Raw genomic sequence first — 72,089 nt, forward strand, 5'->3', positions numbered from 1 at the left:
ACCGCGTAGAAGTGTAGAAGGAGGAAAGAAAGAAAGAAACCACGTTTTGTTCGCGCCTTGCGCAGCGTTAATGACTGCCGGCGTTCTTTCATTCATGCATATGCAAGCGGGACAACAGGACGCCAGCCCAGAGCCGTGAGCGGCACGAAAACGACGGAGACGACGATGTTGCTCGCAGCGCCGCCTTGAGCACCCGTGGGCTGCCAGTGGTGGCCACTCCCTGCTGCTTTGGGTCTAGTATACGGCAAAACTACCGCCGAGGTTTGGCGCCGAGGTCGCTGAGTGCACCCCCCTGGTGGCGGATGCAAGAAACTCTGCTTCGTAGGGTCACTTGACTCTTTGTGAAGCTCTCCGCCGCGATCAATTAGCACACTGACCACGTAGAGGCTCATAACGGCTGAATGGAACTTGAGAGAGAACCTCGTATAACAAACGCGCAGGCGCGGGTGTGTGTTTAATTTCTCTCTTTTTCAAACAGTCGCAACCAGCACAGCGACGCCAGGAAGACTAGCAAGCGCACTTGTTCTGTTGTTGCCCCTTAAGGCCAAGTTAACGTACAGTTGCGACCAAACGTTTTATGACAAATAATAAGCGGTACGATTTTCTTGCGGACAGTGACTTCATAAGTTGCTTGAGGCATCTCGGTTTAGTGCCTGGTTGGTCCAGGGTCAGCTAACTACTCACTTCGATAAGTACATCGCTGTAGCAACTAAAAACTCGCACAACCTGAAATCAGGGCTGCGACACATCGTACATGGAGACCAGCCGATTGCGTTCACACGCGGTTATAAGCTGCCACGCCAATAAAAAAAAAAAAAAAAAAAAAAAAAAAAAAAAAACCTTCTGACCAATGTCAAAAAGCAAAGCTTAATGTTTCAGGATCTGTACAAATCTCTCGTTCATTTCCCATCGAGGAGTAGCAGATTAGAGGCACTTCACTCAGGCCGACCTTTCTGCTATTAAAATTTATCTCTCTTTCGTGTTCACTATACTTTCGTGATGGCCCGTTGCTCACGTTTATTTCGTATACTGATGTAAACAAGAGTTCCACAGAACACCACCTGGTCAGGAGAAAGCATTAGGGCTGTGAGAATATTCTAAACCTTACAATAACGAATCGAATATTGTCCTATTCGATTCGATCATCGATTGGATAGTCAGTATTCGATTAGGTCCTCGAATGGAATAGTCACAATTTCAAAATACACGAATATCCTTGAATACTTTTCGAACACTTTACATCGTCCACTATACAAGCTGAAACACAAAATTGAAGCAAAAATTCGATATTTTTTATCCCATCCGTTATGGACATAACGCACTAGAGCACGCTGCGTCGCTCAGACCGCCAGGCGTTTCCGGATAAGTACGATCACTCGCAATGAAATGTTGTTTAAAGGGAAACTGAACAGGTTTCCAAAAAAATCGAGGTATAAGCACCATTTGGTACTTTTGAACATCCTAAACACGAAAATCGGCAGTGCGTATTGTATGATACTATTTATGGACATGCGTCCTCTCTTCGGATTAAATCGCAATACGTTTCATTGCAATATCCATTATACAATAGTGTCAACATCTGCCGCGACAATTTGAACTATAAAGAATGTGCTTTATCAACGCTGTCGTCTCCGCAGACATGCGTGTCAGGTCGCGACGGTATACATAGACATTATTTAGACCACAAGGCTACCTGTATAAAATTTATATGGTAATGCATAACCGCGTATTCTCCTAAGAGCCCTGAGTTTGCGAACAATCTGCTTAGTTGTTCCTCATAGTCCCTTTGTGCTTTTAATAAAGCGTGCTTTATAATGCGAAGTGCAAGGACAGAAGCTATCTATTGTTGTGAATAATATGAGGGTGAAATTGTTTAATGTTAATGGAGACAAGGCTGTACAATATTGGCAAATCATTCGAAAAATATTCGATTCGATTCGCTTCGGGCGCACTATTCGCTTCTTATTCGATTCAGTCTCAAGAACTGCTATTCGCACACCCCAAAAAAGCATAACTAATATAGGAAAGGTCACTAACTGATGTCTAAAAAAACAGAACTTGACGTTTCGGAATCCGCACGGATACCTTGTTCACAAAGTTTTGGTTCCTACCACTGGTCAGTGACCTCTATTAATGATGCTTTTACCCGAAGACAGTAGTCAACAGGCGACGAGAATTTATAATAAATACGCTTGAATAACAACCCGACCAGACGGCGTTCCATCGAACTTTTCATTACCTACGCTGTCGCTTCATTTCACCATCTGCCTGTAAAATGGCGCCGCCGTGCGCTTTCTGCGCAAACAGATTTGCAGATCCCGTCACTTTACGTAGGATAAAGGTTGTTTTACATGAATCACCGCCTAATCATTGAAATTTAATATAAACACTGAATGCCTGAAGATTATCTACGCGTTAAGCTCATCGCACTAGCCAGCAGCGTCAGAAACCTGAAAGACACGCCCTTTTCCGTTCGAATTAATTTCGTAATGAAATTACCAATGGTGGTAGCTCGAGGGCGCTCACGATCGAGGTCGCGTGTTTCTCGAGGAATAATCATACATCCAAGCGGAACCCCAATAATCGATCACGGCTAGTAACGACTCGCGGCACGGAACCAATCCGCACGTGCTCCGTCGTTCACACGCAAACGGCCTCGGAAATTGCTCAGCCCTCTATGAATGCTTGCTTCCGAAGGCTGCAAGTCATTTGTCCAAAGAATGCTGCAGTCAAACGTTACTGGCATTCAGATTGCAACACATTACGCTTAGTAACCATTACAGGTGTTTAAACAACAGGATTTCTCGGCTTTTATGTGTGTTCTGTGACAGTGTCAAGTTAAATTAACTAAGAAAGGCCCGAAAACGTACGACACGCAAAGAGCAGACTCGATATATGCACTGTCAGTACGGCACACGCGGAGTTTGAAAATCCGCTCGATTACCTGATCCCGGCCGCGGCGGCCGTATTTCTATGGAGGCGAAATACAAGAACGCCCGTGTGCTTGCGTTGTAGTGCACGTTAAAGAACCCCAGGTGGTCAAAATTAATTCGGAGCCCTCCACTACGGCGTGCCTCATAATCAGAACTGGTTTTGGCACGTAAAACCCCAGAAAGAAGAAGTACCTGAGGTATAAAGGTTTCGCAGGGTCTGCTTCAAAGAAGAAAAAGAGAACACGACTCAGCAATATGGAAACGTCGTCTTTACGCTTGCTACCTTGTTTTTAGCCACCAAGTAACTTCTCAGTGGCGTAATCAATACGGGCCCGTCTCCTTAGTTGCTGAAAAGCTCGTATATAAGAACAGCGATGGTCCACCGACCAAGTTTTCCTGGGAGTCACCGGAAGCGGCGTGTCGTGCGGATTCAGCGTTCAGAGGAGTTTCTTGTGAACCGTTGGCGTGCACCAAAAAATAATAATAATAAAGAAAAAATAAAGAAAGAGCACGTAAGGAACGATGGAGGGTGGGCAGCGACGGCTTGCACACCCTCCACACTCCGATCTCGACCCGGCGGGCACATCGACCGGCGTATGTACAACGACGAACGGCGCAGACATGTCCACGCGGAAAGAAACAGCAGCAGCAGCAGCAGCAGCGACAGCATAGAAAGTGAAAGACAAAGACGGACAGTTTAGCGCGACCGCAGGCGTCGAAGACTCGAGTGTCGCGTGACGCGAAGGGGAGCTCATCGGTCGCCCCGAATAGTGAGCTGCTCGGCGGCGTGGGTGAGGAACGAGGGTGGCTGGGGACGAGTGGAGGCGCTTGTGGTGCTGCTGCTGCTGCTGCTGCTGCTGCTGCTTCCTCGCGCCCTCTTCGTCTTCGGCCTCTCGCGTCAACGACGTCGGTCGAGGAGCTGTTTGGCCGGGGCCGAGTCGGGCGGAAAGAAGATGGGGTGGGAGGTGAGCGAGGTGGGGTGCGAGAAGCGTAGAACACGGTCTTCGCATTAGCGGCTCGGCGCCGCACCTGCGGCCGTTCTCAGGCGTCAAAAGGTGGCGGCGGTCGCGCGCGCAACCCCCGCCCCGGGCGCGGCCCCTTCCAATGGTCTTCGCGCGGGTCTCCACCCCCGCAGCCGCGGTTCGAGTCGCGGTCTGGCGCTGCTCCAATCGATGCGGCCGCTGCCGTGAGCGCGCGCCCGATGCCGGGCCAATGGGAGCAGCCAGCACAAAGGGCTCGATCGATGCCGGCGCCGGGGGCAGGACACGGGGGGTGCCCAGGCCACGGTCGCGCCCGATGAAGGGTCGCGCCGCCGCTCGCGGTCGCCGCCGCAGAGAGATCAGGCCGGGACCACCGGGCGCCCCCCGTCACCGCTCTGTCCGCGCAGACTGCCGGTGAGCCGAACGACCGGGTTTTTCTTCGCCCTTCCGAAATCTGAACTGCTTATCCTTCGGGAATAGTTTGAAAGTTCGCATCTCACCTGGATGTAGCCATCAGCTTGTTTTTAAAAGCTCTCCTCCGTAGCTTTGAAGCTGCGTACAGGTAGATGAGAACTTTTCCCTTTCATACGTTTACCTCGATCTTGAGAGTTTGCACCGAATTCATTTCGCTAAACAGCATTCTTGTCCGTGCATTTATGAGTTCACGCTACTTTTTCTCGCCTATGCATGCAACTGTATGTAACTCGAGCACAGTGATGAAGCAGCTGTAGAACATTCACATAAAGTGCGATAAGTACTTGGTTTAAGATCATCCGCCTCCGAGAAACCACGAGACGTGAGCCGTCTCTTAAATTTAGTGCTCGAAATTCTCGACGATCAAACCGCTTGTAAGGGTCGTACAGATGGTCATCGGCGACTAAGCGTTCACCTTTAACCAGAGGCTTTCGATGACTTTTCTTTATTTGCGTGCAGTTGTCGTTACTGGAAAAGAAACTGATACGATTTCGAAATCCATAGCTTTCCTTTCACGGCACGATTAGCGGGTAGTCAGCCACTAGGCGTGTCGAAACGGACCTACTACGACAGAGCAACGAAAAGCTTTTACGCTTTGAGGAACATTGACTGGAAACTGAACCGGTTGCCGTTGAATTATCTGCGTGCGTTGTAGTGGCATCCTGCTTAGTGCTGGGAGTGCCACAGATACTCCAGGGAGCACAGCGCAATCACGTTTTTTTCTAGAAATTAGCGCTGGCCAGATGAAACAGTTGAAGGGATCTCACGAGTCAATTATGTAATGAACCAGCCTTGAAGTAATCACCCCAGCCATCACAATGAAGAATCATTGTAGATATTCAATGCGGCATTTACGGACTTGAATGAAGGTCTCGTGAATCGATTGGAATGTCAACTGTATATAACGTTTGTAAGATACTCTAGAAGTCTGATACGTAGTTTAGTCATTATATCACAAATAGCAATGAGCGCAACATTGTTGCGCTCAACATTGTTGCGCCCCCCCCCCCCCTTTTTTTTTGTGTGCCTTAGGCCAGCTCAGTTAGCACGTGACTTTATAATCTATTTCACTTTTCAAGACGCCATCTTTGTCCTTGTGTCAGACCACAAAGGAAGTACAGGACACCGGCGACTAGCAGTGTATCACGCACTTGGCAAATCACGCAATGCGGGCATTCATTCCACGTTGCGAAAACAAGGCCTGCGGCTCGCACACGTGGGTACGTGAAGCGTTTTCACCTTGACGACAGAGCAGGCAGAACGAGTTTCCCATTGTCAACGTTTGCGTCCTGGTGCTCGTGAAAACAATGACTTCGTTGGCTTTTATGTGGGAAGAAAAAAAAGTAACTTGACGGCGCATGCCAAGTTTCCCACCACGCGCGACGTCCTCCAGTGACAAGCCATTTTTTCCCCCCTATTTAGGCTAGGTCTTCCCAGACTGCTTCGCTTTTGTTCAAGAACACAAGGCGCATTGCTCACTCTGCAAGGCGTGTAAAGTAGATGTCGAAGAGAACTTTCAGCAAATCACGACGTACGCAGTTGAATAGCTTCAGCCCTGGCTCTCACCTCCAGGTTTTCTTAAACTATCTCTCTCTCTCTCTCTCTCCAATATGGTTGAGTACAAGTGTGAGCTCGTCTTCCGTATCAAGCGTCGCTTGATATTCTTGCTCCAAGTCATATGACATAGCGCAAATACCCGCTATAAAATGAAAATGAACATGATACGAAAGGGCCACTTGGGCTCGCAGAAAAGGCAAAAAAAAAAAAAAAAAGCCAGCAAATTATACGACTAATAAATACTTTTTTTATTAAATCATCTCAAACCAAAACGAGTTCAACCTCCTGAAACCTTTGATAACCTAATTTGGCATTAGAGGCAAAGCGAGATTTTACGGTAACTAGTTAATGACGAAAGTAAATAGAAAGGCTTTTTTTTTATATACTGAGAGTTCGTTCCAACTGTATATTCCTTGCCAACTTAATAAAATAAATAAAACTCATCGGCTACAATTCGTAAATTGCAACCTGTGCCGTAAAGTAATTAGTTAAAGCTTAATCAGTGAGTTTTGTTAATTATTCAATTGTGCATTTCGATTTATTTTGCTAGTACTATCCACCTCTTCGAGTTACTGTTCAAAGATTAGAATTCCACATGCTATCTGCCATAGACAATTTTAAAAATTCTGTACACTCTAGGGGGGGGGGGGGGGGGGGATCTGGTATACGTAGCTTAACGCTAACGGCAATGCTCTGTGATGTGAGTTTGCTGAGAACACTGAAATTGCAACACTCTCTGCTCGCAAAAAGCTTACGAACGAAGGCCTTTCTACAACAACATTTCTTGCCGACAACGAACGACCGGACCGATGCGTGGAAGTAATAATTTGCGGCACACATGTATCTGCCAACTACAGCCTTTGTCACAAGTTCAGAAGCCACCACGGTCGTGATCGAAGCTTTCGCCGTTCCACGTGCTCATACCCCGATAGAAGTTTCGCTACCTCTAAGCGGTGTACATATACAGGGTCAATTTTGTCTTCAACCCTGGGCTCCGGAGCCTCAGGCGTGCAACAAAAGCACTGCCATACTGTTTCTGCGGAGGCTCTCACGCACCTGCCAACTCTGCCGAATTTTTTCGCAGGATGTACGAATTTCGACCCGTTTTACGATTTTACGAATGTTGCGTCAAGTTTTGCGAAAAATTAATTTTGTTGGCGAGAATGTTCGCACATCGGTCTCCGTACCTTCTGTTTCAAGTCTTCTGATGCCGAAAGGATGCAAGAGGTATACTTGCTTCGAGTAACTTTATACGAACAAGTTCCTGAAGCAGGTGGACATTGGCAGCCTATAAGTCACTAAAAAAGCCACTCTGATCTAGAAGCAGGTTGTTGTTTGCTGTTATTTGCTGTTCCAAGTTAGTTGCTGCTCGGTGTGCCGTGTCCCAAGTAAAGTTCGCAGGTTGGCAGGTATGCTCTCATCACTCACAGCGTTGCTTCGAAGATTTTGACTGAGCCCCTGATGTTCTTTTGAAGAACAACTGACACGTGCTATCTATCTATCTATCTATCTATCTATCTATCTATCTATCTATCTATCTATCTATCTATCTATCTATCTATCTATCTATCTATCTATCTATCTATCTATCTATCTATCTATCTATCTATCTATCTATCTATCTATCTATCTATCTATCTATCTATCTATCTATCTATCTATCTATCTATCTATCTATCTATCTATCTATCTATCTATCTGCTATTATTACTATTAAAAATGTAAGGAGATGCTGGTGCTTTACAGCTCTGCTCAGACGTGTGAAAACAAAAAGTAGAAGAGAGATATTAGTCAGAGTGAGGTGAACAGAATATAAGCGAAAGAAATTACGGTAGAACCCATCTCACAATATGTATACCGACGATAATGCAATTAGCATTCAAGCAATGTAGTGACACATCATATTGCTGAAGTCATGTTTATATAAAATATGTAGTGGTCATTCTGAGATTTCCGTTGATTCGTCTATATGCTACGTACACTGCCTACAGTGTCGGCCCGCTTTACTATGGCACACGCTCGCCATGGTTGCCAACATAGAGCTTTTCACTATATTACCTAGAGGGAAATCTGGCACTGCTGCGCTGTGGTATGCTTGGGAATGGCGGTATATTGTGACTTCGGATTAGCATCGTTCTCGGAGATCCAGGGACGCCTTGAAGAGGCGTCTGGCATAGGCTTGGCTAGTACCGTTCCGTCTGTCACAATGATTCATTTTCTGCTGAAACAGCACGTAAAAAGCTGACCTACCTTTATTATTACATGAAAACATGCTTTGTTTAATTTTGAGGACTTATTATTGGGATGTACAATTATATGAAACGTAAAAAGTATCAGCTGGCCACTAAAGTTGGAGGACAGACGACAAGATACTCGCTCGCTTTGGAACGACCTGTCGTCTGTTCTTACTTTTCTTCGCTCGATTCTGCATATTCTGCATTGTAAGGTGAGTAAACTTTATTGAGAGATGTAATATGGGTGAATGAAAGCCTTTTATGTAGATTTTATTTTAAAAACGCAGTATTTGTGTAGCCATATCCACTTTTTAGACGAAGCCTCGTACAACACCAGCCAACACAAGCCTCGCAGACACATATCCCGTCATTCCCATGACGACACATCGCCCTTTAAGAAACTCGCATAGACGGTGGCACCAGATTGCCCTCTAGGTGTAATAGGGAGAAACTCTGTGGTTGCCAATGAACATGGCGGCATTACAACGACTGTGTGATGACAACGCAATAACGACAGTGGAATTACGACGAAGGAGTGACGTCGATGAAATTACAAAGGCGGCATGACGGCAATGAGATGACATTACTGAAGGGATGACGATGGTAAAACGACATCATGACGGCATGACGGCATGACGGCAATGGTATGACGACGACTATGTGATGGCGATTCCGTGACTACGACAGCATGACGAGAGTGGGAAGACGAAGTTAGAATGACGATGACAGAGTGACCGCGACGAAATGACCACGACTGTATGACAGCGAATGCACGGCGACTACTGTGTGACGACCACGCAATGGCGACGGTAGCCTGATGAGTGCATGATGACGATAGATAGATAGATAGATAGATAGATAGATAGATAGATAGATAGATAGATAGATAGATAGATAGATAGATAGATAGATAGATAGATAGATAGATAGATAGATAGATAGATAGATAGATAGATAGATAGATAGATAGATAGATAGATAGATAGATAGATAGATAGATAGATAGATAGATAGATAGATTCAAAACGCTTGAAGTAGGCAAAGAATGCTAATCGCATTAAAGACAAGCCGTTGTTCTGGCACGTCCACCTACGGACCCTCTCACATTTCTATTCTTTTGTTCCACTCTCCCTGTGCATTATGAAAAATGCATCCGACCACACACTCTTCTAATAGGATCCCTCTTCTTCCTATGAAAACAAAGTAGATATGCTCTCCACGCCCCATATCCATGATTCCTTATCGATTACATTGAATTCCCCCGTATGCATGTTCCCGCATAATTATATAAGGTTATATGGAATTGTGGATATGTGGCATATGGGAATTCCCGTTTTTATTCTCTTTCTCTTGACAAGGTCTGCGCGAGCCACGACGCCTGAAGTGTCTCTTTTTCTTTTTCGTTTAGCTGCTTTTTCTTGCTCTCTTCCTTGCGCCGAACTACTCTTTTCTACCTCTACCTCACGCTCAATCTCCGTTTGCAGTTGTGAGGGGAGCATAGCGCGGGCGTCTCCTCCTGGAGATGCAAAAAAATTGCGCATTGATTTCTTTTTAAAATTGTAATAAATATCCCTCCCTCTGTCCTTGAGATCGAAGCAACGAGTCTTCCTTCCTCGAAGCACAGCCCATTTCCTGTTTCCGCGCAAGGGCGTAGACGAGCTTTGTGCTAGAGCTCTACATAGAGGATTTCGATTCTGTTTATCATTTACTCGCGGCGCAGCGAGCAGATTCTCCTTTCATGGTGGCCGAATGTTGATGGAGGCAGAACACAGCAACGCCCCCGCCCCGACAGACGCCTCGGCGGAGCTCTAAGGGTCAACTGGGTGGCATGAATCATATCGGGTCATGCCGTTCGAAAATGTGTTCCAGTGAACGGAGCTGTCTGGCGGCGGAGCACGAGACTTGACAAATTTTGCGCACGTTCTGTCAAAACACCTCTGTACAGCTTTGGCAGAACCTGGCGTTGCTACAGATTTGATTCAGCTTAGTATTAGTGTCTAGCTGTTCATTAAACACGAGAGAGCTTCGGCTGCATTAGGTGCCAGCCTACTTGAGCACAAGTTCATACTGCCATTGTATGATGTGAGTTATTTGTACTTTTTAGAAAAGATTATATTATTCTTATCATCACTTGCATGAAATCACATAAACGCTCCACATACGAGATAATGGCAATCAGGTTAGCTATAGGCGCCTGAAAGAGACAACACGCTTGAAAGAGAGAGAAAATAGTCGCGTTATACGGTAAAACACATCATCGCCAAATATAACACAAAGCACTAAATAAGCAACGATTGGTTCAGCCATTTGTGATGCAGAGTCACAGAAGACAGGGTTAGCTGCGCAGATAATGATAAAGTTGAAATGGGCATCTTTGCGAGCTTGTTTAATCTGATCGAAGCGTTGGGTGCGTGTGACATTGCTTTGTATAATTTGTCTCCTCTACGAAGTGTTGCTATGATCCAGTGACTCGACCTTTTTTTTTTTTTTCTGCCCTTGGATTTCAACGTATGTCGCGCTGACGTTGGAGCAGAAGCCAAAAAAAAAAAAGAAAAAGAAAAAGAAACTTCCGCGAAGGAAAGTGCTAGATTTGTCCGACAGTGGGAAACTGAACTATTGACCCCGGGGCCAGCACGTGCTTGAACTGGGCGAGCTCATCAGCGAGCCATGAACAAAGTGCGCACTACTGTGCTCTATAAATGCGTTAGGGCGCATGCGCCAACCCCTCTCAAAGACAAAGCGCGAATCTCTTAGGTATAAGTGCTTAATAGGCGTAACGTGGACAATTTAAGGTGGCAGCTGACCGTTTGCCTTGAAAATAAGGGCACCTAATGACTTGAGTGGCTATATGAAACCGGGTCGAGAAGTGAATGGCGCGGTCTCGAAACAAACCCGAGTAAGCTCCCGCTGTGTGACCAGAAATAACCCATAAAGAAGGGGAAGTCTCATCTAATCAGCTTACTCGCAAACTTGGCTCATCGCAATCGATAGTGTATAGTGTATATACTCTGTGCCTAAGGCAATGCGTACACGTTGGGAAGGTTCTTGTGTGTGTCAGCGATGGCCCGATTCGTTTCGTGAACGTGATTGTGAACTTATCGCACGAACTTTCCTTCAATTGTTTGAATGTATGTCACTCTCGCTTTGTTCTTCGTCGAGTGTTTTCTTTCTAACCAGCTAAACAAGTTCGTTGAGACTTCAGTTCATCCGCAATCGACAGCGTACTCTTTTCCTTAAGTAATTCGCACACGTTGGGAAGGTGGCCCCTTCTGTTCAAAATAGAGATTGGTAATTAATTGTATATAGTTCACCATAATTGATTACCTTGCCCTCCCAATTGACAATTAATGGTGTTGGTAGTACCATATAGCATGTTAGTCGCCGGAACGTATTTATGCCCCGCCCCCTCCCTACAATGTAGTCCGTCGTTTCCCGATAACGTGTTAACTAGGCCTGAGCCGACGCCGCCGAAATCCATGATGTCATGGCGATGCGGGAACTTCAAGGCGGCGGCGCCACCCATATTTCGATTTTGCATATTTTCTGGCTTAGCAAGTTTAATTAAACATTTAATTAAATTCAGGCGTTTTCGTGCGAAAACACGGATACAATTATGAGGCACACCATTGCGGGGCACTCCGGACTACTTTTTACCACCTGGGGTTCTTTAACGTGCACCCAATGCACGGTACACAGGCGTTTTTGCATTTCGCTCCCATCAAAGTGATTCGATCCCGCGTCCTCGGGCCTAGCAGCGCATCGCCGAGCCAACTACTCCACCATGGCGGGTGGCTTACCAAGCTTCCTCTCGCTGTGAAAGTGGCTGTTTTAGCATTGTAGAAGGGTAATTTACTAATACAGCTCAATATAGTATTTTTTTACCCTTTAATGTCCCCTGAAAAGGTCGAAAAGGGGCGTACTGCGTCCGTGCTTTTCGTTACCACGTCGAAATCGTCAAGTCGTCGTCGTCGTCATCATCATCATCGTAAAGTCGTCGTCTTCATCGTCGTCAGGTGACTGCGTTATCCACAGCTTCTCGTTCGCTACATGGTGAAGAATAAAACAAAGTTTTGTAAACAAACACCCCTGGAGATCAAACTCATGCCCCTGAAGGAATGTGAGCATGTTGGGGACCTGGACGCTCTATATAACTGCGCTATTACGACACTTCGAAGCTCGCGGAAATATTACTGCTGGGTTTTGCGCGCTACGCATACACGGAGTGTGTAACGGATGTGTGTGCCTGTATTTCGGGGGCCACAGCGGGTAATACGATAGCGGTGCAAGAGACGATGCCGCGTGCATCGCGAGAAAAATAAGTCATTAGGAAGTGTTAGAAATGGCACGCCCAAACGGCTTTGCACACGCGAAGGCCCAAACTTCATTGTAGGCCCTTCGCGTTCATTTGGACTATCTTTGAGTTCTTTTGTGAGCCCGGCGGTTTGCGTCCCCTAACTTTGGGTGCGCAAAATGTAAAAGTTCCTATTTTTGGCAAGGCGACGGCGTTCGGCTGTGGCAGTGCTGGTGTCGCAGCAAAGGAGTTCAAAACCGGGCGAATCGTTGAAGTCTGCAGATCTCCTGCGATTTGTCCCGACGACTTCGTTGAAAAAGCGCATTGTCACTTCTTTCGTTGTTCCTTACAATATGTATATATTGCTTATCTACATACATAGCCTATAATATATCCTACCGGAGTCTCGTAAGTTCCGCTGCTCCCCATCGTATAGGTTGCATCATGCGTGGATCGCTCGTCTACGCCATTCATTTGCTGCCCGCCAACCTCCTCTTAATTCGTACCTCGATTTGTCTTGGAATTGGGACATATATCAGCACCCGAACAATAGGCTAAATTCCTTGACGCATGGCACGTCACATTCAAGGTATCCCCCGTGAACACAGCGAACATCGCGACAGCATATACCGTGAACGACGCGGTCGGTGTTCATTGTTCTTCTAGCGCTAAGAACCGCTACGTAGAAGAAAGAGAAAAAAAATCTAGTTTGTTGTAGATTAATTATAAACAGCGCCACAAACCGAGCACAGAGAGACGAGAGACAGCGCACCGTCCTTAAAACGCCTCTTAAATGCATTTTCAACTGCATTTAATATTGCTTAAAACCGACTTCAAGTCAACGCACGGTTTGTCGTCATCATTTTGTTCGCGCTCCCCGCATGGCGCTGTCTCTACGTCAAACGTCCTAAATCGGCGACAAAACAAAGTTGACGCGACGCCACTTTGTAGGATAAAAGAAAATGGGAGAAACAAAAGAAAAGGAAGGAAATGGCCAAAACTGACAAAAAAATAGAGCATCAAAACTGAAGCTTTATGCCTTCCCAGCCAGTATCCACACAGCACACCCATCCGCCCACCCCCTACCCTTACTCCCTCTTGTTTCTTGACACACAGCGCCAGCCACCGTATTCCACACCCACGTGTGACATTTTTCGCTCTCAGCTTGTCGATCCGTAGAGGGATGGAGAAGTTGAGGGGCGGCGGCGGAGGAGAGGTGAACACTTTGTTTGCACCCGTGACGCTTCACCGCCACGCGTGCAGCTCGAGCTCTTAACGACGGCGGCGGCGGCGGTAGTGGGCGTCGCATGCAACGCGTGACTCGGCGGCTCCCGATCCCTTTGCCGCCTCTTTTTTCTACGCGCGTGCGGATCGTTGCGCTCACGCAGTCGTCGTTCGAAATTCGTTTCTCTTCAGCAGAGGCGCCAGATCGTTCGCTCGCCGCTCGCTCCGGGCACGCGATGCTGTCTCCAGCGGAGGGCGCCGCTAGATCGATGTCCGGACACGCGCGTGATGCAATCGACCGCACGCGCTCTGGCGATGAGACCGTCACGCCAGCCAGCGCTGCTTGGCTTATAACGCGCGGCACTCGCACGAGCGCTGCGACGCGGCCGCCCGATAGGAATTTCCGAGCAGCTTCGCCGCACGGCACCGAAGAGATGGAACGGTGTCACCTTGCAGAGGGAAGAGTGGATGTGAGGAGGGGAGGAAAGCTCGTTGCTCGCGCGGACGAATGGCAGATATACTTTCGGCTGGAGAAGAGGGTCCGGCACTTCCGTGGAGCACGTAAGTCAAAAGCGTGCGCGAGCACGCTATCGCAGTTTAGTCAGTGCATTTGTCTATCAAAAGTCGACGGGAGAAGTTGAAACGGAAAAAAGGAAAAGCTTCAACAGCGTGCTGCGGAGAAACGAGAAGAAAAGCAAAACATAAATGATGGAATATGAAAAGAGACTGAGACAACATATGAAGGTTTAGTTAGGTTTAGTCACACGTGCAAACAACGCGCACCGTTAGTCGATCATTCTGATGGACGACTGTTTGTACTGAACTTTGTTACACCTAGGCTTTCTCTCTCCGGGCATTTCAAACGTAATTTGCCAAAGGGGGTATGCACTAACGTCACTGAGGCATCCATACTGTTGTGCAGCCCGCAAAATCAAAATTACGAATAGGACAAAAATATGGTGCCTCCATGTGATTTCAACTGAATACTCCCTTTATACGGCGTTTGGAGCCATATGCTTCTCAAAACGGGCAGAATAAAAAAAATGTGGGCAGCTTGCACTAGTGGTGCAAAGCTGGAGTAAACAGCGGAGCTGGTGATCGACCTAGCTTCTTCCAGGTTTTACTAGGCTTGGCTAAGTTTTGCTAGGAAACGATAAGTGCTGCACGGTATTCCGAATCGGCTCGCCGCCAACGCGCAGATTCTCGCTTGGCCGTGCGACACGCTTCAAGATGAGCGGCTTCTTCTTCGGCTGTCCAGGTCTTCTTAGGTCGTCCCATGTCAAGGCTACATGTACTCGCCACAGAGTCAACGAGAGTTCTGCCGCCGTGGCGGCGACTCCGAGCTTTATCTCCTCGGTGAAGTCCAGGTCAAGCTGCGCCTCCACACTTGTCGGGGCGCGGCTGGTCGAAACCTGCCCAGCCGCCGCCAGAGGCGCCTGCTGCAGTCACGGACACCGCGCGCGTTCGGCGCGAACGCGGGGAAACGGGGAAACGCGGACGGCGTCGGCAGCAGCTCTGTGCGTTGCCTTGTTGGTGCTGCTACAATTTCCTTCTCTCTCTCATTTTCTCTTTCTCTCTCCCGAGCATAGCGCGCCCCGCGCGCATGCTCTCCTTACCTCTCCTTAACGTACCATGTCAAGGCAACATGTGCATAGCACGGAGAGGAGGTGAAGCACACGCTGCTACGCGAGCTGGTTGCTATAGGGCAACGCGCGGTGACGTCATCGCCAGGAGCAGTTTTTGTTCGCACTACGCGGCGCAACCAAGAGCTTAAACAGCTCCGCTGTTAAAATACTAATGGGACACCACATTTCCAACTGCGTCACGTCCGACTTATCTCTAAATAGCGTTCAAAATTTCTTGACCTCACCGAAATATGTCACAGCCGAACACTTGAGCAGATGCATCGTGACCGATGTTAACTGCACCATTTACGACTCGCAGACAGTTGCGCAAGCGACGTGGGATGTCTTTCGATTGCGTCACCGTGGAAACTTTCGGTCGAGCTGAAGTTTCCACCGATTTTTCCCTTGGACGAATGTAAATATTGCTCGAGTTCTTGGGAACGTGTGTAGCTTTGGTGGCAAGTTTTTAGGTCGTAGCATCGCTGAAATAAACGTGCGACATAACTGAGCGTGTCCCATTCCCGTTCACGGAGCAAGCGGTACACGGCATTCTTCCATTCGACCCTTGCGCATGAAGCGTTTGTTCCCCGAGTGGCACACATCGACTCCCTGAAAGCCAACGTATAGCGACCCTGCAGCTCTCAACACAAAGAGAGGCAACGAAGCTCACACGTAGCCGTAATCGTCGGCACTATGCGTGGTGAGGGCTTGCAACAAGAGACAGCTTATATACCCTCGTATACCATATAAGCTGCACTTTCCTTCGCGGTGGGACCCACACGCGGCACCCGGTAATCGACACGCGCACGCCAGCAGCGCGCACACGCAAATGAGAAAGAAGCCGTGTGCCCTTACACCGCAACGAGGCCATACAAAACTGCTTCCCCGCATGCGACAACACACCAATCGACCGCGTTGAGAGGATCGAGTTCGCACTTGTCCTCAACACGCTTTGGAGCTAAGCGCCGCTCGTCGGGCCACAAAAACACAAGTAGCAGCCCGCCAGAGCCGCCGATCGCGGTTGCTGGGGCCGTGGGTCCGGGCCGCGGCTGAGACAATGGCTCTCCAGGTGCGACTCATCGAGCGCGCCGCGGTCAGCGGCAGGACCTGGCATGGACAGTGCAGTCCCCGCTTGTCCCAAGGCGTGACCGCTTCGGCCCCGCAGCTCAGCAGTCAGTTTTGACGGAAGGCCGCGCCGCCGACAAAAAAAAAAAGAAAAAGAAAAAGAAGAAAAAAAACCGCTGCGGCGGCGGCCGTGGCCGCCACCGCCGCCTTCCGAGGCAGTCGTGGCGGCACGCGAACATGGCAGTGGCGTGAGGAACGCGAGTGCGCGCGCTGAAAGGGCTGCTACGTTTGCCTGAGCACGAATAAAGCGCTGGCGCCCGTGCACACCGCACCGCGACACATGGGGGCGTCTCGCAGCCGGACGTGCAACGAGTCGCCCACCGGCGCTCGCTTATTGAAACGCCATGACCGCGGGGTTTGTGATATTGAAAGCGTAAAATAAGAACGATTGAGGGCACGCCAACCACAGAAAAGAAATTAACTGACTACAAAAGAGAGATACACTCTTGACTCTTCAGCGCGCACGCCGCGTAGTCTTGAACTTGAATGGCTGGCGAGGGGCCGACGCGGTGGGCGGGAACGGCGTCGGCAATTGAAGACCGTTATATGAGCGCCTGACCGTAATAAGGTCGTCCTGCTCTGTTTGATGACGTCCGAGATCCAAACAGCCCAACTGAAGCTGTCTGTGAAGTCTTTTTTAGCAGGGTGCAGTTAGTTACGCATGCAAAGATTCGGCAGAGGGGTTCTTGCTGACATCTAACCCCCAGTGGCGTAGCCAGGAATTTTTTTTTTTCGGGGAGAGGGGGAGGGACTTGCCCAGTGTGCCACCCCTTGGCTACGCCACTGTACACCCCTCCTCCTCTTCCAACGCGTCATCCTCGCTCTTTTTGCAGGCCATTATACGGGTCCATGCGCGAACACACCTTGCACACCTTCGCGTGCATAGGTTGTCAATGCCGGTTATATGCCATTCTGTCACAGTTCAGGGAGAACACGAAACAAGTTTTCTCGAAGCTGGGCAGAAGGTGCGCCAGTAGCTGGCACGGCTTCCTTCAGTTGACAGAGTCCCAATGAATGAAAGTAGAGCGCAAGAATATTTTGCGGAAATACAATGTCTTGATCCATTGTTAAGTGCCATTGAGAGTCATATTCGACTTGGCTCCAGGTGACTACATGTGTACGCAGTTGTGCCTGTAAAGGACCACATTTAACTTCGCCTTCAACTTTATTAAGGACTTCTTTTCCCGTGTGTAATGTGCCCTAAAAAGATGATAGGCTAATGAGAAAAGATGGACAACTTATTCGCAATATCATTCGGAAGTATCTGCCAGGCGTGTTCAGAACACCATCCGGAGCTGGAATGACCGGGGCTTGAAAAAGAACACCAGAGAACGCGAACCATTTGCACGTCACGAAAGCAATTCGTTCTGCATCCAACACCATCATTTTTGCGCATATACTTTGCGCTATTGTTTCGGGCGTGGCTTTTGATCGCGTAAAATTTCTCGCGGTGGCTTAAATCATTCGCGCGTACAAAAAAAAAAAAAAAAAAAAAAAACACAACATTGAACAGAGAGCACGACCAAAAAAAGAAAGGGGGGGGGGAGTTTAACCCATTGCGCCACAAACGCATTCGCAGAGAGCTACACAGACGCGCCTTATATATCTAACACTCCTCCGTGTACCCGCGCTCTTGCTCGGGGCGGTGCCGCCGCCTATGAGCAGAAAAGAGAAGTACTGCATTATGACACTAAAGCCCGGGATACATGGAGCGAACTTTCTCGACGAACTTCACGCGTCAAGTAACGACGCGGCGACACGACGCAGGATGTTTGCTGTGTTGCAATACATGCGGCGAACGCCGCCGCGCGTTGGCCGCCCGCTTCGAACTGAATTTGGCGTTGTCCTTGTAGAATTCACTTAGTTGGAAGCAAATGACTGCGTAAACGGCTTTCGCTTAGTCTCAGGCCGCTTCGACGACAGAGTATTATGGATAACCTTGAGTAGTTTTCGAGATCGCTTCTCGTTTCGAACGCGTCTAAGCCTAGCGAAAGAAATATCCGATGCCAACGCCATCTATCGGGGAAGTCGGGAGATAGGCATGACGACAGCATGTGGCCTCTGAGATCAGAAGATTTCTGTTGAAGGTTGTTGTAGAGAGCTTGCACTGCTTGTCTGTTTCCTCGCAGATCAGCGGATATGGGATGTACAAATACAACGCGATTCCTGAGAGATCATACTAGGAACTACTCAATCGGTGCAGAGACATGCAGACACGGCAACACCAACGCGATTGCAGACGACGCGAAAAGGCGCGCGCGCGCGAAACACCAGCATGCATTGCGACCGGAACTAGTGCCTCCTGATTGGCTGTCGTCCACCGCTGCGCGCTAGACGCTTCCGGCGGCGGCGTTCGCCCGACGAAAATGTTTGGACAGGCAGATCGGCTGCGGACGGCAAATTTCTTGACGCCGGCCGTCGGACGTTCGCCGCCCAGAACGCGAACCATTTGCACGTCACGAAAGCAATTCGTTCTGCATCCAACACCATCATTTTTGCGCATATACTTTGCGCTATTGTTTCGGGCGTGGCTTTTGATCGCGTAAAATTTCTCGCGGTGGCTTAAATCATTCGCGCGTACAAAAAAAAAAAAAACACAACATTGAACAGAGAGCACGACCAAAAAAAGAAAGGGGGGGGGGGATGCCTTCTTCTCTCAATAACAATGTGTCCTTGAACGCTTTAGTGCTTTTTTTTTTCTTCTCCACTGCCGTCTTTAGTGTACAAAACGACGGCCACCCGCCGAGGCCTTGTATGGAAGCAGTCTCTAATGGCTGCTTCACGCAAAGTAGATTGTCCGTTCACTGAACGAGGCGCCGGAGGGTGCCACTGTCACGAAGTGGGGCACGGCGTGGCCAGTTCCGTCACTCAATGACTGCAGGGGAGACGAAAACAATCCTTCTTTCGAACCGTTTTAGTTTCAATGGCAGACGAAGACAACATCATCAACAACAAAAGGTGTTTCTTTCCCGGAAACTAGAGCACTTGGTCGATTAGGATTCAATCCTTTTTTTTTTTTTTCACCGCTTGGAGAAACGACTACGCTTTGCGAATGCGTAGTAATGAGGTACGCTAAGGAGGCAGTTAAAACGGACCGCTAAATCAGTCTGTACTGGTAGATTAGCTCATTCGAGGCTCTCTGTGGCATTTCTTCGGTAGAAAGAAGTTCTCCCGTTATCCGCTATTAGCGGATAAAGCTAATAAGCGGATAACGGCGCCTCGTTCAGTGAAGGGACAATGTACTTTGCGTGAAGCAGCCATTAGAGACTGCTTCCATACTTATGCTTAAAATTTTTGCCCCCACATTGCAGCATCCACGACTTCACGGTGACCACGCGGATTCCACGAATTTTTTGAACATTTAGCGTATTTGTTTTCTACTTGAGAAAAGCCCGAAAATGTTTCGAAGTAGTGTTTCCTTTCTTCTTTTTTTATATTTTTGATCAGTTTCGAGCGGCAATGGATCCCAGATACGTCTTTATTCCCGAAGGAATATAAAGGGATACTAGGGAAATACAGGTTGAGCTATGTTAGTTCATTTCGCTTATATAATACAAAAAAAGACACGCCTACCTCGGTAGAAGGCTTGATAAGCAGTAAAAGACACAATATCGACAAAAAGGGCGGCAACGCTACTTTCCGCAACAGCCTCTCCATGACGTCATTGATGTTGACATCGTGATTGGTAACTGTATTAACTTATTGATAACTGTGTTGTAGTCTAAAGCGGCCAAAGACTTGAAATTCGCAAGTTTCGAGAAGGTTTACTGTGTTCCCAACGACCCAAATACGTGAAATCACGTTTCAATTCATGACATCACGCTGACGAAGCAGCGCTGTACTTTAGGCGCTAAATAATAAGAAATGAAGCTTAAATTGCGTTTCTTGTCTAGTAATCAACCTCATTACCACGTGTTGGTGCTGGGACTTAAAGGTGGCGTCGTCATTTATCTACAACTTGCTTTTTCTTTTCTTTTTTGTGTGTATTTTCCGACATATACTAAGACCATGTTCACGGAATGATTGACATATCTGCAATTATAGAAGTGTAGTGTACTACCTCTGATTAACCTGTTACTTCTTGTTAGTGCAACCCAGTTGCTTGCCAGTTGAACGAACATGCTAAACCAGGATATATAGACTTATACGCTGCTGCTTTCAGAGCTCTTCTATTGTGTTTCGCTGTAAAAGTTTACCCGTTTAACGAATAAATTTAATGAAGAACTTCCTGAATTTCACGCTGCCTATAGCTTGCCTGTGCAACGTCATAGGTATTCCTTATTTTTTCTTTCCCCCTTTTCTTCAGAAAGCGTCGTTAAAAACGGTCATGTTACTTTCTTTCTCGTTTAAAAATTATATGCATTATTTTTAAGTAGTTCGCAATTACCCAGCCTCAACCAGACGTCGCCAGCAGTACTTTGATCCAGCATTGTTCTTTCATATACCGAAAAAGATCTTTCTCATTCTTGACAGTTGCATACGTATATTTTTTATTAATAAATGTATTTAAGGAGAGGTTGGTGCCTATATGTGGCGCCGGCTACTCCTCTTCTCTTACATGATAGTTGTCGTCGGAAACTTGTCAACAATCACAAAACTGGACTAATAAACACATGGACGAACATTCACGTACTAAGTCTTAACTGCAATATAAATAAATGTTCGCGCAACAGAAGAGTTCACATAGAATAAATACTCACAAAGCCGAAGTGTTCACAAGCAACACATGAGTTCATGTATTGAATAAAACCAAGATGTTCACACAGAAGATGTTGGGCACTTGCGAATTAGTCCCTCTTGAATGCCGCGCTCTAAATACAACAGTCTTTCTTGTACGCAGACACAAATGCTACATGAACACGAAGACACTATAAACATGTAATCAAGAGTGCCTGTTAATAATAACAATGCGAACAATAACTGTTATCATACTTAGTATTTTTGTGATATTTTTGATTCCTCCAAAAATTGTACAAAGGCGCGCGTAGCGATGTTTTTGAAGTTTTTCTGTCGGCCATGGACCCAAAATTTTTCCTAAGGATAGTTGCCGTCTATCAAAACCATGTAGTTTTTCCTAAAGCTTCTTGCGGGGAGCATCATGTTTTTTTATAGTGTAGAAGAAGGTGTTCTATGTCTTCTTCAGCCTCTTCACATGATCATGTACCACTGTTAGTTTTTCTTATCCTATACAGGAAGATTTTCGTATAGGCAGTGCCTAGCCGAAGCCTATAAACTGTTGTTTCAACAGATCGGCCAATTTTAAACGGAATATTGAATTCTATTCCCGGGTCAATATTACATAATTGAGAGTTCTGCGCATAATTTATGAACCAAGTTTCCCTGGCCAATCTACCGCATAGTTTGTTCAATAAACATCGCGCATCTCTCGTTGCCCTAAAAGAACTAGTGATAATTAATTCTCTTGATGCGCTGCACGTGCCATGTGATCAGCTGTTACATTTCCTATGATTTCACAGTGACTTGGAATCCACTGGAAAATTATGTCGTGTTGTATATCTTTCGCTATGGCGTATGTCTTCTCTATTTCGTATGTCAATGTGCTGCATACGTACTGTTCAAGAAGCTTAATCTACCGGTTAAGCTTATCTTAACCCTTTCTTTCATAGCTGCCCCAGCATTACAGTCCCATTAAGTGCTTACAACTGGTATATTGCAATACATGTCGTAAAGTAAGTCATTAAAAACTTAATTTCTAAAGTTCTGTCACTTAGTTGATTATGTATTTCTATTTCTCGTGCAAATAATGTCCGCCTCTTCGAGTGATCCAGTTCAAGGATTAGAATAGCGCCATCAGCCACAGGCAACATAAACATATCCCATGATAGAATGTGTAAGCGCAACTGAACGAGGACGTAGAAAATGTTTTTTTCGGTCTGAAAAGAAAAAAGAAAAACCTGGCACATACATAAAGGTTCGTCTTTTATAAACACACATTCGTATTAAGTCACAGTCATCTCCTTATAAAATGCTCTTGAAGGTAAAGGTAAAGCAAAAACAACGAACACAACTAATCTGTTGCACCACGTGCCAAGCAGCTTCTTTTCTTTGTTGTGCAAAGATATTGAGGCATTACTGATGTGATCATTAGTCTTGAGTATGAAAAACGGCTCACCTATTTCTCGCGCTAGGCTGTTTCTGCTTTTTGCCAGAATTCTGATCTCTCGGAATCGTCGCTAACAGCGGCACGAAATGCTGCTCGCAGGCAAGTATTGCACGCACCTTATCCGGAGGGAGCGGACGCTTAGCCAGAGGGAGCGGGCGAACCTCACGTTGCCTCCGTAATCCGCGAATGTTTTCGTAGCGCAAATCACCAAAAACCACGCGAAACTGCACACTAAGGGACTCAGATCGTTCCCAGGAACAAGTGGACACCGAAAAACAGGTGGGATTCCCATTTTTCAAGCGTATACATTTCTTTTGGTCGGACCTCATGGCGCGAGAGCCGCGAGGTCGCGCGCCGTAGAGCCGCCTTCCTCAGCAATTACCGATCATTCTCTCAATAATGGAAGTCACCGTTGAGGGGCGCCGCATAACCGAGGAAGAAATGGATATAAGCGAGGGATGGAAGGAGGTCAGGCACAGAAGATCAGACCGGCAAACCTCCCAACATCGCGAGAGCACCTTGTCGCCGACGCGCGGCCGGACAAGCGCAACCGTAACCACAGGAAAGCAAGGCTAGAGCAGATACGCAAGGCAAGCAGGATGCCACATTTGCCAAGAGGGGATTACAAGATTGTGATCAGACTATGTGGAGGACTCAAAATATCCGAACATGGTATAGTTCACATAACAGCGGCGGTACAAGATGCGGCAGGCACCTCTCGAGACGAAAGGAGCGAGGATATCGTCTGCCCCAACAATTATCAAAATATCCTAATCGTCAGTACATCGGATCAAGAGCATGCCAACAAATATCAGGAAGTAGCACGTGTCAAGATTCAAGACAAATTTTACGAGACCAATGCTTACGAGACGGTGCCGGGCATGACGACCAAAGAAGTCATCAGAGGAATCGCACTCGACGAGGGCCCAAGAGACATCACCGCAGCGGTGGTTACGAAGAAAATCCCAACGGCGATAGCAGCAAAGAGAATCAGTAATACTACCACAGTGATTGTGCTCTTTGAAGGACACAAAATGCTCACGTCCGTCCGATACAGGGCAGCGCGGCTCCGATGTTCCTTGTACCGGAAACAAGTGTATTTCTGTCACCAGTGCAACAAACTTGGACACAAAGGAGATGTATGTCCCCACCCCGACAACAAGATTTGTGCTGGATGTGGAACAGCAAACCCAGACAAAAACCATAGGTGCCAACCTAAACGCCAGTTATGCGGCGAGGACCATCCATCCGCAGATAAGACGTGCAAAGCCAAATTCAAGAAGCCCTTCATCGTTAAACAGAGACAATGGCAAAGACTGCAACGAGAACTACAACAAGAATATGAAGACGCTACCTCAACAGAAGACAGGGCAGAGTCTCGCGGAAGGCCAAACACCAGGGAACGACGCTCCAGATCGAGAACAAGGTCTCCATCCACCCCCAGATCCTTATCCCGGTCCGGCTCCAGGACACCGGGGACACGACCAGGATCCAGATCCAGAACTAGGCCACCCGCTTCAGCAAACACGACAACCACGGTGAGCTGGGCAGACGCGGTCGATAGCGCGCGCCCGGGGGCTGGCGGGGACACTGCCATTAATAACAAGATAAAGGAGCTAAAACACGAGAACGCGCAGCTGAGGATTACGCTAGCACGTATGAGCGATGAAATCAAAAATATCAAGGAAGGAAAAAGCCAATTAAATCAGGTAACTCCATATCCACACGCGAGAACGAAAGATGCAACTGAAATCCCGGACAATAAGATGGACGAAGGGGATGACCCCCCTCCGCTCAAACGCAAGGCCCAAGCCAGAAGTGATAAACTAGATAACAAGGCCGTAGATAAAGCTTTAGCCGATATCCAAAAGACCCTAGTAGAGATACAAAAGGCAAATGAAAAACGGGACGAAATTATGAACCAAATGGCTAAGGCACTAGCAGCAATTATGAGTAGATTAGACATCTTAGAGGCAAACCAGTCACCAGGTAATGGACACCCCTCTGGTGCATCAGAAGCACCACAAACTTTATCCACTTCCCAACCACATAATTATATAAGATCACCTTCTCACCAACCTCCCGTCTCCCTCCCAGGGTCGCTACCGAAATTAGGCGTGCTAAAAAGAGGGTTCAGGATATGGCAATGGAACTGTAGAAGTTACAAAAACAAAAAAGTCAGTTTTGCAGCAGTATATAAAGGACAAAGATAAACCGGACATTATAATTCTGCCGGAAACACATGGGATCGCAAAGCTGGCAGGATACAGATCTTTTGGCTATGCCGAACCACCACGCTGGTAAAAAGAAACATAGCGTGCGCGCAACACAACAGAGGCATAGCGCACATAGACAATATTATTTTGGAACTCATCCCGCAAAAGAAGACAGGAAGTAGCTTATTTATATTGAACATTTATAGCAACCCCACGAAACATAAGCACAAATTCAAGAACCTATTCCAGAAAACACTCAAACTAGCTGGAGAAGATCCGGTAGTCATTGGAACAGACTTTAATGCCCCACACACCACGGGGGGAAATCTATATACCAGACCAAAAGAAAATGCCTTATGGAACGACTCGCAAGAATTAGGCCTCACGCTCGTCACAGAAACCGGCACTCTAACCAAAGTAGGCACGGCGCTAAACAGGGACACAACCCCAGACCTAACATTTACCAAGAATATTGAAAAGGCGACGTGGCGCAACACACTAGAAGCTTTGGGTAGCGACCACCGCATATCGGAGTTACACGTCAGAGAAGGGCCGAATAGACCCAAGGAACGACAGATCAAATTAATAGACTGGGAACTACTTCGTAGAACGCGAGAGACTACACAGCAACGATCCATCACAGACAGAGAACAATGGACTAAGGAGCTCAGCGACGACGTCAAAGCTGCCACAAAAAAAGCGCCACCTGAATCTAACTTGGAGAAATGTGACAGCAGACTTCTCCACATGTCACAAGCTAAGCAGTCGCTTCAAAATAGACTTAAAGGTCAGAAGCATAACAGAAAGTTGAGAAAGTGCATAGCGGTCCTCAACAAAGAAATAGAAGAATATGCTAGGCAATTGAGCAAGCAACAATAGGACGAGATATGTAATTCCATGGATGGACAATTAAGCACCGGCAAAACCTGGTACATGTTCAGGTTCCTGCTTGACCCTGAGAAAAATTGGAGGACGCCTAAGCTTCGCCTTTAAGAATGGAACGCGATAGCGTTATCGGGTTCCGTTCGCATCACATTTTTCTTTATGGGTAGGCTTCACTGCAACACACAACGTGAGAAAGCCAGCTAACAAAGACCAAGCTTACACTGATCCCCTTGAAGTCGGCTTCACTTTTGAACACAAATGCATTGCTGGGAAGACGTTTTTACAGGAGCAATTTAAGCCGTCTTATATCAAAATGTGAAGGCCCTAGGACCTTTTTTTATTATTATTTTATTAATTTTTTGCTGTTGCCCCGAGGCGCGCGTGTGTCCAAAATTTAGAAAAGCTCGGTTTTCATTCCCCTCAATATTGCCTAGAACCAAAGTACAGCGAAACACCATCAGAATTGGAGGACGCTTAAGCTTCGTCTTCAATTAAGAGTGGAACGCTATAGCATTCAAAGATCCCTGGCTGCTTATCAGACTTTTTTCTCGTATATTCAAATTACAATCCGACGCTATCACGCCTGTAGGTTGTGGTTAAGTCATACTTTACGATTTTTCTGACGGATTTTACTTTTAGAAATTCAATTTTTGCTCGCTAACGCCTTGCGCCACGCGGAGGGCCTGTGTGGTCGGGGTAGTTTGGGATGATGTGGTTCGGCATGATTATTTCCGCCAGACGCCGCAAGGCTCTGTCATGTCCTCAATGCAGCTCAACCTCATCTTGATGGGACTGCCCGAAAACCTAAATCACATCGAGTCCCTCAATCACACAATCTACGCGGACGATATTACTATCTGGGTCTGTGATGTTTGCGACGGATCAATAGAACAAAGACTCCAGACCGCAATAAACACAGTAGAGGAACACCTCATAGGAACAGGCCTCACATGCTCTGCAGAAAAATCCGAACTTCTCTTATACAGCCCCAAACTTAGGGGCAGGCCTCCCAAATGATACGACAGAAACGAGGCTCATGAGGAAATCAAGCTACACACCAAGAACGAGCGGAATATCCCAATGGTCAATCAGCTCAAGGTGACGGGTCTAGTAATCGAGAACAAAGGTACAAACGGGGTACAAAAAGTCATAAGGAAGTTACACACAAAGGTAACAAACACCATGAGATTAATCAAACGAATTACTAACAAGCACCAGGGTATGAAGGAAGAAAATATCATACGGCTGATACAATCATTCGTAATCAGTCAGATCACATACATAGCAGCCTTCCACAATTGGTTTGCAGCTCAAAAGACCAAAATTAACAACCTCATAAAAAGGCATACAAACTAGCACTAGGATTCCCATCAGTACGAGCACGGATCTCTACCTAAAGCTTGGACTCCACACACACTGGACGAACTCATAGAAGCACAACTAACATCTCAGGCAGAACGACTAACCAAAATGGGACGGCATATACTACGCAAGCTAGGAATTAATTACCACAATAAATACGGAGAGAAGAGGACGATAACGAGATAAATTCGAGACAAACTCCTAGTAACAAATATACCCAAGAACATGCATCATGTTTACAACAAGGGCAGACGCACAAGTAGAGCAGAGAAAATGATCCAAAGCTATGGGTCAGACGACAGAGCAACCTTGGTAGACGCGGCTGAATACCCACACACAAATAGCTACGTGGCAGTAGTCGTAGATCACACCCAACAATCCCTTACAAGCGTGCCAGTTAATACCAAACATTCCGAGACAGCAGATGAGGTAGCCATTGCACTAGCATTGGTCTCCACGAATGCTCAATACATCATTAGCGATTGTCAGGCGGCCATTAGAAACTATGCTAAGGGTAGGATCTCTCCTGAGGCGTGGCACATCATCAGAGTCAACGAAGCAAAATTCTCCAAGCAGAGAAGAACGGCAGGCAATTGCTCTGGTTCCCAGCGCATACGACTCCAGGCATTTCCGCAATCAACCCCAACGAGGTAGCACACCGCGAAGCTCGATGTCTTACTCAGCGAGCTGAGCAAGGAGTGACTTCGATCGGTCAGGGGAACGCGGAGGAGGAGATCTGGAGAGAAAAAGAGAGATTAACAAGATTTAGCGATATCACCAAATTCTATCAAAATCGGAGGCGAATATTACCACCGCCTCACACTAAAATAAATAGAGCTGAGTACTTTGCTTGGAGGCGATTACAAACAGAAACCTATACAAGTCCCGTGCAATTAAAGACTTTCTACCATGAGATATAGGCGAGCGATATGTGCAAGCTATGCAAGTCTGTTAGAGCCACCCTTCAACACATGCTGTGGGGATGTAAAATATATCAAGATAAAATGGCAGTCTCCCCGGAAAATCTGCGGGCGCGGTGGTCGGCCGCGCTGCTCAGCTCAGAACTCCAAGACCAACTTTGGGCCGTCCAGCGAGCCATGGAGGCCGTGCGGGAGCAACAGCTCCCAGTGGCCATCTAGGCGGCCCCAGGCCCGGTCCTCCCGATCACCGGATTGTATATCGCCGGATTGATCGCCGTGCCCCTGCATGCGCTTCACCGCAAAGCTTTGTGTTGTAAAGGCTGCTTCTTCTCACTACTAGACTCTTTGTGGGGAAGCAGCCTTTAAAGGAACGCTTTTGAGTAAATTGGTTCAGGGTGACAAAAAGTATTCTTTGAAAGCGTCATTTTCGTTGTTTAGCGATAATAGACTGATAATAGACAATGGGCCTGAATGGCCGATTGTAGTACTGCTACGTGTCCTGGTGTGTGCGTGCAGTGCTCATTTTCCCTCTCTCTCACTCTTTCTTCTGTCTATTCCCCCTATCCCTCACCCCCAGTGCAGGGTAGCAAATCGGAAGCTCGTCACATTGACCTGCCTGCCTTTGCTCTCTTTGTTTTTGTTTATCTCTCTCCCTCTCTATAAAGCCAGCCGCCACGTCACGCTCTTCCGTCCTCGCAATGAACGGAAAGTAACCCGTTCGAATCGACTTGCCCGCGATGCAGGCGATGCAGAGTGCCAGCGCCGTGGTTTCTGCGGCAGTTGGGGTGGTGGGCGGCGGGGGCGGCCGCGAGCCCCTGTGCCGCGTGTGCGGCGACCGGGCGTCGGGGCGCCACTACGGCGTCGCCTCGTGCGACGGCTGCCGCGGCTTCTTCAAGCGCAGCGTCCGCCGCCAGCTGCAGTACGTGTGCAAGGAGGGCGGCACCTGCGTCGTCGACGTCGCCCGCCGCAACCAGTGCCAGGCGTGCCGCCTCGCCAAGTGCCTGCGCGCAGCCATGAGGCCCGAAGGCGAGTCTCCCCTGCGTTCTCTATACGCTGCATGCGCCGTGCCACAGCCCCCCTGCATGTTTAGAATGCCGGCCCAGTCGATCCGCAGTGCATGGGAGTCAGTGGTACACTGCGCCGGCGCCAGGTTTCCACGCATTTCACACACGCTGTTGCTAGCGCATGGACAACTTTCGTAGGGCGTTGCAGCCGCTCCGTGCTTGCTCTAGCTATTGCTTCCACGTGACATGCGAATAAAGGAAAGTTGTTACCCCTAACCGCTACCCCAAAAACTGTAACCAACTACTAAGAAAATGGCGTCCTCTGAGTAACCTCGGTCTTGGCATTGCTGGAGAGGTATTGAAAAATAAAGGAGGTTGTGGCCCTGCACGCTGTGACCGGTTGGCTAAAGTTTTAACATCGAATTACAAATTACGCAAGGACCTCGGCCCGTATTCACAAGCAAAATACTTATTCAGCTAGAATTGTTTGTAAGAGAAACTGCCAGCCAATCGTGGTGATGGACATATCGCTTACGAATACGAATGGCCATTGGCAAAGAGCACTTACGAAAGAAGAGCTTTCTGAATTCGACCCTTAGCTGCATGGTTAGTCACAGCGCTAAGATGAGTGCGACATTCTGAAGGAGACGCTAGAGACGTGCCAAAAAGTATTTAAACTAACGACCGCATGCAGTTCGTTCCTCTTCATGACGGCCGCGTGTTTCTTAGGTTGCGACTGCTCGCCAAGGACATTTGCTCAAGGGCGTATGTGACCACACACGCTGCTAAGAATGGGGTAAGGTGAGGGTGTGCTCCTTCCGTAGGCACCGTAAAGCGCTCTGCGACGAGCTGGTGTCAGTACTTGACGACATATCATCAACTCATCAAGGCTTCCGCCGCGCCAATTAAGAGTCGCCCAGTGGAGCATATCGCGGCTTTCACACGTTGCGCAGTTATTAGCACAGACGGCGGCGGTCACAGTGCACGTGCGATGCTCATGGCAGTTTTTGGACATGATTCAAGCATGTTTTCTAACATCCCAAAGCAAGAAAGCGACTATGAAGGACTATGAATAATTTGACACCTGCGGTTCTCCAACACACTCTAAGTGCTGTACACTAGTGCTTTTGCGTTTCGCTTCCACCATAATTCGGCCACCCATGTCTTGACTCGAAACCGCGACCGCGTGCTGAGCAAGAGAACACCATGTCAATTTTTAAGACCGAAGCCGCGCCAATTAAGGAGAACCAGTGCTCTCCCGAGGAGGCACTCGAATTAAGCCTTCTTCCCCGTAATGTGTTTCGAAAATATTCAATTATTAATAACTGTTGACACCGTATGCTTTTGATCGTATGCTCCTCGATGTCGTGCAAAGTGCCTGGAGGGATATTTCATAATTTCGAAGAACAAAAGTAGCGCTGTGCTTTAGTTGCACGGTGTTCTATAAGGACTACGGGTGAATGCCGCTGACTACTAAGTTTTAGCGACGACAGAAAGCAGCATAATGTAATCGGTCCGATAGAAAATAAAAAGTATTCCTAGGCGTGTACCTGCACCTGCGGGAAACCGCATTTCGGGTGGGAACAAGACTAAAGAAAGCGCCCCGCCAGGATCTTAAGTATCATTCAAGACATGTTACACTGACATATTAACTGGCAGAGAAATATTTACAGGCGCCACCCATTCAACCGCATTTGATGTTTAGATATTTTATTTACGGTGCATCCAAGAAAAAAAAAGAAGGAAAGAAGGAAGGGATGAAGGAATAACAAAACTTATTTTGAAAATGGAGAGCGAACACCGCGTGCCGCTTACGGTACTTTCTTTTGAAAGCGAGATAAGCTCAATGCTAGACTAAGGGCTGCGCTGACTGAAATCGACACTGAGCGCGAAAAGCTGCGATCAGCGGGCCAAGAGCGCCGCGTCGCGAAGCGCGCGACCGACGAATCCTCGGCAGCTGCTTGGCCTCCCACGCCTGTCTCGGCGGCGCTGCAGCGATGGCAGCGAGCAGCGGACGGGCTGTGAAAACACCACAAAAAGAGAGCCCTCTTGACAGTCGTGCCATGGGTGAAGCACGGGGTTGAAAGGAGGAATAATGCTGTCGCGATTTCTACAGTGCTGGAGCACTGAAAATCCCACCGGCCATAAAGCGAAATACGACGTTTATCCTGTATGCGAATGAGGCTGGTAACCATTAAACTAATTTTTATTACATCATCGACGTATTTTGACGATGCTCACTACGTCAATGACTCGGCTTACTTGCGACAGCAAGTTATATTCTTGGTGCTTGCACTGCTTTGTGAAGCCTTTTGTCCGAAGCCTCAGGTGTGTCATATGTGCCTCTGAGATTCGTAACCAAGCAAAATTGTATTTACCAAGTTATACGTACTGGTTGCACTGGTTCGTGTAATTGTGTCTGAAGCCTCTTGCGTGTCATATACATAATCATGCACAAAAATGAAATAACAGGCAGGAAAGGAAGTAAAGGCGCCCACCAGCATCTCGGAAGCAGCATGTGTCATTCAACGAGCGCAGGCTAGATAGCGCCACAGCAAACACAGAGGCTTCCCCTAAGTGCTTAGTACAAGAGAGACCTCAACTTGATTCGCAAGTTCTCTCAGTCTCAGTTTCACGCGAAAAACATTTCGTGGTTATTACATGATCGGCGTACCTTGGCGCACCTATCGGCGGCTTCTAGAGAAACCATAGCCCGTGGCGAGCGCGGCGGCCGAAGCTCTGTACGTGCACCCGGTACGCCAAGGTGTCACAGTTGACCTGGCTTCACCTGAAGAGAAGTAATTTTCCATTGCCCGGGGTCTAGCAGTCTTTCTTGAGAGACACGGCTGTGTCCGGGCACGCACGTCTCTAAACTAGCTTATAACGCGAGCACAATTTCGGCCGCCCAAGTCTCCACAAGCTGTAACGATACGCTGTCTCGTTCGAGCCAGTCGGCTCAGACAACCCGGCAGTTGAGTACCGTCATTTCAGCGTATCGACGGGTGAAAAGAAATGACCCAATCTCATCAGACTAACGAGCCGTATATAAGCGACGGCAAACAAGGTAAGCCCGGACTCAAAGAAGCGCCTACGAAGTATCCTAACCGCGAGTATACCAACAGAAACGCCCCGCTGCACGTGACCAAGAGGAACCGCAGTCACGCGACCAACCGCACACCGCCGCAATGGCGAGATCATCGACGCCTCGCAGCTCTGGGCGGATACGAGAGACCAGCTGGGGAACACGCGATCGCACTGAGCAACCGACGCTGATGCCCCCTAATGGGTTTCCATGTGGCACCGTGGCGGACAGCCACTGAGCAAACAGGCGCCGCCCCGCACGTGTCGCGCGTTCGGGTGGCTCCGCACAACAATCGGCGCGCCCGAGCCTGGCCGGAAAACGAAGCCTAACCCGCCCCGAAGCTCGGTAGTATACACTTGCCCGTGCGACGTGAATGCCTCTGGAACAAAAACAACAAAAAAAAAAAATCGACCGGCTCTGCCACGCATGGCGAAATAGGGATATGAGCACGAAATGCCCATTCTTCTAACGTCGCCATCGAGATTCGTTCTGCGTGGTGGGTTTAAACGCGAGGGCGATACCATGCCTAAACCTTGTGGTCTGTGGAGTTTTATTTTCTTAGTCTGAGACTGTAAGTTGTAGTCGGTCGTCTTCATAAGCACCGTTGGTGCGACAAAAATTTAGGAAGTAAGAACTGTCGCTTCCCTTTACGTTTTACGAGGATCCCGGGAGACTTTCCGGTATATGGCCCTCTGAAACGAATGGCTAAGCTTATGGAGCAAGAAAACGGTGTTAGGATGCGATAGTCTGAAAACAGTACCGGACTCTCAAGTTGCTATCGCAGCTGTCGTGCAGGTAATCAGGGTTTTATAAATCAACTTTACTGTAAAAAATGCGGAGGGAAGAATACATGCGAGAGTTCGGCGCATCAGGGCACCCTCTCATATTTGACCAGCACAAAGACGTGTTTCTATAGTTGAGTAGAGAAGGCAATGTTTTCATTTTATCAGTAAAGTTGACTGGTGTAGACATGCGAGCTCACTCTTGCAGGGTCACAGGCACGCAAATGCCACAAAGTGGACAAAAGTGTCTACACGCAAGACCTGCTACACACCCCTAAAACAGCGGTGCGGTGGAACGCAGTCACCTTTACAGCTTTGACACTGGAAGCGCGTTACGTTCTGTCTTCTGAATCATAGCATATCTTGTGCGAACGAGAGACAGACAGAGAGATTTAATAGTTCCAGGAGAGGTTTGCCTGACGGCTTGTCTAGCATGCCACTCCAGATGGATAAGATGAAAAATGAAATGAAGTGCACAGTTGACAACACAGATACACAACATACACAAAATACAACCTTCAAGACTCGACTAAAGTGTCTCATTGAAACAGACCGGTGTCTCTAAGGAAAACGAAAGTGTCTTTGTTGCGCGAGATGCAAGATTGCGGCATCAAAGGAAACAGAAATGGCGCAAACACAGAGGAAGGGTCGTCGCCACTACCATAATATTTCGCAATGCGAAGGAACTCCCTTGACTGCTGTATAAATACAGTCACCTTTGCGTTTAGCGGTTCCGCGTCTTTGTGCTCTGATCAACATCCCTCACATACATATTATTGCATGATAACTTTATAATCTGCCATACCTTCTCCTCGTGTACTAAAGATTGTCCTCCACGATCTTGCTAGATCTCTGCAATATTCAATGAAGCCCTGGCTATTGAAACGTTACTGCTATGCTACTGTTATATATGCTGCTTGCTATGCTATTCCTATGCTATACGGCTGTGCAACGGCTGTGCTGCCCTACAGCTACTGCTGTAGCTACTGCTGTAGCGCAGCTAGTGGTACCGCAATGGAAGCATTCATTTGCTATTAAGATCCCGTCTACGGTGTGTATTAGTGTATACGGTGCGCACCGTATAAAAAAAAAATCATTGAGCCGGTTTTACATGCAAAACCGCAATATGATGATGAGGCATGTCGTAGTGAAAGACGTCAGACTAATTTTTACCAACTGGAGTTCTTTAACGTGCACCCAATGCACGGTACACGTGCACTCTTGCATTTCATCGCCATCGAAATGCGGCAGCCGCGGTCGGCATTTGATCAAGCGCCCAGGTCTTCACAGCTAGTGCAGCGCCATAGCCAGTACACCACAACGGCAGGTGCACTGTATCCGGTGTGCATATACGGTGCGTCTACGGTGCTGGCTAAAGAGATTTTAAAGAATTCTGTAAAAAAAGAGTTATCTCCCCGTGTAAGTCAGCAAGTAGCTGCTGCAAAGCATGACACGTTTGTTTCAACACTTCCGAAATGTGACAGCCCGTCGCTGAACTCTCGTTGCACCTTAACCGTGCACGCTGGCGCAAACACAGCGTGAGTCGCGAGCAGCACACCCTTCAAATTCGGAGCCCCCCGATGCCCCTGCCCAGTCTATACGGCTCACTTTAAATCCCTCGCTGGTCGAAAGAACCGCCAGGCTGGCCGGGCACTTGGAGCAGAGGCCGAACGAGAAGCAAGTAAGCACACGACGTGAAAGCCTAGATGCACAGGCGCGTAAAAACGGGTCTCACGGCGGGCGCTAAAAGCCAAGCGGACTAATCCCCGTGCGCGACATCGCTGCTCTCGGCGAGCGGGAACGACGGTTGAGCACGTGGAGAGAGGCTATGGGCGCGGCGGTCCCCTGAAAGCCGCTCTTCACGGCAACGCTCTGGGGCGCTGTGGAGCAGCCGCCGCCTTCCTCCCGCTACCTATTTTCTATTTCTCTCCAACACCGGCCCCGCCACGCTTGGGCCAGCAGGCGACGCAGCGGCAACACTCGACGTCAGCTGCAGAAATTTCCGCTCTCGAACGGTACGGTAGCGGCCGCGGTCGGCGCTCCCGGGACACCGGGACGTTCTTCTGCCCCTCTCGAGTGCCAACCCATTTATATAGCCGTTCAGTGTCCCATCTTTGCTTTCTTTGTAATTTTTTTTTTCGAATCGTGCGTTAGCGCGCGCTTCTTGTCCCTTCGTGCGCCTTGAAATGCCGGTTTAACCTGCAGTTCCACTCAGTCAGAGCCGGCTGCCGCCTGGTTTTCGAAATGTTTGCCCGCCCGCAACGCAGGCCGGGAAAGGAAGCTGTCACCGCAGACGTCTTTTCTATCTGCTTGCAACAATCCGACTTACGTCGCATGCCGAAAGTATACATATCTTGTCGGTGCCAAATTCTCCAGAATTTCAGACTGAGTGTTTCCCTCCTAAGCCACGTTTTAGAGAAGCATATAAATGTGTGCTCGTGGACCGAATCCTCAAATGAAATATTTACCCAGCGTCAGTTCAGAGGGAATGTGTCGCATTTGAAGCGTACCTAAATTTACGATGGGGTTGACGATAAGTTTTCTCACAATCGGCGTCATCTCCTTCATCTCGAAGCTATGATAACTACATACACTGGAAATCGGCGTCCCTCGTGAGACCTGCAGACAGCACTAAATGTAGATGCGCACTGTGATGCTGTCGAACGAGATATATGCGTGACCTTACAGAAATTAGAACTGCCAAGCTCACGGGTTACGCGCTGACGTGCACACGCTGCATTCACGCCCAGCATTATCTTTCATTTAGAATAAATCGCACGTCAATGGCCTTGCTTCGCGATGACATGACGTGTTTCGCTTACATCTTGGCTACACCTGTAAGCATTTTAATTATACAAGTGCGTAGCAGCGACGGTCAGTGCGTTGTATCTGATGTTCGTCCTTTTCCTTTTAGCACTATACTCAGATTACCGGTATGACAGACCAACGAGCCCGAAAGACTGCCTTGATTAAGTCACTATATTGAAAGCTCTGGGCGCGGTATGACACCAGCAAGGCTTGCGGCGTCCGTGCCACTATACATGCTTATCGCGTCGTTGTAATGCCACCGGAGCGAGCTAGCTAATCTGCACACCATATAGTTTCACATTAGGTGTGCTTTAGCAGGCGGTCTGGAGCTTCAACTATACCATGGGAAAGCATCGATAGGAATCATAGACAAATGTTCCTTGACGTGGCAGTTGCTTCGTCCAGAACGTACTAGCACTTGTGACTTTTCGTTGTTCTTTAAAACGATATAAAAGCAGCCTACGCGCCGTGCTCAGGGGGGAGTGCTGATTACAAACATGGCACGAGCTGTTCGTTTGTAAGTAATTAAGCGTTCGTTTTCATGTTTAAATGATTTGTTTGGCGAATGATTTTGTCATAGTGGGCAGCAGCAAGGTCGTACCCACTACAGAGGCTTCCGACGTGGGGTTTCACCTGGGGCTGCCGAGGTTAGGGCTTAGTGTGCGTGTTGTGCGCCCTCGCTAGCTCGGGGAATCTTGCCGATATCCTATAGCCCTTGTTTTCAGCGTCCATGTTTCGCATGTACGTTTTGAGGCTTGTCAATGTGAAATCCAGCTATATCTTAATGCAGTTGAGCAGTGGTATAGCCAGGGGATGGCACCCCCCCCCCCCCCCCACTTCCAAAACCCACCCGAGAAAAAAAAAAAACATTTTTTTAGTATGCGGCCCGCCCAGCCCCTCACCCTCACCGCCCGCGGTCAAGCGCACCCCGCCTCCTCCTTGAAAAAAGAAATGTCTCGCTACGCCACTGCACTTGAGAGTAGAATGTTCAAGCGCGAATGCAGGGCACAAGAGCTGGGGAAAATCTGGTGCGTGAAGAGGATGGAATTATTAAATGCGAAGCATTTCTTGGCGAACATTTGCCACTTTGAGAGTATCTATCTATCTATCTATCTATCTATCTATCTATCTATCTATCTATCTATCTATCTATCTATCTATCTATCTATCTATCTCTATCTATCTATCTATCTATCTATCTATCTATCTATCTCTATCTATCTATCTCTATCTATCTATCTATCTATCTATCTATCTATCTATCTATCTATCTATCTATCTATCTCTATCTAGCCACCTACGTCTTGGTGCTCTCACGGTCGTTTCGTTAACTTGGTAGGTGCAAAAATTGGCATAGTATGACAAGAGTGTATGACGAACATAAATGATAGGTCATGACATGAATATCATGACATGCGTGTCATGTAGGTCATGAAACAGTCGCCTGCAACTTGGTGCTCTCACGGTCGTTTCGTTAACTTGGTAGGCTCCCTGCACACTGCTTCGTATAACATCGATTCCCACAGGGCGTGGGATCCGCCGGCTTTTTCTTTTCTTTTTTTACGTCCACTTTTCTCCACGTTTTCTTGGATCCATTTGAAAATAACTATAAAGCTGTACACGGGCCCTTCTTGGATTTCTGAAGGTCGTACATATCTCCTCTAGTTGCACGCTTTTCCCGCCAAAATGGAGCAAAAGAGTGAACAAGCTGGATCGCTTTTCATTCAAGCCAGCCATCGACGAGATGATAGAGACCATTGCTTGATAATTGAGGCATCGCTCCGATGACCAGTTATCCATCGACGATAGACCTTACCGGAAGCTGGCCCCCCAGTCCGGGCTTTGCGGATGTTGTGACGAAGTTGAACGTTTGCTGCGTTGGCCACGTGCCTTTGCATATCTAAATGTTTCACATTCAGAGCTAATTCACCTCATAATTTTAAAATCGTTAAACGTAGTCATGTTTATTGTCATTATCATCGTCATCAGCCTATATTTATGCCCACTGCAGGACAAAGGCATCTCCCTGCGATCTCCAATTACCCCTGTCTTGCGCTAGCAAGCTGTACATATCGCTAAATTTGGAGAATACCTTTACCGTAGAAGTGACCGAGGGTGATTGCTATATATATTGTAAATCCTTTATTCCTTAGGTAGCCCCGGAAACAGCAAAATGGGGGCATTCGATGTTTAAGTTGAACTACCATAATCGCTGCCATCTAACGGGCACGCAATGACAGTCTTTAACTTTACAAGTCATGAGTCAGTTAACAGCCAATTCCAATGCAAGCTAGAAAAGTCCTATTACCCATCATTCGCATGCTAGTTGAACCGACATAGAGGCAAATTAAACAACTGGTTTTTGAACCATGCAGTATGGTTGACAAGCGCTAAGCAGAGAGGGTGTGAGAAGAAAAGTACAGGGCGAACGCAGCACTCTTCCTATGGCAAAGCGCCCGTGGCGGTGAGCCGCTGGTCCCGGACTCGACCACCCCACCAAGAAAAAATTCTCAACTATAGAACATTCTTTCCGAAGCACCAGCGCAGATTTTTTTTTCGTGGCATTATGCCACAATTGAGGGAATGCTAACTTTTTATTTGATGCCTCAATCCCTATATATGCGGTAACGTGGCAAGCCCAGAAGAGTTGGGGCACCACTTCTACCTTGTTTTGAGTGTCTGGCTGAAATGTGACGCACTTCACTACCTTGTTTGAGGATTACTCGAATGCGGATCACCATCCTACACCTTCTTAGCACCTACCGTTCCCATCGTTCTTTCCGACAACTCGGAACATCATGTCCGAGACTTATCCTCGAAGCCGACCGCAGGCATACTTGGCTTCCAACTTGCCACGCGTGTAAGCTACGAGCTGACATTACTGTACGCATACACATTAAAGCACTCGCAGAGACGCGGACACTCCGTTTGAAAACTGTCTTATTGCATTTCGGTGCCTTCGCTCGAAATCTTCGAAAGACCAAACAGGCCTGTCTCTGCGTGTTATCTAAACCAGCTCCAAGTAGACTGCTGTCAACTTTCGTAGTGCAGAGGGACACCCCATTCAAGCTTCGCCATATGCACGGGAAAAGACCATCCTCGGCCGTGTTCAGTTGGATGCGCTTAGACCAACTCCATCTCACCCTTCCACTCAAAACTAGAGGGTGTAAACTGTTAAGTAACGGTAAATTTTACCCACAGTACCTCGCCGAACAATAAAATGTTCAATGCAATGCGGACATTCTCACATTTAAGTGCAACAACTGTGATAGTTTCCTTAAGTAATGGTAATAGCCGTGGTCGTTTTGATTTCCTGGTTACATTTCGTGTGGTCTAAAATCGATCACACTACATTTATAGAGGAAACTTGCAGAACACCGCATTGGCCAAGCGTCGACGTGCTGTGTGTCTGATAACATGAAGCCTTACTTCGAAGTTGCCTATGCATTAGCTGTTACTTTTCCTTATTTACAACTTTTGTTGACTTTCCTGCATCACAGGAACACCAAAGGGTGCAGGACTAAAGGTGCTCATGGCGCCTTACTGGGATCCTGACCCGTGTGCAAGATGTCCTGCGCTCCGCAGCAGCGACAGAATGCAAGCAGAGCAAATAGAACACAAGAGTTACAATGACGTAACAGTCTAACGTGGAAGGCAACAAAAATAGCTTCAGTCACAAATGATTTTAAAAAATCAGAATGCAACACTTCATGCATAAGTAAAACGCAAAGTACAAGCTATATAACGAACCTAAACAAAACTAACTCTTCTTCATAACACATTTTAAGCGTAGTCAGGGAAACTTTATTGATATGATTTAATACTTCTTTCTGTTAAGAAGGTGCAGAATTCGGCATTTTAAACTTTGAATGGCCATAGTTGGCCATTCCGGTGGAATTCTGTAATGCATCATTCTCAGGTTGACTGTTTTGTTGGTGGAAACGTACTGCTCCAGAAATGTTTCGAGATTTTCCCTAATTCTTTTGTACGTGTACGCTGAGGGTTAACAAACCGGGTCGCGCCTTCCTTGGAATCGACCCCCCCCCCCCCCCCCTTCCCCGATAGGAAAGGTAGTGACTTCCTACAACGAGCTTACTAACCTATACGAGTATGCAGAGGACAGGAGAATATTCCCTGTACCAGACAGCAACCTCACGAGAGCGCAGGCCACTATCTCGCCGAATTCAAACTAACACGTTTACCACTCCTCGTCGCTTAGCGATCTTCACAGCAGATGGGCAGGTTGACCCAATATGCAAAAAAAAAAAAAATGCGCTAAAAATGCCATAGCAAAAGTACTGAAAGTTGGGCGAGGTGGTAGCTATTCATCTTGAAACTGCAGCGCGCGCACAAGAAACGAGGACAATAAGGCAAAGGTCTGTTACCAGGCGCGCCTGTCTGTTACCTTTGCTTTGTGCGCGCGCTGCAGTTTCAAAATGAATGCCATAGCAAACCAAAGCCACATCCTCTGGGAATGCGATGGCCTTCTCCCACCCAGACAGCTCCTGCCAGCTCCCTCAGAAACGACACGGGAGACCCTAATACGGTCCCCCGAAGAAAAGCTACAAAAAGCAGTCATTGCCTGGGCGGAAGAGGTCGCCGCAGACAAGCGACCGTCTACAAATCCCTGAAATTTCTCTTGAATAAAATTGTTTCCTCCTCCACATCGTGAGCGATTCCCGCACGGCAATCAGCAATTACATCAAAGGTCGTATTTCAAAACAAGCACTACGCATCCTACACCAAGCCCCTCACTCACCTGAAAACCAAATCACTCTCGTCTGGTTCCCAGCGCACGCCGGCGACGTACACCCACACCTCACCAACCTCAACGAGGTCGCTCACTCCGTAGCACGACGCCTTGTCAACCGCGCCGGAGACAGCGCAGGTGCACCCGCGGAACGCGATCGCCTCACCAGCTACAACGACCTCACGAAATCATTCTATCTCAACAGAAGAACCTTCCCCATCCCTCATGACAAGCTAAACAGAGCATAGGCAACCACCCTTCGCCTGTTACAGACAAACACGTACCCCTCACTAACACGTTACCGCGGGATCTACCCAGACCTACCCTAGTAACACTTGCAAGATCTGTAAGACTCAGGCAGCATCGCTTCCCCACGTGCTATGAGAATGTAAAGACCAATATCCGACAATTAATACTGTGACCCTCTCGTCGAGATGGCACGCCGCCCTGCGCAGCTCCCACCTCGACGACCAACTCTGGGCTGCCCAGCAAGCCTGCGAGGCGGCGAAGAGGCAAGACCTCGACGTCCCCACGTGGGAGGCCTAGGCCCAGCCAACTAAACTGCTGGTTTCAATAAAAGTTTGTTCCTCCTCCTCCTCCTCTTCCTCCTTAATTAATACAATTTTTCTAGCGTTAGTAACTTTAGTTTCTGTCTTGCTAACTTTGTACTTTCGTTGTATCTGAATTCCCAGAACTTCGGATGAATTTATTTTGCAAAGGTGATTTTAACTGTTGACATTATGTTATGCCGCGTGGCAAACCAAGTGGGAAAAAAAAAAACTGTTGACACTAGTAGTAGTAGTTGAGCCCCATACATGTAAGTAAAGAGTACCGTAGGTGAGATTGTACAAGCACCAATTTCACGATATAATTAAAGTTTTAGGTAACTGACATTAGCGTTCTATGACTAATATTGGAGAATAAAAAGACATCAAGAAACCTGAGTGAAGAAGAATGCTGGATGTTTTTCATTACGAAAGTAAAGAGTTGAATTTCCATTAATTTGAACATTTTTTGCTCTAACATATAAGCATCGCGTCCGTTTAATATTCAGTGAGAGATTGTTTATGTCTAACTATTTCGATGTTGTTTACCACTGCTGCCAATCTAGTTAGGTTAGATCCTGTAAAAAGAAAAGCATGTGTCATCGGCGTAAAGTATTAATTTTTCAGTGCAAGGAATAATACATATATCACTCATGTACAGCAGAAACAGTATTGATCCTAAAATAGGCCCTTAAGGCACACCCCTTTCAATGATGTGTCCGCTAGATACAAAAATGAATTCAACAATGCATAGTGTTTTCAGTTCATGGGATAGCTATAGCTTTTAATTATGTTATAAGCGTGCCCTCTGATGTCATAGCACGTAATCTTGTTTAGTAAAACCTCATGATTTTATAATGCTTTTATAATGTCTAAAAATATTCCTAATGTATATAACTTCTTTTAAATGTCTTTATAAGCTTCTTTTTAATATCTACAATGCCGACTCCGTTGACTCCGTTCGCTTGTTCTGCGATATACGTAGCCTTTAGAACAGACAAGAGCGACCCAAACGTCAAACTTAAAACGCTGTTATTATTTAAGCTAGTAGCACCACTGTTATCTTTGGAATGTGAAAATTTACGCTTCTATAGAGATTACAGTCTTTCGAAAAGGTATCAGCAAGCAGCAACAAGTAAAGTGAGCCAAATTTTATCGAAGTCAAAGGTCAATGCACTGTACTGCCGGTTGCATGGAAGCCATAAGTCACAACATGGCTCGAAGGCATTTCTTGTGGTCCTTTTACCCTTCTTATTCTAGCTGCAACAACCCTCCCTCAGAAAAAAAAAAAACACCCTGTAATTTATCCTTTTTTTTTTTTTTCACTAAAGCGCTGTACAAAAAGTGCCTGCTAGCACCTCCATCAGTCACGTTCAATTCTGCGACAATCCCTCAACTGCAAGTCATGAAATATATTTATACTAAATAAAATTAGAGCTGACCACCCAGATGTTTCGTAACAGCACACTTTTCTTTTTTTCTGTGACGAACACATACTTTTGGTTCCAGAACATTCGCTAGAAGCTACAGCCGCTACGTTTTCTTCTTTCTTTTTTTTTTCTTTTTTTAGCTTTCAGTACATTACACTTAATGACAGGCTACGTTTTCTTGGCAAGCATGTCACAGGTGCCATCGAAAGCCAAACGGTGCATGGTAAAACTCGTGCGGACGCCCGATGCCATTCGTGGGCTTCGATGGACGGAAGCGCTTCACTGCCGTGCACACAACAAATGCCCTTCGGACATGGGACGCAGTCCGAATAGAACAGTTGCAGCCATATTGCTGACCCAAAGACGAATCAGATATGCGTGGCTACCTGCGCGGCTTGCCATACCGTGCGAAGCCGTTTCCCTGTAATGGGAGGCGCGCGGTCGGCGCCAAGCACCGCTCACTCAAGGAGACGCCTGAAACATCACGCACGAGTCAGCACTCACGCACTACATGATTAATATTTCATCAACAGGAACCGAATTTTAGCTGCCGCTTTACACAAGGACTAAGGTCGTTGGTGGTATGTATATTTAGGGGAAGGTGAACACTGCTGCTAATAAATGGCTTCGGTGTGGCAAGAAAAAGCTATCCCATAACAAACACCACCAAGCACCTTGCAGCTGCCGCCTTCAACGTGCTGTCGCTGCTTGTAAGAGTAAACGGTGTTGGAACCGTTGCACGTGGCGCATTAAAGGGAGTGCATGGAGCGGTTGTCCATGGGGGTCTTCACGGTGGCCGATACGTCGTCGACGACCGTCGCGACAATGGTGGCGGCCGAGGCTTCGCGTGGCACCATGGCGGTCGTCTCCGAAGTCACCTCGGAGCGGGTCTTCTTCACGACCTCGTCGGCGTCCACGCGGGTGACGGTCTCATTGGCGAACGTCTGCACCTCCTGCTTCTCGGTCGAGGTCACCTGCTTGTCGACGTGCGTGCTGCTCTCGGTTATGGTCTGCGGTTTGCCCTCGACAGCCTTGGAGTCGTCGTCGGCGGCGGACGGAGGACCTTTCCCCGCCGCGGCGTCGATCAATTCCGAAGCCGTCGAAGCCTCTTCCTCGGGCACGATGCTGATGACGGTCGGCGGTCGGAAGACGGGGTGCTTCTTCTCCGGCGAGGCGGCGCCCAGCTCGGCCTCGTCTTCGTCGAGCGGCTCTTCCTCGCTAGCTTCTCCCTCTTGCTGGCGCAGCATCCGTAGCTTGGCTACGGCGATCGAGTCCTTGCGCCTCATGTTGAAGCGGGACGGTGGCGGCTCGGCCACCTCGTCGTCGTCGTCACCCTGGTCGCTGCTGGCGGCGGCCTTCAGGGCCAAGTCTGCTGGTGGCTTGACGAGTGGGGCCCGCGTGTACTCCGGCTCCTCCTCCTGGAACTCGAGCTTGTGACCGGTGCTCTTGCGACTATCGAGGTCTTCGCTCGACGGGGCCCTCAGGATGGACGCCCCTGGAGCGATCGGACCTGCATGCTGCGCCGGGTGATCGGGGGCCTCCGGGCGCCCCGCCGGCGACGTTGTTTCTTCCTCGGCGTGGTCGTCCTGGACGCGTATGGCGACCGGGTGCTTGGGCGAGGACTTACGCGACGCGTCTGCCGACACGTCGGGTACCGAGGATCCTCCACCGGCCACGGTCGCGGGCGGAGCTTGCGTGCTGAGCGTCGGCTGCGATGCGGCTAGCAGCGGTGCGCTGTCGTACGACTCGACCGTCTCTTCCTGGCGCTTGCTCCGCACCTCCTCGGTGGTGCTGGACTCGATGTGTGAGTCGCGGCGGCGCTCGACGCCCGTCGCCTGATCCGTGACCTGCTTGGTGCTCTCCTTGCGCTCCGTGACCGACTTGCTGACCGTCTCCAGCATCACCGTTCTCTTGAGCATGCGCAGAGGCGCCCCGGCACCCCGGCTCTGTGCCAGGCAGGGGGCGGGGCCTGCGTCGGGCGGCGTCTCGGCCGACTTGCTGCGCGACGCCATCTTGAGTACCTGCGCAACGTCGTCGCGTCACAGCTGAGGGAACACGCGACAGCTTTCACGGCGGCCTGTCTCCACGCGCAGCGTGGTATCCCAATGGCGCGCATCTACCCCTGCGCAGCGCATGAGGTCAGTGTACCCAGTCGGCGGATTTCTTTCGACAGTCGCAGTCCTCCGGCTGCATTGTACTCACCGTGCGAACGCTAAAGACGCGTGTGAAATATACAGTTACAAGCCTGTGACTATTCCGCCGGATGCAAGGACATGACGGTTGCGCCTTTATTAGCAAGGTGCCCCGTGTGTTGTGCGTAGTACAAATAAAAGTGTCCTTCATTATTACGACAATCAACTCGACAATGACTAGCAGCGTTACGTTCCATAACGGCTATAGCCAATGACTCCGGTTCAGATTATTCAGCTCTCAGCGGAGCAATCTCAACATATACGGTGCTCGACTGACGCGAAAGATCGTTGAATCAAGCATGTGGTCGCAGCCGCTGACAACGTTTCTACACACGCGCACAAGGAAAGACTGCCGAACTTTCAAAGTCACAGAAAAAAAAAAACATTGTAAAATACTTCTTCGGGAATGTTGTGTACAAACTGGACAATCAACCAAAAAAAAATTTTCAACAGCTAAACCATCAAATGCAACATTTCAAACTGCATGGGTGCTCTATCTATATAAATTTGTTCCATACTTAAACACAGAAACAATTTGTTTTCCGTTGGCTGTGCAATACATAAAGGTATAATAGCCGATGCAAAATCGAGCCATTCGTGTAAAATATCCAGAAATGTATTTCGGCGATACGTAACCGCAAGATATCGCAGATGAACAAAGCGGGACACAACTTGCCCATGTTGGTCCTTAGCTATAAGCAGCGACCGTCAGGGCAATATCAGTGTGGAGCAGGTTTTGTACTCTTTTATGCACCGCTGAAAGTTCTTGCCAATTCATTCCGTATAACGATAAGTCAAGAGATATCGACGAGAAGGATAATTACAGGGTTTTGATAAAGTGGTTATCCGGCCTGACCTATTACCTACCTTTCACAGTTGGTATACCCTGTGCTGTAGTTACTGCCCTTCGGTTTCCCACAATCTTTTTTTTTCTTCCTCCGTTCGACCGCTCTCACCTGGTACGTACTTCTTGTCCACATAAATACATATTGCTAGTTTGCCCTGGCATTGACCCTTCTTCTTATGTTCGTCGCGCGGTTCCTGTGGTGACGTTAACACATATCAAGATCAAAATCTAAGCAAGCTGCATGGTACGTATTCATCTCGTGCTTTGTACACTTCCTTATATATTTTCCCCGGTTTTTCGTGAGCGCTGTACAAATCACGAGATGGCCCCTAACACGTATATACCTATAAACAAGTTGAATATCTTCCCTGGAACTATAACGTGCCTTACCTAAAATCCCTGACCTGTGCAGGCTACACGGCTTGAATATAGACATTATCCACGAGCTCTGAAATATATTTACGAGATCTTCCGCGACTTGATGTTGCCACGGCACAACGTGAATGGAGACGAGGACACGCTGTGTTTTACACCACCAGCTCGCTCAAACATCGATTTCGTTCTCCTGGCAGAAAGCACTCAGTATGCACACAGAAAGACTGGTTATCTATGGCTCCACTGATCATACCCGCGAACGAACCTCCATTGCCTCTAGAATGTTCATAAACGAATGATTACATCATGTTAATTCAGCGTGGATATCGCCTTTGCGCACCATGCGCAGGGCAAAGGTACACCGTTATGAAGGAAAACGCCTCTCTGTAGCATACTCAAGCAAGAGTTATTGCAAAAATGTAAACTCAGACTTCACTCACTAGTCACTGATACTCAGCCCCCATATTGTACTTTCTTGATTCCAGTGGGAAAATAAGGACAATTTATACGCTGTTGAATGCAAAACAGGCATTCCACTTCATTTCTGACTCCTCTGCATGCATTCCTTCCTCAGTATGTGTTTTCTCATTTTATTTTTACTGACATACATATAGTTAAGCCCTTACCACCGTGCAGATGAACGCAAGTCCTACGCAAACGCTGAAAGTAACCCGGCTCCTTGCACTGTTTACCGCGACGCCCACAGCCGAGCTCGAGCGACAATCGTAACGTGGTTAATTACGGCAACGCAGCGACGCGTAGCGCTTTACTACGCAAACTCCCCTTCGGGGTGGGTCGCGTCCGAGATGAAGCCCCCAGCGGGTGCGCCGCGGCGTCGACGTCAGTCATCCATCACCGCCGTTCGGCGTCCCAGCCTGTCGCTGAACAACGAACCGAGAGCCTAGCGCGAATTGCCTCGTCTGCGCGCTGCAGGTCCGCGCGGCGGGGACTCGCGGCCTTGTGCTGCGCTCCTTGGAGGAGGCGATGACGCCGCGGCTGAAGCGAGCCTACGCCCACTGCCCGTACGGGGCGGCATAGCGACGCGCTCTACGCGCAGTCCGCGGGTCCGGAATGAACACAAGTGCACGACGACATAGCGGAAGCTCCCGCTGTTGGGCGCAAATGAAACGTGATCGCAATGCAAGAAGCTGACATTCGATATAAACGGGGCGCTTCGTGAAGAAGCGATCGTGCTTCGATAAATGGTCATGGCAACAGAGCTTGTTCACCTTGTGAACAAAGGCAGTGTTATGCCGATGTCACACGAGGCACTTTCGACAGCGATCGAGCCCGATTGGCGATAGAATTTCTAAATCGCGATTGACTCCCGTCTGCAGCTTGCGGGAAAGAGCCAATCGCGATTGGAAAATTGGATCCAGATCGGGCTCGATCGACGTCACACGAGGCACTTTCGACAGCGATCGAGCCCGATTGGGTTAAAATTTCTGAATCGCGATTGACTCCCGTCTGCAGCTTGCGGGAAAGAGTCAATCGCGATTGGGAAATTGGATCCAGATCGGGCTTGATCGCTATTGAAAGTGCCTCGAGTCACACTGGTATTAGCCACGACCTTTCTTGACGCAGTGACCACTCCTTCAATCTTCAAGAGTTCTCGCACTCCCCTATTGTAGGCCGTAAAAGTTTACGGACATGGCAGCAAGGTTCACATTTGGGCGAGTTGGTACGGATTCGTCGAGAAAGTAGGGTAGCGGGATAAACGAGGACGAATAACAGACGCCACAACCGATTGTGGTGTCTGTTAATCGCCCTTGTTTGTCGCGCTTCCCCCATTTCATTACGCACACGGGTATCGCGACAAATGTGAGCTTCCGCACTGTCGAGGCGTAGCTCTTCTAAGTTAATGGGTCACTGCGTAGGTCACAAAAGACTGCTGCAGATTGATACTTTGAAATTGAGGCTACGTGCCTACAGGCCTTCGTGGGAATCGACTTTTTTTTTTTTTTTTTTTTGCAAATCCTGTGTCCCGTTAACTTTCGTGGCCTAACGTACGTTCATTCCGCTTCGACAGACGCAGGGTGCGCCAACTCCATAGATGAGTATTTCCGAAAGCTCACGAAAATATGATAGCAATCACTCTCCGCAAAGAGGGTTGACGACGCTTCGTTCTCTACAACGGTTTCTATATACGGGCTGATCATTTTTAAGTGTTGCGGTATTTTTAAAAATCTTCTGTGGCAGATAGCGTAATTCTTGGCCTTGAGCTAGGTTATTCGAAGAGGCGGACATTACTAGCATTACAAAAAATTCACTAATTAACTTCTTAGTGAATTGCTTTACGGCACATATTGCAATTAACTAACTGTTGCCGGTGAGTTTAGAAGACGTATCCACTTGAAATGGATTTCCTGGATGCAACCAGTTGTGAGATATCATTTCCCAAAGTGTGGAACGAAATACATACCCGTTCCAGTTAGTTTTGTGCTTCAATGCATTAAAGAGCCTTTTGTTAAAAAAGTAAGTGGAATAACATTGCATTTTATGGCTTGTTTGATGGCACATATCTCCAAATTGGTGTCATTCTGGGAATTCATTCCAAGTGGACACGCCTTGCAAACTCGCCGGCTACAATTCGCAAATTGCCGTACAGTAATTCACAATGAAGTTAATTAGTTAATTTTCGTTAATTAGGTGAATATACGTTTCGATTTTTCGTGCAAGTAATGTCCGCCTCTCTGAATAATTCAGCGCAAGGAGAAGAAATGTGTTATCTGCAACAGACGATGTTTAACATTTTCATAAAGCTTAAAAATGATCACCTTGCATACAATCTTGCTCAATACCTGCCGTGGTGTTGGGCTGCTAAGCACGAGGTCGCGGGATCGAATCCCGGCCACGGCGGCCGCATTTCAGTGGGAGCGAAATGCGAAAACACCCGTGTACTTAGGTTTAGGTGCACGTTAAAGAAACCCAGATGGTCGAAATTATTCCGGAGTCCCCACTACGGCGTGGCTCATAACCAGATCGTGGCTGTGGCCCGTAAAACCCCACAATTTACATTTTTGCACAGCAGAACGTCAATGAGCAATCGCGGTGGGTCTGTGCGATAGCGTTTTAATGTGTGGTCTAGTATAGTAGCTAATATTTGCTTACGATGCTGATATCGAACCCAACTTTGCTTTAAGTGCTGCCGCTAACTTTATAAGGCTCCGCAAGGGTCAAACTGTAAGGGTTGAAACTGAAATGAAGTTCGTCCACTTCGTTGGTTAAATGGAGCAGGGAGAGTATTTTGCTACATCGCACGACACATTTCTAACCACTCGCCGAAGCACGTTTCTTTTTTTTTTTTTTTTCCTGGGGAAGGGGGGGGGGGGGGGGGGGTTGTGATAATCATCAGCATCGCCATAATCCTATTTATGTCTACTGCAGGACGAAGGTCTCTCCCCGCGGTCTCCAACTTCTCTCTCGCGCCAGCTAGTTCCATCTTATGCCTGCAAATTTCCTAATTTCAATACACCACCAATTAATTTTCAGTCGTGTTTGGTGACCGGTTATCTGTCCTACGCATTACATGGCCTACCCCGCTCCGTTTCTTCTTCGTAATGCCAACTAGAATATCGGCCACCCCCGTTTACTCTCTAACCCACACCGCTGTCTTTGTATCTTTTAACGTTACGCTATCGTGTTTCGTCCCATCGCTCGTTATCAGGTCCTTAACTTCTTCTCAAGCTCCTATGTTAACCTCCAAGTTTCTCGTCCATGTCTAAGTACCGACACAATGCGACGATTGCAGGGTTAAGCTGCCCGTGGGAACACAAGGGTTGAAACAAGGCCAACAGCTAGGACACGACTTTTCAAAGTATAGATCCAACGTTTTCTTCGCCTCCGGCCATTCATGCCTTTCGTCGTGCAGCGCGATGCGTGTCTTTGTGCCGGTCGCGGGAGCTGTTGACTGCGCCTTCTGGCAAGTGTCAAAGTCGCTTATCGTCGAAGCGAGAGGGCCCGCTCCGAAAACAAATGTAGTCGTGCAAACTTTTCGAACCTCTGCATGTGACCACAGTCAGACATCGTTTGTACAGCCATCGCCAAAAGACGTTAATGCGAGCATGACTGTGCCTTTCATCGGGGTCACGTATACTGTGGCCACTGCAGAACGTAGCTGCCTGAAATTCCAGAAGCAAGTTGTTACGCTAGAACAGTTGGTGAATTCTGGGGTTTTGTGTGCCAAAGCCACGATTTGATTACGAGGCACGCCGTAGTTGCGGAACCCCGGGTTAATTTTGACCACCTGAGTATCTAAAACGTGCCCCCAATGCACGGGACACGGGCGCTTTTGCACTTCGCCCCCATCGAAATGCGGCCGCCGCGGCCGGGATTCGATCCCGCGCCCTCGTGCTTAGCAGCGATACACCATAGCCGCTACTACACCACGGCGGGTAGAACAGTTCGTGAGAGCGCGAGACAGCCCTCGTGATATTGGACACAGATTGGCGAACGTGGCTGGCCAACGGCGAACAGTTCTTGCGAACGAAAAGCTCTGCGAATTCGGCCTCTTTTTCTCTCGCAAGGCTGCTCGAAGAGCGCTGTCCCCGACGACGCACCCGTCCCAACTAACTACCTTTTCTCTTCGCAGCCGTGCAGCACGAGCGGGCGCCGCGGGGTCAGCCGCGCCGGCGCCTGCGTTCTCCGGCGGCGATGTGCCACGGGCCGGTGGGAGGGGGTGACGTGCCGCCTCTGTGCTGCCCTGCGCCGCCGCCGCTCGTGTCGCCGCTCAGAGACCTCTGCTGGGGCGCACCGCGAGAGCCCGCCGAGCCTGCGACAGCGAGGATCACCGCCGGTATTGTGAACCACATTTCGTTATCGTCATTGCAGTATGGACAATAGCATACGTCGGGTCAAGTGCACACGCATCGCCGAGAGCGTGCCGATGACCATAATGCTACGAGAGAACGTTCGCGACAACTGAAGTTGGAATTTCCCGTTGTGAAGCGAGAAAGAAAGGATGGAATGAGACAGGCTTTCGTCACATTACCGGTCTCAGTGTAGAAGTTGTGTTTGCCGATCCTAAGATTGTCCGTATAACCTTTCCTGAGTCCTGGTCATATTCGCGCCAGCGAAGAGAGGCCGAGATCTCGCCAAAGCTTGAACGAAACACGACGGTGCCATACATCGTCGCTGCCCACTCAAAAAGATAGCAGTCAGTCATTTTACGAATAGTCAAGCTAAGCACACGCTGACGCAACGTGATTGCTCTTGACATTTACAGATGGAGTAGCCGCCGCTTAGGAAGTTCCACATACTTTAGGAAATTCTAGAAACAAAACGTAATTCCAGTTCTGACTCTGCACTCAGAAGCTTCCAATAATAATTCAGCGATAATCCTATATGGGGGCCGCCGCATCTTGCACACCAACATGTCTTATTGTTATTTTTGCTCGATTACAAGAGGGCCCCTACAAGTTCCATATACAGTGGCCATCGTTGCAGAATGGCCTTTTGATACATCGTGAGTGCTGACTTCTGGGAAATAGCCGAAAGTTTGTAGCCAATCCATCCTTGTGACCAACGCACATATTAACATCCCGCTCGTCGTATAGAGATAACGGTATTATTTCGCGTGCAAGCCGAAGAGGCTATATTTGCGTACGCTGCCCGCAAACAATAGGTCGTCGAACGCACTGGTACAACAAAGCAACAATTGTCAGGAGACATGGCTAGACCCCATGCAGTAACCAACAATAGTTAATCAAGTGGGCTGCTGAGTTCGCTTACAGAAAGCACCTTGCACCATAAAGGCGGTTACCTTCAGGCCCACGTGAAGGATGGATGCATATACATCGTTCCGCTGTTATTTTCACGTGCAGCTTCCTTACGTAAACAGCACGTGTAACCACAGCACCGACGGCCCATGGCTGTCATGCCAGAACGTCAATCACTGCCTGCAACGGACACCCTTAAGATACAGATATTTTGTGCCTTGCTACACTGTCGCCAGGAGTTTCCTGTGCGAGTTTGCTTACTTTCCTTAATTTCATTACCATTAGGACAAACCAGCGCCGGTTAAGGCTCAGCAACGTTAGCACTTCAGCCAGGCGCGCTACCGACCTCGTTAAAGGCATCACGGCGACATATCTGCTCCTCTCGGAAAGGCTAACATGCAGCATAGCGCAGTCGACAGCGAGCAAGCCCGATGAACAGGCGGCAGCCTGCCGAGCGCTGCGCGGACATAGCCGCGGTGCGTACCTTGTTCGCTGTCTCACTGACCAGAGGCTTGCAAGCGACGGTGGCGACGCTCAGGTGCCCCTCATCGTTCGGCTGACCTTGGTGGTTGACGCACCACCGGTAAACGAAAGATACGGGGCGAATTTCGGTGGGCGGGCCGGTCCATTGAGGCGCCCGGCCGTTCCTCGGCCCATGCCCCACAGACGGCAGGGAGCGCTCCGGCGCGCCCCACTGTTTATGGCACGAGCTGTGGCTACGTCTGCCCACATCGCAGTTATGGTCAATCCACCGCTGTGCACATGGAACAGAATGAAAAGGAAGATGATGCCGCCTCGCTGATGCCGGGAGGGTACGAGCCATGTTTTGAGGCAACCGCAGCGACAACAACGTACGCAACTGCAGCACCATGCCTGCCAGGATCCTCTCCTTGCTTGCTTGTGCTCTAATCATCAACCAAAATTTTCTACTCGCAGTTTTGTAGCATAACCTTTATACTGGTATTGAAGGACGCTCCTTGACAGCACGTGCGGACTTGTGCCCGATCATGAGGACGAAGACGAAGAAGACGAATTTTTGTTGTCATCATCATCAATTATAGTACATACCCACTGTGGGGCAATGGCCAAGACTCAAGCGGATAAGGTCTAATGAATATACAAGTTAAATTTCACTTGCAACCTTGCGAGAACTGGTAAATTCGGTGTGAAAGATGCAACACAATGAATGACGTAGCCTGAATTGAAATGTACTAAAGCTAATAATGATAAAGGGAGCAGATTTACCTGGGCAATCACTTGGAGTCAATAATAAATTCCTGGTCAGCGGATCCTTGTCCCTATGCCCGATAGTCTAAGCTCTAAATGAAAGTATAACGGGAATTATGAGATCCAGACCAATATTGCGAAAGGGAATTTCGAAGATTTCTCAGTATAGTAAAGCGGCGCCATGACAAAAAGAAGTGAATTGTTGTTTCCTCCTCATTGCACAAAATGGAAAGGGAAGATACAACGGGAAGGTTCCTGAAACCAGGCCTGTGTAGATAAATGTTCGGACAGGGGAATGCGACAGCGTAATTTGGTAAGGGATACTTCAAGTCTGCGTGTACTTTTGGTACTGTCTTCTTGACCCATCTCCCGGTGTGAGTAAGTGCCACTATTCGAGTATCAAGCAAGCAAGCGATCGTGGACTTGTACAAAGTTGGCTGGTCATTTTCTTCCTCGGGGTATCTTCATTGGTACGTGTTTTAATTGATGACTATCTTCATGACACAGCGCAATAGCCTCGTGACCGCGACCTCACCCGCAGACGCGGTTCCTTCATCGACGACGGAGGAAGCGAATGGCGTCGACGACCAGGCGCCGGACTCGGCGTCCGCTCAGCGGCCGGGCATCGCGTCGCCCCCAGTCTTGCCAGGCGGCTTGGGACCGGCGCTGGCCAGCGAGTCGTCGGCGTCCTCAGCTAGCTTGCCGTCGGCGGCCGGACTGCCTCCCGAGTTGGCCGGAGCACACCAGGCGGCGGCGGCAGCTTCGCTGGCCGACCTTCAAGGCGCGGGGGGCCTTCCCTTTTTCCGCGGTCCCATCGCCATGCTGCCCAGGCCGCTGCTCTGGTGGCCGCTCTCCGAAGGTCAGCAAAAGTCACTGATGGGTGTAATGTAGCGTTTGTTTCTGAACTTGCAATGTTAAGTTACATTTAGTGCTTGCACTGGTTTGTGAAGACTTCATACTTGATAAGAGTTCTTGTGAAGACTTTTGTCTGAAGTTTCTTGGGTGTCATGTGAGCCTTCGAGACGCTTAGTCACGCAAAATTTTACTTGAGGTAGATGGCTTCACTTCACGTTTCCAGTGGTTCGTCAACTTTTCTAATGTCTTGTGCGTCACACATTTGATCACGAGAGAATGAAAACATATCTACGAACTCGTCGTGTTATTCCTCGATATACAATGCGATAGCTTTTGAGGATTCTAACTATCGATGATCTCCCGCCAGACATTCGCATTGGATGAACCTGATCTTGCTGATCCGGGATCTTGCGTCGACGTTCTCCCTCAACACCTGCCTTAGCACGACGAAAAGCTTCGCGTCCTATCGTATAGCCTTTTCCACACGGTGCACACTGGAGGCCCGAACGACTTCCAAGCGAGCGGCGCGTAGCTGCGGCCAATCGCGACAGCCAAAGTTATACTAAATAAGACAGCCAGCCAATGGCGAAAACATCTTACTGACGAAAAGCTTTCCGAATTCACGAATCATTTTCGCTCGCAAAAATTGTTTAATACCGAATCACCATATCCGATCGCTTGTTCTTGCAAAAACCGCTTGCGTTTTTTGAACTTATTTGTGAATATACCAGCCATGGTGCCAGATCCTTCGATTTGTGACGCACGCCGCAGGTGTACAGGAGACAGCCGCCAAGCTGCTCTTCTGCAGCCTGCGCTGGATCCGCAGCGTGCCAGCGTTTGCGCAGCTGTGCTGCCGGGACCAGCTGCTTCTGCTCGAGGCCTCCTGGAGCGACGTGTTCCTGCTGAGCGCCGCGCAGTGGGGATTCCCGCTGGTCACTGCCGCCGGTCAGTGCAGCGTCCTTGACATCCAGACGCGCAAACGACGCTTCCGTAGAGTCGTTTCTTTTGATCCGCTCTGCCAAATATAGCAATGATTTGGCCAGTCGGCGAGACGGAAGGTCAAAGAGAATCGAACGAAAGGAATCACTGTGCTATACCCGCAAAGATATCAAAGTGGACATATATGCGCTTCGATTTGTCTCAAATTAAGATGAACATTTCAACGTGAGGCTGTCGTTCTGTAGTCGTTATATTGCGGTATTATTACATATTACTGTGACTCCGTAGTTCTCATTCGCACGGTGTGTCTTGAAGATAGGGTGTCCATTCAAGAAGACATCCGCTACAATCTAAGTGACTGTATAGGGTGCAATGTTGCGGGATGCAGGTGTCGACTCTGCGGCGGGCGAAGGCGGTGGTGCGGCGGGAGGCCTGCGCGGCCTGCAGGCGGTGCGCGAGGCCGTGGCCAGGCTGACCGCTCTGCAGACGGACGCCGCAGAATACTCGTGCCTCAAGGCGCTCGCCCTGTTCAGGCCAGGTGAGCGGCGCCGATCTTTCACTTGTACGCCACAACTTGTTCGGTGTCATGTATACTTTATGCGAAGCTTGCCCATCGAGACACTGGAGCGCTTTAGCGTACCGCTGCATCTCGACTGTCACCGGTATACCGTGTTATAAACTGTATTGCTATATATCACTATATACAGCTCTGCTGTTAACGTTTTCGCCTCTGCCACCTGCCAGCTGTATATATATATATATATATATATATATATATATATATATATACGCGTGCTGGCTAAAACCGCGCAATACACAGTGCCGCTATACCTGGCAGGTGGAAGGAGCAGTTGAGGTGACGGCAGAGCGGTTTATTCGTAACAGAGGCGAAGAAACTCAGCCATTTCGGTCTGTAGCCTCTGCCAAGTAGTCTCTATACATCCAGTATTCAAGCGGAAAAGTATTAGTAGAGCAATTTCAGCTACGTCAACGTGACAACATCGCGTGCGTAACAAACGCTAATACCACCAATTTTCAAAATGGTGGCGTCCGTGGGCATTTATACTTACTGATGTTCATGTGCTTATATGTAACTATACTGATGATCCTCTGAGAGTAACGACCTGGTTTTGACATGTCGCTCATAATCACTGCGCTTCAATTCAAGCTGCTGTCACTTCCCCAAAACAGAATTCAGGAGTGGCCACCACCATCTCTACAGACCTATTCGCAGGCGAGAAAAGCTCGTTTTTTGGACTCGTGCTACGGCGCACAGCGTTTGGAGCACTAAATGATTTTCCAGAGAGAAATATGTTTGGCAAAAAAAAAAAAAAAAGCGACATTTCGTAACACACACGCGTGCTCTTCGTTTACGCAAAGTGGGCAGACCCTGACGCCAATATGCATTGCCACTGGACGGGAAGTGTACCGAAATTGCACCGTTATCCGCGCTATTGGCGCGAATGAATACCGGCGCCATACATGGCTCTGCTGCACAAGAATGACAATATGATGCACGTTTGACAATTATTGGACAAGTACCTCCCAACGCGCATTTTCAGTTAAGTATCCGACAATGAGACATGACACAAACTATATGTCACACGCACGACATGCGTAATCGAATACGTTGGTTAATATTTGCCGTTACAAACATTGTACTAATGTTTGTGGGCGGCCTGCGAGTTACCCCGCATCTACCTCTCGTTCTCGCATACTCACTCAGCTCTCTTATCAGATATTGCATCCGCTTCCTTTTACTTTTTTTTTTTAACTAACCGAGTTCACAGCGGGTTCCTTTTATCTTAAACAATCCTTATGTTCTTTTCTCGGTGAAGGCTAGCTAATCAAATTTTTATTGGTCGCGCTCTCTTGCTGTCGTCATAAAGGTACAAAGGCCGTCAGAGCGACCATATACAGATGTTGCGTTAGAGGCGCGTCTTCACACAAGGTCGGCAACGCTGTTAAGGCGACAAATGCTATTAACCCTTTACGGATGAGTGTTGCTAACAGGCGTGTTTCCAACAGGCAACACTCCAGAAAAAAAAAAAATTTCTTGCCGAGTTTCGGCACTGAGTACGGAGTTCTTTGGATAACACTGAACGAGAGGCAGCAAGCGTCATTTGTTGGTTTAGAGCAGGAACACAAGACGAGGAAGAAAAGGGTTGCCGCGCGACTCGGTTTCTTTTGAAAGCACGGTCATAAGAGACACACCGATGCAACTTTGTTTTCTTTAATTTCGTTGATTATGTTTTTTTCTTTCGGGTATCAGCGTGTCTCGTCCTTAAAAGGTTAACTAAAGATCAGTCAGTGAAGGAGTCGTCACGACGATTACGTTCTTTGATTATGCTCTTTTTCGTGTATCGGTTTGTCTCGTCCTTAAATCGTTAACCAGAGATGAGTCGGTGAAGGAGTCGCACCGACAACTGCCGCCTCCCTTCGCAGAGGTGTCCGGTCTGCGCGAGGCGTCCCAAGTGGAGCGCGTCCAGGAGCAGACGCTGTCGGTGCTCCTGGAGAGCGGCGACGAGCGGCCCCGACAGCAGCACCGCACCGCGCGTCTCCTGCTGCTGCTGGGCTCTCTGCGCGCGGTGCCGGCCACGCTGCTCGAGGAAGCCTACTTCCGGCCCACCATCGGACCGGTGCCCATCGAGCGCATCCTCTGCGACGTCCTGCAGACGCTCTGAGAAACCGCACTGTCCCGCTATCCGCGTAGCCGCCGCTATAGTATACAATCCGAAAGCGATGGACTAACTGGGCAACTCCTTAATGAGGGTGTAACTGCGTATCACGTGATAAAGTGGAAGCTTGTGCGAGTTGGTGATTCAATATCGACATGACTGCACAGCGCAAAAGGCGAGGACAGAAGAAAGGACACATGAAAGGACGGCTGTGTTGCGTCCCCCCCCCCCCCCTTTTTTTTTTTTCTTTTTGTCCTCGTCTTTTGCGCTGTGCAGTCATGTCTAAACTGCCTATCGCTATGTTAAGACTTCGCGGGAATGCAGCTCTCTCGCAAACCCCGTGTCCCGTAAAAACGACTGACTATGCATTATATGGGCGGTATACGAGAATGCTCGAAATATGAGTTATGGGACAAGCGGTCACCTTCGCAGAATATGCAGTTACCAGCATTGTGCACACAATTCAAAGTTTCAGAGTACATATAGTATCCTTGCATGCGACCTATACAGTTATCCATTAAACCAGCACGGCATACCTTAACAGAGCAAGAAGTCATGTTGTTTGCCGTGGAGCCCGTGCCCGGTAAAGTGTTGTGGCTGACTGTACATTTCGTTCTGATCGGGCACAAGGAGGGCAAGAGCACTCCATCGTGGAGTATGCAGGAACTCCCGAAAATGGTGTATCGCAAAATAGAGAGAGAGAAACAAAAACAAAGGGGTCACGAGAAAATGGAGACGAATTGATCAATATTGATCGAACTCGGGAAGCCCTATAGTCCGGAGCCAACGTTTCGACAAGAGGTCATGTCGCCCAGGCAGTGGCAAGACGATCTGTTCCAGTCTTTTTGTCGAAACGTTGGCGCAGGACCGGTGGCTTTCGCCAATGTTGATGGGCACAAAACAAGCAGTTACTCGTTATGGCGCTTTTCTATCATGTTCTTACTTCACATTGTTTCGTGTCCTATTACACCAAAACAAGCATGAATCAACTAGCGTAGCACCAAATAGTGACAAGCAGTTACTAAGGTAGTTGCGCCAGTTAGTCCACCGCTTTCAAAGTGTACCGGAATTACAGGACAATTGCAATCACCTTCGCAGAATGAAGTTGCCGCCATTGTTGTTCTTCGTGCAGTGCAACGAAATTTGACGCTTAATTGCCGGTTTTTGTAACGCAGAACAAGAGGATAACGGGCGCGATATGAAGAGGACGTACCAGAGCTGTAATTGGTGCTTGTGTAAATACGTTAGAGCTTCTGTATGTTATTTATTTACTTTTTGTTTTGAAACCTTATCGCTATCATCAGCTTATTTCAGCCCGCTGCATGACAAAGACTTATCTCGGAGATCTCCAACCACCTTTCTCCTGTGTCAACCCGAACCTAGTCTATTATCCCCGTAAATTTCATATCAATCCCCATCTTATTCAAATCATCAATCGAACGAAGAGTTACTGCAGCGAAAGGAACCCGCAAACGCAGCTCGATGCAGTATACAATAATTAGACCTTATGCGCGAAAACGCTTGCTTGTCGGCAAGATTTCAAAAAAAAAAAAAAAGCAAAGTGTTACTTTTGATTTGGTTGTGGAAGCCTTGTTCACTAAAATAAATTCTCGACACAGTGGGTTTCGACGCTGTTTCGAGCTTCTCGATCAGAAAAGCCTTCCATGTACGAGCAGCAATCCTTTGGTCAGCGTTTCGTTTTCCTATTTCCATGTATTCACTATTCGACCAAACAAGACATCTATCCACCGACTTCTTATAGTTCGCGCGTTTTAAGCACCACAGAATATCTATACAAAGTTTACATACTGTGTTCTTCACCAGCTAAGTCTTGCCCAACGGTTGCCATTCACAAAAAAAGTTGGTTCGCACTTATGCATACGTATACTATCCATCATGCTATATGCTCTCCGCTTTCTGTCCTTCGTCCTCGTGTTCTCCGTTACGTTACCAGTAACGCAGCACCTCGAAATCGGCTATAGCTGAAGATGGGCCAGCCCGCTGTGTTATGTAATAGCACTACACGCTGTGCGCCGGAACTTTGCCGACTAAGTTGACTTGGTGTTGAAGCGCTCAGATAAACAGCACGATATCGCAATTACACCTATGGTGCATGTACTGGCGGGTACAAAATATCACGGGAGCTGCGGGCGCGTGCCAACATGCCTTCTGGCATCAGGAATCGAGATGTGGCACTGCGCATGCGCGTACCTCCACGCTGTCGTCCACGTTGTCGAATTTGACAATATCCAGAACAGTACCCCAGGCTGGCCAGAAGCGGGCATATCGACAGGCACACGAGCACGAAAGGACCAACACCACCTAGACAGCACAGACCCTGCTCACTCTGATCCATGAAGTCGTGCTACCGGGCCCGAAATTTCAATTGCCAAGGCTAACGTGACGAAAGCGGTGACGTCATGGATCGGAGTGAACAGGCCTTGTGCTGTCTAGGTTGTGTTGAAAGGACGCGCATGCGTAATGCCACGTCAGGCGTTTGCTTCGTTAGAGTGCAAGCATGCAGTTTGGCGTAGAGGGCGCACGCATCGAGACACCCTAGTTTCGTGGTTTGGCACGGGCTCGCAGATGTCGCAATATTTTGTCGCCACCTGTACACCCTTGGAAGTCCTTGGCAGGTTGGTTTCACACGAAGTTTGTTGCAGAGAAAACATATACAGTCAAATGCCTTTACAACAAAGCGCTTGGGACCTCCAAAATCCTTCGTTATACAGGTGACTTCGTTGTAAAGACCGCGCACCGTGTCGCGACAATTGGAGCAAAAGTGCAAAAACCTTTATTCAACAATGAACTGAAAAGACACTTTGTGAAAGAACTCGAGAGTTTCGTCTGCCCGCTTCATCCGGCGGAATGAGCGGATCCTATGACATTTCGGTTCACGGTATGCTTCGTCTGGCGAAATCTGGGAGTGACCCAAGGTACAGCCGCAGAAGGGTCGAATTGGCTTCCTTGCCGTCAAAATCCTCAATTCGTCTGTGGGTTCTTCACTGCCTTCACCGACCTTCACCTCCTTCTTGTGGTTTCGACTGTGTTGTCGGTCGTCTGTTTCGAGCAAAGTAATCTCACAGTTAGGGGTGCTGGAGGAGTTGACTATTAGAGCTGCTGCGCAGTCCGGATCTTCCAGCGTGGTCTTTGTTTTGGTGTCGACCGGGGTTCCCTACGCGCACCGCAGTTATTCAGTGGCGGCCACGGAGGGCAGTGGCGGTGTCGTACGTGTGTTCGTTGTAAAGCAATAAATCAGCCGTCGGGGACGCCTTGGTTCCTCCGTTGTATACGGGCAAATTCCTTGTACTGGTCTTCGCTGTAGAGGTGTTCAAAATACGCATGAATGATAAGAATCTGGCCAGGACACACGGAATCCTTCGTTATGCAGGTCTTTTCGTAGTAAATGTGTTCGCTGTAGAGGCGTTCGACTGTATATACTGCTCGTATAAAGCGTGAAACGCAAGGAACTCAGTGCAGTGTAATCGTCTTAAAAGCATCTCTTTCTTATGACAACGAAGTAAGACACCTGAGAAATACGATGACGTTGAGTTGTGCATAAACGTTCCATGACAGCCTTGCATATTTCATTTTTGTTTGTTTTCTGACATTTGAGTGGAATCATAAAATACGTCTTCAAAGCGAAACCGACATTGGTACATTGGTACGCAAACTGTGCACTGCAATTTGGTTGTCGGATTTATTTATTTATTTATTTATTTATTTATTTATTTATTTATTTATTCGTTTGTTTGTTTATTTAGTTCGAAGTGTGGCGCACATGCGAAATAGAGACTGTTCTCCATGTATGCAAACGAATGTCTTAGCGCTGAAGTGACTAAAGCCGTACCAACCTTCTACGTTTCCTCTGAACGTACACCTCTGTTCCCTTCTTAGCAAGCTGACAGTAGAGATAAAGCATATCATGTGGACATTCGGGAATCGGTACGTAGGAGGATTCTCAAAGTGCATTGACATCCACAATGACATCCACAACGACATTCACTATACTGTATGTGTCTCAAAGATCGCTAAGCTCGGACCTATAAATATTGAATGATGCGAAACATTCACACTGCTGATCCAGGGATAGAATCTGCTTTCACTTGAAAGCAGCTGCTGGATTTTGTCGCAACCAGACGCTATACACAGGTGACTGGGTTGCAGCCAAGCAGCAACCATCTTAATAATAGCGCACATGCGCCACTCCGACGCCCAGGTTCACTCAGTCATTTGATCTTTTGAACAAGCACAAATAGGTACTGGTCCGGCCGTCAGCAAAGAGAACGAACTGTAGTAGCGAAACGCTGATGGTTGTCATCAAGTTGACGACGGGTGAAGTTCCAAATAATCCCCGACTGTGAGCCGGAACGGAAATAAACACAACGGCTATGCCGTGCAATCAGTTTTAACTTGAATGTGTCATTACTCGCTGCTACTATACATGCATTACGTGGGCACAAGACTCGACGAAGATGTCCTTCTTTTTCCTCTTCTCCCCCCCCCCCCCCCTCCCCCCGCTGCCCGCTCTTGACGGTTAATCAGGCACGAGGGTACCGTAGACTCATCGTTTGCCCTCCAATTGGATTCTCCCTCGTAAATGCGTGGCTTTGTGCGAGCCCCGATTCGATTTTTCCAAGTCCGTTTAGCCTTTGCATGCGTCGTGACGGCGTGTTTTCTTTTCGTGAACCACAGTAGCGACACAAGTAAACGGTAGAAAGGCCGGCGAGCTAAATGGAGTCGCAGAACCGAAAAAGTGAAAACATGCAAAGCGCGAAATTCCGGAGCTCGAGCGTATACCGCATTCGTGTGTTTATAGTCCAAGCTCGCGCTGGTAGACCATTAAAAACAGTCATGCGTTGGAAATTTAAATATTACATCTACAATGAATGAATGAATGAATGAATGAATGAATGAAAACAAGACCTTGCAGTAATAGAAGCGCCACACAGGTAATGACTGTTGTTGCTTGCTGAAACATTAGCTATTCTGCTGAGAAAGGTATTCCCGCTTTCGCTTCGTGGTAACTTCTACAAGACACAAATCCCACGATTCAGGCACTGTAAATTGCGCGGCAACGCAGCACCGAAATCACGCTCCATGTGGTTGACGCTTTAATATTCCGCAACATATAACGGAATGGGTGGAGGGAACAAGCCACCGCTTCGATACACCAGGCTCCTTGCAGACGCGAAAACGCGGTGTTCACCAGAGTCGCGCGCTGGGAGTCTGATTGCGCCCTTGTGGCGTCAAATCAAGGTGCCCATTGTAGCGCCGCGCGCCGCCGCCCGACCACGGTGATCCTGCCACCGTGTGCCGAAAGGAGGCGGCGTCGCGACGTTGCGTGCTCCACACGCTGTTCCGCTGCTCGGGCGTTGCTGTAGTAGCAACAGCAACGAACTAGTTCGCCAGCAGGCCCCACAAAATCGCATCAGGCGCGTCTCGTTACGCGCCTTTTCAGCGACCGGCGCGACCGGACCTAATTTAATCGCGCCAACACAATCACGCGGCGCGCTCTCGAGCTCGGCCGGCGCGCCCCGGCCCTGGGTCGACGAAAACCCGCGGCGTGTCTCTGCCCTCACATAGTTCAGACGGTTCCAGGCTGACGGAACTCGGGGGCTTAGACGGCACGTCTGACCTTTCTCTATCTCTCTCTACGCGCTTTTCCCTGTCTCGGAAGCGCGTACGGATTCGCTCGCGAATCAGGCGTCGCAATTAACGTCTGCCCTCGTTCTTTGTAGCCGAAATTAGCGCTCTATCAAGCGCCTCTCATTAGATTCCTGTAGCCCGAAACTCGAAACAGCAGGAGCGCGGGCAGGGCAACGAATGGCGCGAATTAAATGGCGCCGTTCGTTGTGAACGCAACGGAGGAGGAAATGCGGAAAGACGCCAAACCGCCTGTTGCCCTCCGACACCGCGAACTGACTCCTATATATCACCGCGGTGCCCCTACTCACTCTTTATTATGATTATTTATTTTTTTGCATACGTTTTCTGGGGCAAAGTTACGTTCTGGGACTCGATAGAACGACATGTCCTGGTGTTTGAAGGGATGAAGGAGATACATGTTTCATTCTGGAATTATATTAAAGATAGGTTGCTGATGTATGTGTGTGTCTTCGATATGTACCGCTGTGAAGCCCACGCTAAGCCGATTAATACAAGTCGACTGCTCATCTATATAGTCCGATACAAGTTAAGAGAAATGCGGCTTTTCCCCGTCAAAGGACGCCCTTCCAGCCAATGGTGTCGCTGTGTCAACGTGACGTCCCGGCCGACATCACGTTTCTGTCGCGCCGCGGTCGCGAAAAAAAAAAAAAAAAAAAAAAGCATGTTCTTCCGCGCTTACGGACTTTCGTGCCATTCAGTCATATCCCAAGGTGAATTCCGTGAAAGGCCTCGTTTGTGTGTGGCGAGCAGTGTTTTTAACACACTCGGTAACGACGATCGCTCTGGCGTTTCGTCTTCGGCGTCACCGCTCGGCGCCGTCGGGAAACAGCCGCCGCTGCAGTTTTGAAGTTTACTGGAATTCAACTCAGTGCTCCAATTGACAAATAAGCCCTTTCACCTCATGTGTAGTAACGGGCAAATAAAGAATTTGAGCTAAGATTTTATTTTCGCTCAAAATAAATGCGTCTTTCGGAACTACTTACGCGTGCGGTTGCACTCGGAGAGACCTGGCTCTACTCGTAGGTGTAACGGCCGCGACGTCACGTTCACGCAGCGACACCATTGGCTGGAAGGGGGTCCTTTGACGGGGAAAAGCCGCATTTCTCTTGACTTGTACCGTAGTAGCACGAACAATTTAGGAGGCGTTGCACGAACTAACGAATGTGTTGTCCTGCAGCAATCGATGCGCATCGCCCACTGCAGCGTTTGACCTTCGCAACCTGTCGAAACATTTGCCTCAGAAAGCACGCTGACGCACCACAGAGACAAATGCCACCACTGGTAGGTTTTCTTGGATGAAGGTACAACCCGTTCACAGGAGGATCGGCGAGGAAAAAAACCGGCAGACCCCAAGCTCTGTGGGATTTGATGTTATGCGAAGCAGTGTGCGGGAGGGAGCTACCAAGTTAACGAAACGCCCATGAGAGCACCAAGACGTAGGCGGCTGTTTCATGACCTACATGACACGCATGTCGTGATATTCATGTCATGAGTCCTCAGGAGTTCGCTTAGCTACGCCTAAGAGACCTCAAGGGCCTTAGTCATGCTCATGACTATGACTTCGACCATCAACCTTTAACCTTTTCCTTCGCTGAGCACATCCGAACCCATTCCATTGGTTTTTGAATGTTAATCTTTATTCGCTGAGTCATTGTCATTTTTGCCGAGCATGTTCATGTTTATGACTTCAACCATCATCCTTTAGTGTTTCCTTCACTTAGTACCCACGTCCGAACCCATTTCAGTGGTTTTAAGGAGTTCATCTTTTTTCGCTGGGTCATTGTCATGAATACATGACACGCATGTGACAATATTTGCCATGACAAGGACATCTTGTAACTTATATGAAGCGAAGTTTTCGTGAAGCGGTATGTAAATGTTATACATTTGTCCATTTCATTCCTGCGTCTACGACGCTAAGGAAAGTGGCGTGCGGGCATGTGCTCGCGCGCACCCGTGCTACAGAATGTGACACACGTGGCGGTCATTCCAACGAACACGTTGGTGTTGGCACGATATAAGCATACGTGCGTAATAAATATCCCGAAAGAAGTCGCAGTTTCGCCCGAAAGGCGGGATCGATTGCGATAGCACACTAGTGGACAGTTATACGAAGTAAGGATAGTAGTTTTATCAGCCGTATGAACTCGTAAACATAGGCATACTAACTAAATTAACAATGTCACGCGCGCACAAGCAAACATGAACGCATCTCACTCAATGACCGCGGAAACTCGCCGTCAGAACGCCGCCGCCCGCATCAACGCGAACTAAGCCATGAAAACACAGGGCACTGAGGAAGGACTCTGCCCCCGCCGCAGATTATAGAGCCACCCTGGCGGGATGGCGCGGCGTAGTACGCGGCCTCCCCCTTCCCCCCTCCCCCGGAGCCTTGCGGCCAGGGAGTAAAACGCGCGCCCTCCCTCGCTCCGGAACGTAGCGCGCTTCCTTGCCGCCCTTGCGTGCGCGAGATTGAGCCGCGATCGCCGGCTCACCCTCGCACGCGTTCACTCGCACATAGAGCATACGGCGCGCGGCGACGATTTTATCTCCCTTGGACATTATACGGAGCCTCACAGCTACGACGACGGCAGGAATGCGCCTAAGTCTGCACATAATTGTTATCGCAGTAAAAATAGAGCGATTGTGGCCTAATGGTCAGAGCATCGGGCTGCTGAGCTGGGCGACCGAGATTCGATCCCACCATCGGGCAAGTAATTCAAACTGTTAGCTATTTGGCAAGACGGCAGCACCCGAGGTCAGGAAAGTACGGGGGCTAGGCTTCGCAAAGAAAGCATCGCTTTAAGGCGCTCTTCATCGCAAACGGCGAGGTACATGTCGGACGGTGTCCATATACTCTAGATAAGGCAGGTGCTTTTTTTTTTCACATTGATTTGTTTAGGTCTGCCTCACCTGCGGATGAGTCGGCCGTTCGTGTTGACGGCGTGCGAGTGGGCTTTAGCAGGTAACAGCGCAGGAGTCGTTCAGACTCTTATCCACAGTGTTCAAAGCAGCTGCTTCGGCGTACCGAGTGCACAGGTTGTTCCAAGATCTGAGCGTAAGTGCATCCGTTTTAGAGCGCAGTTCATAGGCGCCCGTTCCTGCGTTGAGCGTCGGCGTCCCTCGGTGTAATCAAGCGAACGAGCACAGCGAAAGATGAAAGAGTGAACGCGAAGCAGGGGATGAACGATGGCGATACCGAAGAGAGCGCGAGGAGGAAAGCGGAAGATGAGGGTACGGCGAAAGCGTGAGAAGAAAGGCGTAGTGCCGCGCAAGACGTGTTCTGCCGCGACCATCGCTTGAAGATGACGCCCTAGTAGCGCGCACCATCTGTTCAACGTTCACGCCATTGATTAGGCATGCGGCGAGCGCGTCCACCGATACCATATATGGAAATAAAGCACTGCATGAGCGGAGGTGTCTGCCGCGGCTGCTCTGAATCGCGCGCACGCGTCACCGACGCGCTGCCCCTTGCGATCTTCCGATTAGCGAGCAAGTCGCGCCACACTTCGCTCCGTTTGCAACGTGCCGTACGCGACATTGCGCACGCCAGCTAATACATCGCGAAATGAAAACACATATAGAGCTGCACTGAAATTTTGCATTAGGTAGTATCGTAAGCATCCGTGAATTTCTTTTTTTCGGCACAACTTCAGCCGTTATATTTAGCCATGGGGAAGACAGCATTGGAGACCTGGCCAGTGCCTGCGGGCAACTAGCGCTGAAACTTCGCGTGCCAGCAGCAGTGCTGTAACAAGCAATCGGAAATAGTTTTCAGTTACACATGCTGCAATTTTGCTTCAGCAAATAAACTGCTCATCTTGAGGCACATATGCACAGTCCGGCTTCTGACATGACTGCACGGGCACCAGCGTGCTACAGAATGTTGGAGCGCCTGCGGTCCTCTTAACACGCATATAGCCATGACCAGAGCTTGGCTGGATGCATCGGGCTAAAGCAAACGTTGATACAGGCGCGCGTATGTTATCGTTCAAATGCCATCGCTCGTGCTGCTCTCGACTGTTGGCCTCACAAGCTAAACGGAAGCGCATGTATGACAGCCGGCATCAAGACATGCGCTTCTCACCCGGTTCATTGGTCCTCCTGTAGTGATCGTTCGATCGTGTAGATTCGTTCGAGAAGCTGCTGTTCCGGTGCATTGGTCCTTACCGTGTCGTCCGTCAGGTCACGGACGTCCACTACGTGATCGTTCCCACCTCTCCGACTACGCCATCTGCGATCCTGTCCAGTGACGTGGTTCATATCAGCAGGCTCAAAGCTTACCACCCTCCCTCTATTTAAAATGTATAGCTGCACCAAGACAGTGCTTCCCCCGCCGGGGGTAATGATATGCATCTAGTGAAGGCGAAAGAAAAGAGCCACCACTGGGAAAACACAATGAAGAGGACCATGTCATTCTGCATGAGAGCTCTCCACCCTTTCGTTCTGAGCCTTGCATCTCAGTGTAAGTACACCCTGTACATAATTAGGCTCTGTTTTCTTTACATAACAATATTTTCATGGCCTCTCTAGTCGATGGTGCCGACATATTTTAGTTGCACACGCAAGCTGCCGTAGTGCCTCCTCACCAGCACTGGTTTCCCGTATGTCTCAGCAGTAACTACATTGCATTTCTGGCACAGTATGCATCAAAAAGACACTATTGAAGGACCATTAACGAATATTATGAAAAAAAACAAAAAATGGTGAACTCGGTTTGGCATCAGCTTGCGGAAGACTGCGTTGACAAGTATTTCAATTGTCGCAAGAACTGTTGGCGACAAAAGCTTACTGGATGCCCGAGTCAGAAAAAGCTAAATATTTACAAATGTACCCTAGGCACTCAGCCTTTTCAAGTCTTTTTCCTAGCATGTGCGATCATTTAGCAGTTCTGTACGGTTTCACTGGCTGCAGGCACAAACTAAAACAAAACCTTTTTGCGGGACCCACACCCCACTGCTTCTTTTTGGAAATATGCTGCGCCGCCCCATCAGACGCATCGCTTGGTCTTGGTATATATGTCGCACAAAAAATTCCCACACTAACCATTTTGAGTGTGACAGCGACACCCTCCTTACCAAATGTTCCATATTTGTTTCATCCCCTCCTTTTCCCCTTTTGTCGAAAATCAAGAATGCGGCCGGCAGATAGAGTAGCACACTGTGGTATAAAAGTTACAAACAGGGATAAGGTGCCTCAGAAAGGCTGGCCAATGTTTCGATAGGAGGACATATCTTCGTCAAGGCCGCCTTTGACGAAGATAGGTCTTCCTATCAAAACATTGGCCAGCCTTTCTGAGGCACCTTACCCCTGTTTGTAAATTTGATGACAAGGCCACCCTTGTCGAAGATAGGTCCTCCTAACGAAACATTGGCCAACCTTTCTGAGGCACCTTATCCCTGTTAGTAACTTTTATACCACAGTGTTCCCCCTTGATGTTACTCTGGACACGCCCCTAGTCGGGGTACTGCACGATTGCCTCCCAGATGTAGTGCCATCACACATTGCTGAAACGGTTACATACAGACAGCAAACAGTTCTTATTTTTGAAAAGAGAAATATATTTCCACATAAACATTTCCTACTACATAGCAAATGAAGCATTTTACTTCCAAGAATGCCTGTCATAAGACAGTGATTATGCACCCATGGGCACCAGGAAAAAAAAAAAAAAGAGGCAAGTCCTAAAGCTATATAAAATGTATATGACACTTCCACAGTATACTTGAAATGTTCACAACGAAATCGCACAGGGAAACAGTGGCACAGAACTGGATAAATCAGAAATAAGTCCACACTGCTACCATTGCTGCAAGATCACCCAAGCCTCACAGCACCAAATCCAATGCAAGAATGACCTACTTCCATGAGTGATACTGACTAGCCAAGTTTAGCAATGTCACCTTGACATCATGCAACTGAAGTAATAGAAAGTGCATCGCATGTGAGCTCAAAATGGTGTCCTGCTGCTGCGCTCAAGGTCACCGATTCGTGATACGACTGAGGTGGCCACATTTCGATGTGAGAGGAATGCAAAAACACTTATGTACAGCCACCCAAAAATCTAATAATATTGCGGAAGTGTAACTGCGTGGTGTGTCACTGGCCTTGTAGCGGTGAAGAGGGCAAAATCAGCGACTGTATGTGCGAGCGTGCAAAGGCGATTTCCAGTTCGAGTGCCGCCTGCTGCCCTGTTTGCTTGAGTAATACTTTCTACTACAAAGCCGCTGACATACTGTGCGGTGGCCACTCACGTGATATATTACCATTTTTGGAAGGCTATCTATTGCTTTGCAAGCATGTTAAATAATTCCAGGTGGTCAGTATTATTCCAAAACCCTCCAAGATGGCATCTCGCATATGCTTTGAGACGTTGACTCATCCATCAATCAGAAAGCTTCATGTGGCCTCAAAGATAAAGGTCGTGATGTCAAAATTTCCAGGCAGTTATTATCTAATCAATGTGATGGCCTCAAAGTCAGCACAGCTTGTAAGCAGAGGACTATGTGACTGCCTAGGACAGTGGGCCCAGCCATTTCTAAGTACTCATTCAATACTTCAGTTCATAACAATCAGGCTTGGCATTACTCAGTGTACCTCAAAGTCACGTGCCACAACCTATAATTATTTCACCAGGTTCAGCCATTCTTTGCACTAGACACAGCAGAATAAATTGTGCACAAGCTGCTGTACACTTTCTTGCATTAAAAAAAAAGATAAACAAGCATTTGTGGCAGTTCTAGTTACTAGCTTTAGCAAAACTTGGAAGCCCTGTTATTGGAAGCACGGTTATGTATTGTAATGCGGCCTGCGTGCAGGAAGGAGGCACAGACAAGTACAAAGGTCAGTCACCTACAGTGCATACAGGGGGCTGTCATCTGGACATTTTGCTACTGTCAAACTTGTCATCTTGCCTGCTCTGGTTGCCTCAAAAGATGGTCACATCCCCTCTGAACATCTCAAATGAAGGCGTCCTAGAACATGGCTTAATTCAATAGAGTCCAGGATATTACCAAAGCTGTCACATTCCCATGGAAACAACAACTTGACAGGAGCTGACAAAGATATGGCAGTTTAAAGTGCATGCAATAAGAAACATGGCAGCAAAGAATCAAAGCTGAACTGTCATTTTGATGACTGCTGCATATGCTCTGCTGTCACACATGTTGTAGAAAGAGACGCACTATGCTTGAAGGTTACCATTGGTACTAAAAAAATGGAAGGACTAAAGTGTGAGGTGACAACAAACAAGCTGTGATAGTTTTTACCTTTTGTTGTTTCATTTGTCTACTTGCATTTCCTACGAGTCTCTTAGAATAACCATTAAGCAAGATATCCCTACAGTGCATAAAAATTACTGACTGGCAAGTTTGGGTTGATTGCAGTTATCAAACCACAGACATAATCTGCCTCACAGATACAGCAAACTTTTGCAACTTCACTTCAGCACACACAGAATTGGTTCGAATAACCCAAGGGCTGAATCAAAGGCACTGTAGTGGTAGTACCAGAAATCCACACACAAATTTTGCCTCAAAGTACTCTTATGACAGTCTGCACCAAAGCTATGAAATGGACATAGTACAAATGACATCGCAAAGCTGAGTTGCTCTTCTGTGCATTTTGATTTAGCCCTGTCTCAGAATTTTTTTTAAATGCACTGCACGGCAACACAGTATGTATTTCTATTTCAGCTATGGCAGTCAAGATGACTATGTGCATAAAAAATGTGTGAGAAGCCAGGTGTTTTATAGACAGTGTATTAAAATATGTCAACACACGACACGGGCGATAAATAGAGAGCGAGGGACACGGAACAGGACAATGTAGTCTGCACACAGCATACACATGCAAGTTGTTGAGGAACTGGGTTCTCAACAAACCGTACTGCATGCGTGGCTAGCTTGCGCAGACATTTCCACACAATTTACCTAGGTTTGTGACCCCGCCCCCCTCCCCCATTTTATTGTACATTTTAAATGTAACTCGGCTTATGCATTTGGCTCTGCTGCTGAATTTGTGTGCTATTTGCTGTGAATCCTTTCTTGTTTTACTTAACCAACATTTGACATCTCAAAATCAAAGCAAATGCATGGTTATCCACTGAAAGTCTCGACATGATCAAATTAGCAAGAAGTAAAATTAGCAAAAGTTGAATGTAGGTACAGTAGCAGCTAATAATCAATAAATGCGAAGGAATGCTTAGGAATGGCAGCAAAAATAAAAACAACTGTCTAAGATATGTAAACATTATTTTTTAAATGCTCTTTTTCATTTTCATTCCTGCCAAAATCATTCGCATTTAACTCACGTGTCAATGCGTGACTAGTCACTCGATCGCTGTAGTGCAAATACACATATGTAATATGGTATAAGAGCTAGCAATCAACCGTATCATCCTGTGTTGATGACTGTTGCAATCTGACTGTGTGTTACAAAGCTTCCATGTTTAAGGTGGCTCCACAAATAGCCTATAACTTTGTATTTTCTTAACCTAAATATGAAAGTAATTCACTTAGAAGACAGATGTGTTACGAAGAGAGCAAGGAGTGCTCACAAGAACTTGATTAAAAAGAAGAAACATGAGGCATATGTTAACATGGTCGCAAAAATATAGTGTGCACATGGTACAAAGTCATTCAGAAAATATCACAAGCGTAATGTGAAACTGCACTACTTCTTACAGTTTTAATGGCCTTCCCGCCTAAGCAATAAAAAGGAAGCTTCTGTTTATTGTGAGAAATGTACCTCTTGTTCAAAGGCTCGAACTATACAAACCGTAATTTTATACATCATATTGTTATACTCTAACAGCCACACCACTGCCAGATAAACACCAACAAAACAGGAGTTGTCATCTAGCAATTATGGCGTCTTCACAGCTACCACTGGGAATCACAGCCCTACCATATGCACAGCACAGAAGGCTGATGGCCATACCATCTGCATTGCAATAGCCCTAGGATGGGACATTTCAGCATCTATATGCAGGCTGTTGTTTCACAACTGCCTACTGCTGTTTCTAAATGAACACCTTCATATTTAGGACAAACACAACAGACTGCACAGAAAGAAACAATGAAAGAGAGAATGCTGTACTGTCCTTTATGCTAATATCATAAACACAAACACATCTGCCAAGCTTGCTGATTGTTCAGCTGTATACCATTAAACATCAGATTGATTCAGTTCAAATGTGCCTGGAATTACCCGACATTCTGACAATTGATGCACCACA

General features: G+C 48.1%; 2 protein-coding genes across 2 annotated transcripts in view; one reads left to right on the forward strand and one right to left on the reverse strand.

Moving 5' to 3' along the window:
• The first annotated feature begins 4,269 nt into the window (after nt 1-4,269).
• On the forward strand, nt 4,270-57,367 carry LOC119442756 (nuclear receptor subfamily 2 group E member 1-like). Its single transcript, XM_037707759.2, has 7 exons — nt 4,270-4,327; nt 28,694-28,976; nt 50,357-50,560; nt 53,251-53,568; nt 54,336-54,509; nt 54,892-55,041; nt 56,949-57,367. The coding sequence occupies exons 2-7, from the start codon at nt 28,697-28,699 to the stop codon at nt 57,185-57,187; spliced, it is 1,365 nt and encodes a 454-aa protein (XP_037563687.2). The 5' UTR covers nt 4,270-4,327; nt 28,694-28,696; the 3' UTR covers nt 57,188-57,367.
• Nucleotides 57,368-68,512: 11,145 nt separating this feature from the next.
• The window catches only part of LOC119442759 (pyridoxine/pyridoxamine 5'-phosphate oxidase), a 13,311-nt gene continuing 9,734 nt past the window's right edge, over nt 68,513-72,089 (reverse strand). The window contains exon 7 of the mRNA XM_037707764.2: nt 68,513-72,089. This exon is cut by the window's right edge and continues 1,184 nt beyond it. The gene's annotated coding sequence lies outside the window, so the exon portion shown is untranslated.

Source organism: Dermacentor silvarum, chromosome 2, assembly GCF_013339745.2.
Source record: "Dermacentor silvarum isolate Dsil-2018 chromosome 2, BIME_Dsil_1.4, whole genome shotgun sequence".
NCBI classification, from domain to species: domain Eukaryota; kingdom Metazoa; phylum Arthropoda; class Arachnida; order Ixodida; family Ixodidae; genus Dermacentor; species Dermacentor silvarum.

Excerpts from the sequence above, each read along its gene's own strand:
- LOC119442756 (XM_037707759.2), top strand. The coding sequence starts at position 28,697 with ATGCAGAGTGCCAGCGCCGTGGTTTCTGCGGCAGTTGGGGTGGTGGGC. Across the intron at positions 53,569-54,335 it reads CTGGTGGCCGCTCTCCGAAG|GTGTACAGGAGACAGCCGCC; the intron begins GTCAGCAAAAGT and ends CGCACGCCGCAG. Across the intron at positions 55,042-56,948 it reads GCTCGCCCTGTTCAGGCCAG|AGGTGTCCGGTCTGCGCGAG; the intron begins GTGAGCGGCGCC and ends CTCCCTTCGCAG.